Here is a 72,089-nt window from a genome sequence, read left to right as displayed (position 1 = left end):
TAGATTTCGCCTATATGGGGTGGGTAATTTTTTTTTTTTTTGGAAAGTAAGTAGTGACCACACACACCCATGTGCCATAGACCTCCTCTTTGACACCTCCAAATCCTTGGCCATTCTTGATGCACTCATATTACTTTACCTCATTTCTACCAACCCTTCCTCTGCACCTCAATGGATATTTGTACATGTTTGGCTGTTGTAAATTTTGGATCAAACTACAAGAGTGTCGTTGAGTATTTATTTGGTCGCCAAGAAAATGTAGTTAAAGAAAATTATCAAAATATTTTGTCTTTAAACTTTTACTTCTAAAAAACCTATAAAAAACAAAGAAAATATTCAAAGTTGTACCTAACACTAATTCCTTCCTGTTTTTTGAGAAACAGAAGCATTAAAAAGCATAAAATCTCGAGAGATTTTGTCCTCCCTTCTTAGATTTCCTCCTATGTTATGACTCAGAGCAACCTAAACAGACTTTATATAAAATCTCGAGTCAACAATAAAGTTTATTGATATTTTCTTGGCAAGAGTGCAAAAAAACCCCTGAACTATTCATTTAGTTGCAAATACCCCCTTGAACTAGAAAATGTTGTAAATAGAATCTTACACTATAAAAAGGTTGCAAAAAGGACCCTGAGACTCACTGGATCAACTTTTCTGGCATATGTTAATTTGAAATGACTGAAATAATCTTACTTATTACGTCTTATATAAAAAAGAAAAAAAAAAAATTAGTCTAATTGTAAAATACCAATTTTACCTCACTAACTTAAGTTGCCCTAAATTCTCAATTTGCTGATTATGTTGGAGAAAGGGACATACAGAGAGTTAGAGAGAGATGGAGGCACAGATTAAAAGTTAGGGTTTCATTATGTGGGTTGAAGTTACATCGTGTTCTTGTTCTCTTCAATTGTGCGTTACAGCGTGTGATATTTCTTGTTGGGTATGTCATTTTCAGGATCTTTGGTTCGCTTTTACAAGTTCTCCAAATTTGTAAGTGTAGATTTCGTTATATGGCTTTATATGAATCTTATTTTTCATTTTGCATGTTAATGGTTTATATTTTTGGGTTAATTACTACGAATTGAATATTGATTTCTAGGATTTGTGAAAATTTATTTTGACCTATTATAAAGTTCTCTTTTTTGTATATATAATACACATGCATGCAGTTAATTATATGTAATTTTTTAGAACTTGGGAAATGTTTGGTGTAGGCTTCATGTTGATTAAAGAAGATAGACTCCACTAACAATGTAATTTATAGTCAATGACAGTGGCCTATGTCTTTTTCTTTTTCTTTTTTTTTCTTTTTTTTCCAGTCATACACAATGGTCCATGTCTTATATTTGATGTCAGTTTGTTTCCTTTTATCTTTATGTGTCTTCCATCTGATCATTGCTGCATTTTTTTTTTATCATATGCTCCATTACTGCATATTTAATAATAGTGAAAATAAAATAAATAAATGCTCCATTACTGCATATTTATGGAATATTTAATATCTTCCATCTGATCATTACTGCATATCTTCATATGCTCCATTACTACATTATTACATATTTTATTTTCACTATTATTAAATAGTTAAGGATTATCATTTGCTTAATATTTTATTTTTTGTGCTTAGGGTTTGTGCATATTGTTATTTTATTGGTTAGGGATTGTCGTTTGATTAATTTTTTTATATTTTGTGCTTAGGGTTTGTGCATATTGTTATTTTATTGGTTATGGATTTTCATTTGATGATTTTTTATTTATTTATTGAGCATTCACTTGTGTGTTTTGGTTTGCTTTATTGAACAGAGAATGAATAGTACTAGGTTGATTATACTGGAAGTACACTTTGGAAGTTATTTCCAATATACACCACTTAAGTCATATATTGGTGGTGAGGTTGACCTAATTGGCAATGTTGATTTGGATTTTTTATCATATTTTCATCTAAAAAAGGTGGTCAACAGGCTTGGGTTTGATAAAAACTATAAGATGTATTATAGGAATCCAATGGTGGCTGGTGATGAAGGAGTTAAGAAAATTGTAAAAGATGAAAATGTATTGGAATGCATTAATGCTTATAGCAAGTTCAGTTGACGAAAATCTTTATAATTTCAAAAGGCAGTGTGGAGGTTGAAAATGCTGAAACCGTAAAGGAACGTAATGAGTGTATGGAGGTTGGTGTACAACAAACTGAAGTTAACATGCAATTTGATGATTCTAATTGGGATGATGAAATACTAGAATGGGCAACTCGGTTTGAAAATGATGTTGTTCGTGTGGATAATGAATTGAATGATGACTTGGTGCATAAATATGCTAATGTGGATATAGTTGTGAATGCTGATGTGGTTGAAGATCTGAATGTTGATATGGATGAAGATGTGAATACTGATATGAATGCCGATGTGGATAATATGTGAATGGTGGTATAGGTCAATACTCATATATTGATTCAATATATGCACCAAGTGATTAGTTGGAAAGCTTATACAGATTATCCTCTAAAAATGATAACAGTGAAGTGGATATGGTTCGAAGAAGGCTTAGATTTAGGAATAATGTCATAGAATTTGGCAACAAATTGTCTTCACTTGAAGCATTTAAATCAGCTTTAAGAGATGATGTTATTCAAAGAAAGTATGATATTAGGTTGTGAAGAATGAAGGGAATAGAGTTATTACTAGATGTTCAAAAAATTGTGGGTAGATAATTCATGTATAATTTAACTCAGAGAATGGCAGCTTCCAAATAAAGACTTTTAACTCAAAACATACTTGCAGTTACAATAAGCTTAATAGTCAAGCATCATCTAGTTTTTTGGCAACCAAATGCATGTAGACCATTAGGGATGAACTCAAATGGAAACCATCTATAATGAAGAAGGCAGTTTTAAGATAACTAGATGTTATTGTTTCCAAATATAAGGTTTATAGGGCAAAGAAGAAGGCTAGATTACACATTAAGAGTGACCATGGATTACATTTCACAAGGGCTAGGGATTACTACCACCTCATTCAGACCACCAACCTTGGTAGTATTGCTATGGCCACTGTTGATAAACCAACACTTGATGACCCTGCCAGATTTGAAGGGCTATTTGTTTGCTTTGAAACAATGAAAAGAGGTTTCTTGGAAGGATGTAGGCCATTAATTGGATTGGATGGTTGCTTCTTGAAGGGTCCTTACAAAGGTCAATTGTTAAGTGCAATTGGGAAAGATAGAGACAATGGAATTTTCCCTATAGCCATAGGTGTGGTTAGGTCTGAAACAAAACAATCCTGGGAATAGTTTTTGGACCAACTACAAAGTGTTTTGGGTATTTCAAATAGCTTTACATCTATGTCCGACAGACAAAAGGTATAAATATTTAAATAATTTATTTTATGTGTTTTTCCTTTATTTGTTTTATGTATTTTTTATATTAATATTTTCTTTGTTTCTAGTTAATAGGGTTTAGTTAAAATCTTTGAAGACAAGTTGCATGGCACTGACCATAGATTTTGCTTGAAGCATATGTATGAGAATTTTAAAAAGAAGTTTAAGGGTGCAAAGTTAAGGGATGAGATGCGGAATGCAGCACATGATTTGACTGAAGATACATTTAAACATCACATGCATCTCATAAAGTAGATTGATAAGGAAGTCTATGAGTGGCTATTAAATGTGCCAACTAGGTTATAGTCAAGGTGTAGGTTCAATGATAATTCAAGATATGATTTGCTTGTTAACAATCTTTGTAAGACATGGAATGACAACATTGGTGATGCTAGGGATAAGCCACTGATTACTATATTGGAGTGGATTTGAGGCTACTTTAGTTTCAGTTGAAAAGGGAATGGATTCAAACCCAACAAGGGTTGTTGTGCCCTACAATTACTGACAAATTGACTAAGCTAATAAATGATTCGAGGCATTGCATTACAAAAAAAAAACATGTGATGATATATATTAGGGGTGGCAAAATGGATCAGGAATCATCAACCCGCCTATATCCTCCCATGTTTTAATGGATTTGGATTAACCATATTTAACATGGGTCATAAATGGGTTGGATAATTTTCAACCATTTAATTTTAGGGTAAAAACGGGTTGAATATGGTTATTTCAGCCCTTTAATTCAATCCATATTTCAACCCACATTTTCAACCATCGATGTCCTTAGGGTTTGGTTCTGGGTGCAACATATTCTTTCTCTCTTCGCCTTCGCCATTTCAGCTCTCTCTCTTCCCTTCGCCTTCGTCGTGCCTCGGAAACCTGTACATGCCTGAAATGTTCTTCCCGTAGTTTCTTCGAATCACGACTTGTGGATCATAACTGATAGTAGGACTCTTTTTCTTGCTCAAATTTCTTCAGTCTTCAAGTTTGAAATGTGTTTTTCTGTTTTTCTCTTTTGGGTTCTCTTTGTTTTCTTGAATTGATGACAGTATTGTTCTCGTAAATTGGTTGCTTGCAATTTAGGGTTTTTTTTTTTACCTATTGATAATTTTTTTTGGCTATGTTTATCATTCTTTATTCAATTGGTTCATTGAATTTGTGAGTTTATATGTCTAATGTGTCGACTATTTTTGGACTTTTTAAATTTATTTGAAGATGATTGTTTAGAATTTATTTTTTTTGTAACCAAGAATCAACCCATCCATTAGCCACTTTGGACTATTAGATGGTTTTTAAACTCGAAATATGTCCAATAACCGCAAACATTTAAAAAGGGTGTTTTTTGTGCCTTGTGAAAATTTTGTTTAGACACTAAAATTGTATAACAGGTGAATATTACATTTACAATTTAGCTTAATAGAACCTCATTTCTTGCTGGGTTACAGTTTTTTTGTTAAATTCAATACTGGCCAAATGCATAGCATGTAAATTCTCACTTTTGATATATAAATATTTACTTTTCAATTTACACAACAAATACAGAACACCCATTTGGTATAAATACACTATTTAGTTTTTTTTTTTTTTTTTTTTTTTTTTGTAACAGTGATATGATTCTTAAATTGTTATATTTCATTTATTGATGATAGAAGTTTATCTTCAAATTGGTGCACATAATGGAGGAGTATAGCGAAGATTCTGTTGAACAAATTGTGGAGCAAGATTCTAGTAATAATTCAAAGCGTGTTAAGAGGTATACTTCTCAAGTGTGGGAGCATTTTACGAAAAAGCCCGTTAAAGCTACTGATGAAACTGCCAAGGCAACATGTAACTGGTGCGATAAGGAGTATAATGTAAATCCATCAAGTGGCATTAGTAATATGATACGCTATGTTAATCGGTATCCTAAACGTAATGTATGTGAGCCTCGACTTAATTTTGTATTTCATCAAGGCACATACCAGGATATGGTGTCTTTTGTAATTATTAAGCATAACTATTCATTCAACTTTGTGGAACATGAAGGTACTAGAAAGCTTCATTGCTATTTAAACCCAAAAGTAAAATGCATTTCAAGGAATACCGCTACATATGATATATTGAAAATATATAAGGGAGAAAAAAAGAAATTAAAGATTGAGTTAGAGTCGATCCTTGGAAGAATATGCTTGACCTTAGATATGTGGTCATGTATGGCAACTGATGGATACCTGACTATCATGGCTCATTATATAGATCAAAATTGGGTATTGAGGAAGAGGATTTTAAGTTTTCATCATTTGCCCCTTCCACATCATGGTTTAAACTTGGCAGAAAAAATTATTTATCTTTTAAAAGAATGGGAAGTTGCGAAAAAAGTATTTTCTATTACTTTGGACAATGCATCGTACAATGATGGTTTGGTGGATTTCTTAACGAATCAATTTTCTATTACTAATAATTTGTTATGTAAAGGAGAGTTGTTTCGCGTGCGTTGTGGTGCTCACTTATTGAATCTAATTGTACAAGCTGGATTAAAAGTGATAGATGAGTTTATCTTTAAGATTCGTGAAATTGTGAAATATGTAAGAGGGTCCGAGGGAAGAAAAATCAAATTTGCAAATGCATTGTTCAGCTCTTACTAAAAGGTAGCGAGAAAGTACATCACGATGTGGTAACAAGATGGAATTACACTTATCTTAGATTGAAAGTGTATTAAGGTTTCGTCAAGCATTTTATCTACTAAAGTTGATCGACACAAATTTCAAAACTAGTCCATCAGATGAGGAGTGGCTTAAGGTTGACAGAATAACTAAGTTTTTGAAACCTTTTTATGATCTCACAGCCCTCTTTTCAGGAAGCAAGTATCCTATAGTTAATTTATATTTTCATGGGTTTGGAAAATAGAATTCCTCATAAATGAGCAGTTGAGTAGTACAGACACTGTTATACGTTCTATGGCAACGCAGATGAAAAAAAAGTTTGATAAATATTGGGAGTGTTATAGCATGGTGTTATCTTTTGCAATAATATTGGATCCCCGATATAAGTTGGAATATGTGGAGTACTGTTTTTCAAAGCTTGATGAGGAGACATTTGAGGCAAGGGCTAAAATAGTCCTTGAGAATTTATATATGCTTTTTAAAGAGTATGTGCATATTTTCTCTTTTGCAACCCTCTCTTCATTAAAAGCCGGCATTACTAGTGATGTAGATGAAATAGATGTAAGTAAGTTCGTGCCATTGTGAATTATATTTATTTTCATCTTTAATATTCTATAATTTGTATTTTACTAAATACAATATTTATTTGTTGGAGTTTGATACTTTTAGAAGTCAGCGCTATGGCTTAAATAAAAACAAGACACAATTGGATTTGTATTTAGAAGACAGGTGCTTGATCGAAAGCAAAATGTTGATCTAAATGTTCTTGAATATTGGAATGCAAACCAAAATCGATTTCCTGAACTTTCTATGTTGGCACGTGATGTTTTAAGTATTTCTATCACGACAGTTGCATAAGAGTCGGCCTTTAGCATTGGAGGCCAGATTATCAACAAATATCAAAATTCAATCTTACCGGACACCGTAGAAGCATTGTTGTGTACCCAGGATTGGTTTAATGATGTCATAGGTAATTTTAAATTTGTGAAAGTTGCATTTAATTTTATTTTTTACATTTAATTATATAAAGGCCTCACATGATTTGCATCTGTTATAGTAATTGCTTATATCACCTGATTATATTGGAAACTCTATTGAAGTACTGTCAACCATTAGTTAGAATAAACCTATTGCATGATTTGCATCTTTTACTTGTCATGCTAAAATTATCACAAAACTAGATGATGATTTCTTTATTGAATTGTAATCACATATAACATTGTCCTTGGGGTTTTGAGATCAACCATTTATGTTTCTTTATTATTCTTTTTTTTTCCCTTTTGGGTAAAGATCACAATAGTCTGATGATTGCTGAGAATTAACATAGGACTATTGGAGTTGAACATTCCAATAGTTACTCAAAGTTCATTGTAGTATTATTAACTGTATTTTGAGGAATCCAGAGCTTATTCCTTACAACAATATCATTTGATGTATTTTCAGAAGATTATGATGAAGAGGGACTGGTTGAAGATTTTGAACCTACCATTGCTCAACTTGAAAAGTGATCTTGTCACTAGTTGAAGATTTTGAACTTTTTTCTTTGCAACTTTGGTGATTTGAAGAGGCTTTTGTCTCAACAAATATGGTTGAAGATTTTGTATTTTTGTCTCTGTAACTTCTATGCACAGTATTATTTTGTGTTATAATGAAGTCTTGCACACTTAAGAATTGCACTGTGTGTTGGGGATGCTACTGTATTGCCTAGAGTAGTTGATGCAAAAATATCTGTTTGGTCATGTTTTTGAATGATTTATGATTTTGTGATTATGCTCTTAACTTTATTATTTAAACAGGTTATTTTGTAGTGTTGTCTCATTAAAATGGCAAACATTTTTTGAAATAACCTTTAGATTAATGTGTTCTTATTTACTTGTATGTGTGTATATACAGGATGCACTGGGATGTTGATTTATGCCTTTACTTAAAGATTCCAATATAATCTAATTACACTTACACTCTATCTGGTTCTAACTTCTAATTGTGTGCGCGTGTTAGTGTTTTTGTTGTGTGTGTGGGGGGGGTTTATACTGATTTTCTCCAGATTGATTGGCTAAGAAAAAAAAATTTTAATGGGTCCACGGGTCAGAGCAAGTTGACCCAGTCACCCATTTTCAACCCGTTCAGAACGGGTTGAATATGGATTATGACCCATATTCGATCAACCCATTTTTAACCTAACCCAAATCCGGCCCAACCCGCCTATTTGTCACCCCTAATATATATGAAGTTTGCTATAAAGGGGTTAATGATGTTATTAATTTGGCAAACAAAACACATAATTGTAGGGAATGGGATGTAAGGGGGTATACCATGTATGCATGTCATTGCATGTATAATTAACCAAAGGGGTAATCCTGAAGAGTTTGTTGACAGTTGTTATCATAGGGAGACATACTTAAGGACATATACACCTTTTATTTTTCCTATGCCTCTTAGGCAAATGACACGTGAAGTTGGCACTGATCACATACACCCACCGATAGTTAAGCCCTCATCTGACAGATCTAAAAAGGCAAGAAAAAAGGTTGTTGGTGAAGTGAACAAGAAAGTGGTGCAGTTAGCAGAAAAAAGGCCACAACTCAGCTGCAGAAATTGTGAGGTAAAAGGACACAATGTTAAAACTTGCAAATGTACTGAATTAACACATCAAGCTACCAAAAAAGGTCAATTAGGTAGGCCTAGACTGCCAGTTACTTTTAGTCTACCTGGTGGACTACCAGACAGTGATGGAGTGGTTGCAGCAACAATGGCAAGAGGTATTACAACTGCAAAAAACAATGCAAGAGGAAGAGGAGAGGTTGGCACTGCAAGAAGAGGGATTACAAGTGATATAGGAGAGGTTGGCACTGCAAGAGGAAGAGGCATTGGAAGGAGAAGAGGGGCTGCAAGAACACATGAAAGACAACTGCAAAAGGTTATTATTTTAAACCATTATAATCAATTAATTTGAATGTTTACTGTCAAATTAATATTTTTAATGTTTTATCATTTTGTTGCATAGATGATGACAATATAATCAAGATATGAGAATTTGTTGAATAATTTGTCTCAACCATCATCATCAATTGATTTAAATATCTTATGGAGTAATTAAGCATCCTCATCATCTAGGTACGAGAAAGTTTTTAACAAATAGTTTGGCCATTTTACATTTTTTTTCTAGAGCAATCAAAAACAGTTTTTAAATGTCTTCTAGAGCAGTCAAGAATGTCTTTGATCATTTTACTTTTATTTTTTCACAATCCAATGCAATGGACCTAGGAGTTTAAGAAAATTTGGTGGTTTTGTGCTTTTTGGAGTTCATGGCACAGATTTTTGTGTTTCTGTAAGTTTTGGTGCACATATTATGGTTTAGGTTTTTTGGTATGTTGGTGGTGCACAGATCATGGTTTAGGTTTTTTGGTATGTTGGTGCATAGAGTATAGTTTTGGTTTTTTGGTATGTTGGTGCAGAAATTATGGTTTTGTATGGTTATGGCTATGGTTGTGGTTAACTGATACTACTATAATTTGTATGGTTATGGCTATATTTTTTGGTATGTTAGTGATGCACAGATTATGGTTTTGTATGGTTATGGCTATGGTTGTGGTTAACTGATACTATTATAATGTGTAAGGATAAAGACTATGTTTTTTAGTATGTTGGTGCAAGTGGTACATTAGTGGTGCACAGATTATGGTTTTTTATATGTTGTGGTTGCAAGCAGGTTCCAACACAGTTTATGATATAAAACAATAATACATTAATTAATTATAAAGTCCATTACAATTATATTCTACTAAATAACCTCACAATAACCTTTACAATAGCACATGCTATAAATCCCAACATGAAAACAACCAAATTTGTGGTTACATGCGTGATTCCTAGTATTGCTTGGAACATGTTATGCATTCACAAAGTTGATACTCCCATCAATAGGCAGTGCTTTATCTTCCAAATTCCTAACAATTTGGCCTCTCAAAGATGATATGGTTCTCATAGCCGGTTCTCTTTTCATATGGTTCCAATTCAATCCTCTCTGAACTTCATTATGCTTAGGATCCACCCATTTAAGGAACCCTCCAGACATCATCGGATACCTTCCACATCTATAGAACCTCCGACCTAGATTATTTTGTGTCGTGGCTCTTTTCAAAGGAGATTTTACTCCATAATAGCAATACAATCCTTCATACATTGTATGCCGATTTGATGAGTTGCTTGATGGCTCCGTATCACTACTACAATAGATATTGCATGCACATAAAACACACACACACACACACACACACACACACACACATATATATATATATATATAATAAAATAAAATAAAATATAGCCCTAACTACTAAATATTACTATGCATATGAAGAAAAAAAATTAACACAAAAAAACAAATATATATATATATATTAAAACTGAATGTGAATCCACCGATTTTAAAAAAATATCAAGCTAAAAACTAAAATATATATATATATATGTGTGTAAATTCAAATCTAATTTATATGTATTATATATTAATATGACAACTAAATTCACCTTTGGTCCAAAGCCCCTTCCAGTTGTAAAGAGAGAGAATGAGTACAAAGTTTACAATTTGACATACAAATGGGTTATATAGGTCAGGAGGCTATAACGGTCACAAAAAGGGAAGTTTGGGCATTATCATTATTTTAACAGGCGCGTGACTTTACACACGCCGAAAAAGTTGATCCGGTGAATCTCAAGGTCCTTTTTGCAACCTTTTTTATAGTATAGGATTCTATTTGCAACATTTTCTAGTTCAGGGGTTTTTTTTGCACTTTTGCCTATTCTCTTACACTTTTAGGCTCCATTTGTTTGAGCGTAAAACATTTTCTAAAAAATATTTTCTGATTTTTTCGATATTTGGTAGTCCTAAATTCAAAAAATATCTTTTGAGGAAAATAATTTATCAAAACTTAACCAAAATAGCTTACTAATTAATCCTCCGAAAGTCATTTTTTGAGCATATCAATTTCACTCTCGATTTCCTCAACAAAAGCATATGACATCGAAAACGTCAATCAAGTACATGGAAGAGTTACATAGTGGCCAAAAAGCAGTCTAGAAAGAAAGTTAAAAGAGAAAAATAGGACATATAGAGAGAGAAAGAAAGGAGCCCTCTACTGAGAGAGTTTTTAGAGAGGGAAAGAGATAAGCCTTTTTACATGTGCTATAATGACCATAAACAAACACAACTGTTAAGAGAAGAGTCAGTAAGTACAATACCTATTGTGGGATGAGAGGCACGAGGTCAATCTCTTCTTTAACAACAATCATACAATTTCCTATTTTTAGGTTCTTCAATTTGCTTTTATTATTTTATTTTTTTGTCATCATTATTGGCTTAGTATTACTTTCTAAAACCTTAAAAAGTGATATGTAAAGTGGAGAAAAAAAAAAAAAAAAACTCACTTGTTGCATTTCATGATTGAGAGACTTGTTTCGGTTTCCTCATCATTTTTTTTTTCAAAAATCAATTGATTATTTTTTTTATATTTCTTGTCAAATAATTATATTGTTGTTATAAAAATAATTGGTCCAATTGGTAGTAAGAGAAAAAATGAATAATCAATGACTCAAATAAGAATTTTTATTTTAATTTAAAAATACTTTTACATCAAAAATATGTTCAAAACCTTTGCCAAACACAAAAAAATAAAAAATAAAGAAAACATTCTACATAAAAAAAAATATTACATAAAAAATATTTTACACTGAAACAAACAACAAAGCCTAAAGAAAAAATTGATTTTTCATCTACATGCTAATATGGAACCAACAATCATTCAAACAAATCATTTTATATAGTGACAGTGACTATATGTCTGATAGCATGAATAGTAAATCATTTTATAAACAAATCCTTTTGATATGGCCATTGGGTTTTCATTGGTCCTCTATTCAGGTGGGTGAGGAAGGTGGTGATCTTTCAGTTCTTGATAGGAACACTAATGGCTGATGATGTGTTTGTCACATCAAATAGATAGTTTGGGATCCAATTAATGGGAATGTTCTCTATTAACCCTGTTTGGCACACACTTGGAAAGGAAAGGCTTAGACTCTAAAGTGAACTAGGACACATTAGGGCGGGCAAAGGAAAGTGTGCAAAAATAATTTTTGATTCTTTGGTTGGCTTTCCTAAATATGCGGGCAAAGGAAAGTGTGCAAAAATAATTTTTGATTCTTTGGTTGGCTTTCTTAAATATATTGAATACCGAAGATAGGCTGATGAAAATGGGTATTCTTCAGTCCATTTCCTGTGTGTTTTGCAGGAACAACATTGAAAGACCAGCAAACACTTTTTTTGAATTTTTTTTTTTCCTTTCCCGGTAACAAAGATTAACACACTCACTGGTCACTTTGCACGCTACCATGGTTTGCAAACTCCGAATGCAAGAAGCATGTAGTTGGCGGCGAACCACTTTAACTCTATTTTGGTTGCCCCCTTTATTAACAGGATATGGTGATTTTTTACCTCGAAAAGCCCTTCTTTTTGGCCTCATGAGAATAACTGATGGAATCTGGCAGTTTGGGCTGATGCTAATCTCAAAGTTGAATATTCACTTACTTAATTAGTTTACTAAAGCAGCCATATGTGAGGATTAAAGGATTTTCAATTAACTAGTATATATCAAGCTCTTCTTATTTTATGTTGTATTTCTGTATATATATTTTTTTTCTTTAAAATTACAGGGTCTTGAAAATTGTTATGGGGTCAAGGTATAGTACAAAAAAATTAAGCTGTGGTTCCCAAAAACCAATACTTGAATGAAGACTATAGTTTTTTTTTTTCCTGAAAATTTAAGAAAAAGCACGCTCTCAAACTCTTAACCTCCCCTTATGAGAAGAAGAGATCATATCAGTTGAACTAATGCACATTAATATGAAAACTATAATTAAAACTGTTTTAGTTTGAGATTAAAGTTCTAATTGCGCTATATTTACAAAAACCATGTTCAAGAAGGCCTTAAACTCACCAAACTCACCAAACTTATATTTAAAAGTTGTTTTATCAGAATGGTCTTAGCCGAATAGAAACTACTCTATTTGTGTCTTTACTGTCCTGAATTAAACAATGGTATAGAAAAATGGTAAAATTAATTAACATTCTATAATAAATGGTAATATTAATTGCATTTCAAGATGTTGACTGCATTGTGAACATGACTAAGGATCTTAATATACAATCCTCTAGTACTGAAAAGTACTGTTTTTAGTATAATTTAGACAGTCAATAATAACTATGCACCCTACAAAACATGGTCAAACCATAATCTATGCCATTGAAAATTTAAAGCTATATGATGGCCGAGTTTCAAACTTGCCAGATGAAGATACATAAATCAACCACCTTATTTTTTTTTGGCAAGTAAATCAAACCACCATATTACACACACATTAATTTTATAATGTTTAATTTGACTTGTACAGTATAAAATTGATATGATATACATCACTTAACATGGTTGATATTTTAAATTCTCACAAGAATTGTGTTACACACTTGCATGATACACGACCGATATGGATGTAGGCTCCAGCACAACAGTTCAGACTCATCTCTCTCACTTGGTTGTCCCGTGTCGGTAAGTTCAGAATTTTCCTTCTTGGGTCTCATAACCTACAAAGGGATTGACTATCAATAATATTGTAAATCTTAAGTTCTTTTTCACTGTTATTATTGAAATTTCACATTTTTCCTATAAAAAGTGTAATATAAATTATTGTGTTGTTAAAATGCTTCCTTAGTTTACTCCATACTGAGAAGAAAATGTTGAGATGGTAGGCAGCAAGCCCAACCCGATTGTTCTGGCCTACCCTTTGGGAAGGATTGGTCATCTAGGCCCATTATTTCAAGCTACACTTAATTAAGCCCGGTTAGCGTGAAAAATTCTATTAATCATAGTAATAATTTATGAATAATGATTTGTGAGCATATAGTTATCGAATTCAATTTATCTAAGTGTGGTAATGGGTCTCATCACATGACGACATTATATAGTCGAGCTCACCACCCCACTTACATAAATTAAATTTTGCTCATTGAATCACTAAAAACTGCTTGGTTTGTAAATACGAAAAATTTGAAAACTGTACGAAACATCTCTCTTGAATACACTAGCAGATTCAGGGGTGAGCTTGAGCCCACCCCCCAAAAATAATTTTTTTTTTTTTTTGCTATTCCTAATTTTAGCCTAGCCCAAAAAATAAAAATTATTATTACTATTAATCCACCCAAAGAAATATTAGCCTACCCCATTAATTTTTGAATTCGTCCTTACTCTTGATTTAGATTTCTGAAAATTCAATTATAAAAATTCCTATTTTCATATATCCATAAAAAAAATGTTCTCTGAGAATGGTTTTATTATTACTATTATTTATTATTATTTTTTTTTCTTCTGATGACATGAGAACCCTCTCCGCGACCTCCCTTTGGGCTGAAGTTACAAGGTAAACTCCAAGCTGTCAACCCCAACCCCACAGTGAAAGCAGCATATGAGTCAGGAGAATAATGGGGATGGACGGGTTTGAACGTGAGACCTTGAGGAACACAAGCCGTGACCTTACCAAATCTACTAAGTCCTTGGGGGCAACAGTTTTATTATTTTCTGAATTGTTGAGAACTGTTTTTTGAGTTACAAATTTAGGGTCTGTTAGTACACGCTTTGTTTTAACCCAAAACAAAATAAGTAAACAAAATAAATGTTTTGTTGTAAAATGTTTTAAATAATAATCAAAATTATGTTTAGTTTTATCGTTATAATGCCAAATGATATGGTGCAAAAACATAGAAAAGTTTACTGTTAAACTATCCGACAAAAACAAAAACAAAAAATACTATAAACAAAACGCGTACAATAAGTTGTTAACGCATGAAGCAAAATAGATACCAAACTGGGGTAAGAGTGTGAAAGCAAGAAAAACCTCTCGATTCAATTAACAAGAGGATGGGCGATAAGAGGTTGTCGTGATAAACCTGCTTTATAAGCATCGCAATGATTGAAAATCCAACCGGGCCCACTAGAACATGTGATTCATGAGATGAGTGCATGTCTACTATCTCAATATTAGTTAAATAAAAAATTCAATTCAACATTAATTCACTTTTTCACAATCGAGTAACAAATAAAAATATACCCTTTTTTGATTTAATTATTCCGACAAAATTAACACAATATTTTTTTACTAAAATTATCCTATCAAAATTAACATATATGCCCTAATTGGTTTCTTTTTCTTCTTAAAGTGCAGAGAAAACGACTTGACATTTTTTTATCTGTTTTTCAATATTTAGAAAAAAATATATATATATTGACAAGAATCAGAAAATGGGACCCATAGAGATCGAATACTGTTCAATCTGTTCAAGTGCTATGTCTTTATTTTTGTATCCCACTGTGGATCACAACATTAGCTTTCAAGTCTCAGTCAATGGTATTATTTTTGTATACTGTTTCAATCTGTAAGTGCTCTGTATTTATTTTACAGGAAAATATATATATATATATATATGGGTACCCACAAATTTTAGTGTTGGGGTCCACTTTCCACCACCGCCCAAGCCCAACGAGTGAATAAAGCCATACCGAGTCAAAAAATGAAAACCCTAACTCGGCTGTCTCCCGCCACTCGACACCACGTATGTACCCTCCACGTGGGGCTCTGCTCTCACTACTGACAACAACACATAGAGAGGCCCCTCCGCATAAAACAAAAGCCACCAACCACTCACCACTCGACACGCAACCACTTACCTCCTGACGTCTGATCCATTATATCATCACTCTGCATGTATATACGTGTCTATATCTATATGTGTATATCTGTATCTATATAATATTGGTGTTATTTTAGTGGTTTATATCATTTAAATAAAGAAAAGCAGGCGCCGTACGACAGGTAGGGCTGACGTCATTCCGAGCAGTGGAGTAGTCATGACAGCCTCCTGGGACACGTCAAATCAGGCGGCGGCTCTGTTCCCCCTTACTGCGGACCCCACCTGGTTTTGCATTTACCATCCCCTGTGACTCACGTGTTTATCCTCCTTAGCTACCTCTTGGGAATCATGAGCAGCAACAAGGTAACTGTTTTTACTTTGTGTTTTTAGTTTAATTAAAATAAAATTTTTATTATGAGATGTGTTCAATATATTTTTCTGAAGGAATTGGATTAAAAAATACTAGTATATTTTAGTATTATTTAAATGACAACAAGTATTACCAATACACCTTTATGTTTTGCTTGACTAAATAATACTACTATTTTTAAAAAAGTAAAGAATATAAAGTAAATTAGCTTCCAAACAAAACCTTAGTCTTAACTTATTAGGTACCACAACCATATGAAAATTCAGTAGTGTATGAAATTTGAATAATGATACAAATCGTTTTTAAGACAAATAAATTATTAGTGTCGTCTATTTTCATTCGTATACATGCACAATATAAATGGTTGTACTGGTGACTGCAAGGGGGACTCTGGTAGGCTTGAGCCCCCCAAATTTATTTATAGGTAATTTTTGCTCCCAAAAAAAAAAAAAGAAAAAAAAAGTAATACTAGCCCACCCCAAAATATATTATCCCACTTCAGACTATATTTCTGGATTCGCCCTTGAATGATTTTGATACCGGACATACCAAATGCTTTCTTTTTTTAAGGAACCCCAATTTATTGCATCCAATAAATAATCTTTGGTAGATAGCTCTCTCTCTACTCTCCTGAAGCGTTTATTTATTTATTTATTGAAAGTTATAAACATTCTTTCAATTGTTTCTAGTTTTTAGTTGGAGCCTTGGAGGAGCAAGAAAAACACACATTTAGACCCTTTAATAATACAGTAAATGATTTTGAAACTTTTTTTCTTCAAAAAATAGAAATTGTAATTTAAAATATATCATAAGTTAGTTGAAAAATAATATAATTTTAAAAAAAAACATCAAATAAAAGCATTAGCCCAACAGTTCCTTTTTATATTTTCCTGACCAATCTATGTTGTAAGTTGTAAACTCTTATATTTTTTAAAAATTTGTGATTTGTTTGTTTTATAATTTTGAAAACAATTCTCAAGAATTCAGAGGACTGAAAATTGTTTTCAAAGAAAAATCTTTTAAATAATTTTTTAAAAATTGAACTAAACAGATATTTTTGTATTATTTTTAATTTTTAATTTTTTGAGAATATAAAATTATTTTTATAATTACAAACAAAGCAAAATCCTGTGTCTGTATTTTTTCTTTGTATGTATTTGTGCTTCTTAAATATCGGTTTGATGAATTAGAGAACGTAGTTTTTGATTTGATTGAGATGGACGATAGAGAAAAAAAGAGTGGTGGTCGCGCGAGACAGGGAATTACGCGCGGTGGTTTATTTATTTGAGCGAGAGAGGTCGTGCCGTCCAGCCGACGATTACGGGAGACTGGGTGGGTCCCTCCACTTTATAAACACACACAAAACGTAGCTCCCTCCCTCCCTCCCTCACTCAACTCTCTCCCCTCTCTTTCTCTCTCTAAAAACTCTTTTTTGTTCTTTTCCTTTTAGGCCCCCCTCTTGAAACACACACACTCTCTCTCTATTCAAGCTTCTGGTAATGGCGTCGACTAGGGAGGGACACTACAGAGGAGTGAGAAAGAGGCCGTGGGGACGTTACGCAGCGGAGATAAGAGACCCGTGGAAGAAAACTAGGGTTTGGTTGGGAACGTTCGACACGCCGGAAGAGGCTGCTCTGGCCTACGACGGAGCGGCGAGGTCACTCAGAGGTGCAAAGGCCAAGACCAACTTTCCGGCGCCAGATACCGGTTTATCGCTCGATCTCAACCTCCCGTCGGACCACCACCGGTGGACCTCGCCGTCCGGCCGTCTCGTCATCGGGGACTTCCTCCAGACCGGTGTGCTCAACGGTGCCAGCTCGAATGGTGGCCCGTCGATTGCGAACGACCGCCGTGCGTCAGTTCCCGGCGACGTCGCCCCGCCTGAGAGTTCCTCCACTGAGGCGGCGGCGTATTTTGGAATTGTGAGACGTGGGTTGCCGGTAGATTTGAACGAGCCTCCACCTTTGTGGCTGTGAACCAGATCGCGCACTCATTTCCATTAAACGGCATCGTTTCTTCCCTAACATCCCTGTTTTTCCTATGTATCGTATGAAATGTTTAGAGAGAGAGAAGCGTCTGATATGAAAATCACTACAAAGATATATCGTATGTATGTATATGTTCATTTTCCAGTTTCCTTATTCTGAAACTAAACCATCTTATATCTCTCTCTTCATGATTAGAACATATTGATCTCTTTCTAACTATATATCTAATTAAACTATATATATATATATATATATATATATATATATATATGTCTGTTTAAGATGATGACTTTTTTTATATTTTATTTTTACAATAGTGGTGTCGGATATCTCAGTGCACTTCATAATCCATTACTGAAAAAATTTCCGATCATGACCTAGAGATTCGACCTGCTGAACTCTACAGAATTGTGAATAGTGTGATCATTGAACAGTAGGTTTTGAATCATATAGTTCACTCACTGGTGCACGTGGTCCCACGCGCTTGATGCTGAGAGTTAATGTTGTAAATTAACAAGCGGAGTATATAATAATCTGGGTGTGAAGCTATAAATGATGTTTTACAAGTTTCATTCCTTTTCGAGTGAAGTAGTAGGTACACCATTTTTTTTTGGTTCATGAAACTTTTTGCAGTTCACTGTTTGCTTCTTCGTACTCACTCGTCGTCAAGCGCGTAGCCTATATGTGTACAAGAATATACGGAGTATATAAATAAAAATATATATACGTATATACAGATATGTATGTAGACGCGTGGATATTGTTTGTGGGGGACTAAAAGTCATTAATTCCTTTGTTTTGGAGTATCTATTTAATCGGATAAGTAGGGGCTTTTTTATAAGTATTTCAGGATTGAGGAATTTGACGCGTGGATAGTGTGCCGGCTGGCTTTTCAGTCTTTTTCGCTTCTCTGTCTTCTTGGAATCTATTCCGATTGCTTTCACATGTGTTTATACTTGTATATATGTTTGCAACTATGTATATATAATATTTATATTATGTTGTTTCAATTAATTGTAATTTGTTGTTATTTTCTGCGAAAGTGATGTGTTCTCAATTAATGGGTGGGGTAGGCAAGTTTTGGCGACTCTGTTTTAATTATAAGAGCACGTCTTGTTTATCAATATTAAAAAATTAGTAGTTTTGATGGAAGGGAGAGGAAAAAATGACTATCATGTAAATGGGATTGATCACCTAAATTTATTGAAAGAGAAGAGAAAATTACAAAAAAAAATTATAAAAATATCATCTTGCGGTTATCATCCTTGTTATTATTCTATATAAATGTCACACAAATTTTCTATTTCATTATTAACAAGTATTCTTCTTCTTCTAATTGGTGCATCGTGGGCTAGTTAGCTCACTAAGGACCTTGTGGAGGTTAGAGATAAATTAGAGAAAAATATATTTCTTCAAATTTTATCATTAATAAGCATTATGCCTAATGCTCTCTTCACATGCTCGTTATTGATTTTATCTTTTTAAGTTACTCCTATCGCTACATGATATCTTATCTTTTTACGGTACTCCTATCGTTACATGATAGATGATCTAATAGTTATTCTATAAAATCTTACTTCTAATTTCTTCGGTAATTTATTTGTTATTCCTTTGTGACACTAACTTGTCTCCATTTTGTCCACCTTGCTTCAATCCTACCTATTACATCACTATCTATTTTTTACTCCCTGTCCCATATTAGTTACCCATGTCAAAAATTTTAACTCACTACCATCTTTTATCTTTGAGTTATTTAAAGTCATTTTTAGTCATATTCCTTTTATATACTTATATACTATTTCTGTACCATTTTAAATGTCAAAAATTTGACTCACAAAAATTGATAAATTACTTATTTTGAATGACTTTTTGGCCTTCAACTGAGATGTTTATATTGTCCTCATTTGTTATTTTACCAAATTTACATTCCCTATATTATTATGAGTAACTAAATTGACTTACGAACAGATGCATAAGATCCTAAACTAATTATATAACTTTCTCAATAATAATAATAAATAAATAAATAATTCACTAATGAATGGAGCCAAATAAAATAAAAATGAATTCAAACGAAAGGGAGAGAGACGAGAGTTTATAAACTCAACAAGCATCTAGCCAATGATTTTTCAAATTCTTCAAAGCTTTTCTTGTTGCGGGTTAAATTCAGTCTAAAACTGATTATTCTTCGTTTATCCACTCCAATGGGGGCACACATGCATAGATTATAGTGAGTATGCAAGTATTATCAATGTATTTATGAGTATGAGTTATTTTTTTTATTTTAATTTTTGAATTTCTATTCTAGGGTAAGAATAAAGTAACTTTTGTATGACCGTGCAATGAATGGCTAGTTACCAAATCAATGCTAGTTACCTTACAGAACAAAATATAATGCCCTAAAAGTCCTTGGGGCCACCTAACAATGAGGATGCCACCATTGTCAAGATGTCCTTTTGTGTTTATATTGGTAACACAATCATAAAATAATAGTAGTGGACATTAGGGGTGTTCAAATAATTGGTTAATTTGTCAAATGGATTCGAACCAATTCGATCAGTATAGTTCGGTTCGATTTTTTAATCTAATGATTTGGTGATAGTTTTAAAAATTAGCAATCCGCAATAAGCGGTTCGATTAACGGATTGAAAAAACCGAACCAACCCGTTAACCGATCTGATCCATGAATAATATAGGTATAGTGTAATATATTATTTCTATTTATTTATTTTTTATTCATTATTTGCTTTTAAATTTTAACCCTACATAAGCGTATCGAACCCTAGGTTTTCTACTCTCAGCCTCTGACTCTCTACGTGTCTATCGACTCTTTCTTCGTCCCTCATCTCCAAAAGAAACTATATTATTAATTTATTACCATAACATCTGAAAAATTCTTACAGATTTCTATCACTCACTTTCTTACTTTTTTTTAGATTAAATGTGTTACAAAACACTATTTTGACAGATTTATTGTTTGGTTGAGCCACAACTAAAATAGTAAAATATAATTATATTGGGTTATTTGAAAAAGCTCAATCCGTGGGAACCGAACCGAACCAATCCGTTATTTCACGGTTTGGTTTGGTTCGGATTGATAGTCTTCACGGATCGATTCGGTTTCAGATTTAGTCAATTCGTGAAAATCGAATTGGTTTGAATTTTATCTAAAACTGAACTAATTCGATCCGTGATCAACCCTAGTGAACATTACAATGAAGTATTACAACATTTAATTTGAGTCTGGTAAAACAAGTTGAAGGGAAATAATCTAGAGTGTGGACTTCTTCTTTCTAAACCAAAATTATTCTATTCAACCAGTTTATACCCTATTTAACATATGTGGTATTACAAAAGTAAAAAAATTAATTGGTTAAAACAAAAATGAAGACCGTTGAAGTGAATAAACCCATAGAAAAAGAATATGATGACCATCAATTATTGGTCACTTCTTTCTCATTTCACCCAAGATCTTCACCAGTAATACAGAGAGTCATGTAGATTCATGATCGAGTCTTTCGTCCGTTATTGTATTGGACTACCTCCATTCTTCGATATCAGAAGGGATTCAAATTCTTTTCGTTTGACTTTTTTTAAATAAAATTTGAAAGCATAATATATGATGATGAAATTCACTATGTCCGCATTAGAATTTATAATTTTCAAACCGTCACGATCAAAAAGCTAGTGCATCACCATGTTGGTGCACGTTTCTACATGAAATGAGTTATTTTTCCAATTTTAAGTTCATATAGGTCTTATGAATGTGAAAGCATAGGATATAGTCTCTAGCTCTTTCAGGGGCGACTCAAGCCTTAGGCGAGTTAAGCGGCCGCCTAAAGCCCCAGCCAATAAAAAATGTTTCAAAATATTATAATTGTCTAGTATATAATATATTGTAATTGTTTTACCACCTCATCATAAGAAGGAGGTTCCTTCTTATAGGACTTTTGGCAAATATTGTTCTAAGTTATATATTAATTCATCGATGGTCGGAGATCCGTCTGTCTACTCAAACAAATTTCGGTTGGGCACTTATTTTTTTGACTCAAAAACTTAATTTGTGCGATAACACTGTATACCCACTCGTAAATATTTAATATATTTTTTATTCGAATCCCACACTATTCTCTTAATTAATCACCCTTACTATATGTTTTCAAATATCATCAAGATTTTAATTTTCTCATGAATATTACTGTATCAAATATCAGTCAAACCATAATTTATGTTAGACTACAAATTTCTAGAACGTTCTCTTCATACCTCTTCTCTCATAAAACCACACACCAAACATTTATGTCCCCAATCAATTGAAGGGGCGTGATAGGGGGAAAATATAGGAAAATATAGGGTAAGAATGTAAAAGTAAGAAAATTGAATGAATGATGGCATGTGGAAATGTGGACCATTGATGGGTAAAAAGAGAAAAGGAAGAGGCAGTGAGACACGCAAGTCCCCACCACCTCCTACCTAATAAAGTATTGCAGTAACAGCTGCAGCAGCCACAAAAAGATGCAAGATTCTGATTTTTCAGCACCCCATAGTACCCTCATGGCCGGCCGTCATTTCATAAACATATACTACTATATATAATAAGTATATAATAATAATTAACATATTAAATATTCGAAGTGCCCACCTAACAAGAATTGTCATAATTTTTCCTTAAATTAATATGTTTTGAGTTTGTAAAATTACATAAGATTTCTTATATTATCATGTTGTTAATAATTTAAAAAGTCTTGTCATACAAAAATGTATCAAAATACTCTATAATAAAAATATATACTAGCTTATGAAAATGAAAGTTCAATTTAATTAAAAATTATATATTTATTAAGAGAATATGAAATTTTGACTAAAGTATGTGATTTAGAAATTTTGATTTATAATTATAAGAGTAGTATTTTTCACGTGTTCATGTCATGTATGACTTTCTTAATAGTATTACTCTAATTATAATATTGTTTTCTTTCAAATGTTTGACTTAGTCTCTCAAAAAAAATGTAAACACAATTTCATGAATGCCGTAATGAAGTAAATTTCTTTTAAACTTTTCTCATTTTTCACGTTGTTTTAAGTCTATCAATGATTTTATTGTGGAATTCACTTTGATCCTATTCAATTTTTTTTTTTTTTTTTTTTTTCATAATTGGTTTTGTATAGAAAAGAAAAAGAAATATATACAGGTGTCAGTAAACATTACTAGAAAGAATAAAAAAAAGACATGGAAGCAGTTCCAGTAAAATAAAGAAAAAGGGAGTGAAAAATTATATAATTTTTTTTTAACAGTATTAAAAAAAACCTAATATACCAACTCAAATAAGAAATTCTTATTTCAAAAGTTGAGCGTTTTATCAATTAAGTAATGTCTATCTTAAAATTAAATAAGAAAGAATATAATAATCTCAAAAATCATTTTGTTCACCATTTAATTTTATATTTTGTTTTATAAACCTCTCATCCATTAAGGTTGATTAATCAACAAAGACAAAATCTAATAAAATCATTAAACAAAAATTTGAATATACTTCTGACATTTAGTTAAAATCAAATCTTACTAATACAATTAAAAAAATCATTTCTCATAAGAAAGTTTAATGCAATTGATTCCATTTTTTGTCACCCTAATCACATAATGATTTATTCTTATTAAAAATTAAGGGATGTAACAAAAATAATCACTTAATTAGTACCGAAACATATGTTTATATTAAAATATAAAAAAAAACATATTAGATGTATCACATTTATGATGTGGGGGACTTGGTGAGTTTTACGTGGCAGACTGACGTTGATTTTGGGTGGTACTACTTTTGGTCCCCACTCTCACGAGCTAATATGTCGGCACCAGAGACGTCACGGTTTGTTTTGGTTTTGTGTGCCTTACACGCGATGGAGGAGGAGAGAGAAAGAAGAGAGAAAAAAGATGGAGACTCCGTGACCTGTCGGTGACGGCGGCGGCGTTTTATTTTTTTCGCAAGGGAGCGTTGACGGTCCTCTAGCTGGGGTGCAGTTTACCCACCCTAATCATTACTTCCGTTTAAGGCCGCCGTTAACTCTGTGCTATGGTACCTACCACCATCATCATGACCCATGAGCAATGCATGAATGTCATTATGTACACCACCATCATGACGAATCAATGGTCCATGATATAATTTTGTTTGACCCAGTCAGAAAAATTAATATAATTAAGATAATAAGATTTATTTATTTTCTGCAAGTCTTGAAAAGATCTTCTTTAGATGCTGAAGACGGGTTATTCATGTCTAGATTTTGATTATTCTTATGTTGAGTACATAAAAGTTCTAAAATATTTAATACAAAAAAGTTATATATACCATCTAAAATGTTCTGTCTCCTTTAACACGGATGACATACAAAATTGAATGGTTGAATTAACTTGATTGTTTTATACTTTTATTGTCAAGGATGATAATAAGACGGATTTAGCTAAATTTTACTTCACTTCCTTGTTAGAAAATTTGTTATACCAATTTCGCTCTTCATGCTTCGAATAATTTCGGGGTTGGGGTGGTTCATGCTACTTTTCTTTTTTAGTTAAGAAAAACCTAGCCCAATATGTTGAGCCAAATGCATGGAATTGAAGAAGTAAGAATGATTTGTGTCTTTGAGGCGTGTAGTCACTTTTCCTACTCCAATTTAGTTTACTATTAGGTTCCATAGCAAAACACCTCCAGGATACAACAAAACCTGAATTCCTACAGTTAACAATACTGAAATAATTCCCTAAATACTCGTTGAAATTGTTATGACTGGATATAAGAAGGAAAACATAAAAGAGTGAATACAGAATGTGCAACACGTTATTTATGGACTTCTAAAAAGTGCAAACTAGAAGTTACGTATCATCTAAATGGTGCAACCTATTCAGAAGGTGCTAACCATCTTCAACAACCACCTTCTAAAAATATGGTAGTTATTATCATCTGAATAGTTGCAACATTTTAGATCAAATTTAATAGACACATTCTAGAAGCATGCATGCTGTATTATCATTATTTCTGTATCTCACATATATCACGTGTGTGTGTATATATATATATTACAATATATTCAACAATAAGGTATCACATATATAATAAGGTATCTTTCGATTTAAACCTTCAATTAGTGTAAGTATTTCAAAGTTTTAATGAAGAATAATGTTGACCTTCGCACGCTTAAGATTTATTTATTTTCTGGCAAGTCTTGAAAAGATCTTCTTTAGATGCTGAAGACAGGTTATTTATGTCTAGATTTTGATTATTCTTATGTTGAGTACATAAAAGTTCTAAAATATTTAATACAAAAAGGTTCTATATATATCATCTAACATGTCCGGTCTCCTTTAACACAAATGACATACAAAATTCAGTCAGATTAACTTGATTGTTTTATACTCTTATCGTCAAGGATGACAACAAGACGAATTTAGCTAAATTCTATTTTACCTTGTTAGAAAATCTGTGATACTAAATTCGCTTTTACTCCAGGGACGAGTTTATAATTAATATATTGTATACCATTTTCGTCCCTACTCCAACAGACAAAATACCAATTCCGCCTTACATGCTTTGTATAATTTCGGGGCTGGGGCGGTGCATGCTACTTTTATTATTTAGTTAAGAAAACCCTAGCCCGATATGTTAAGCCAAATACATGGGATTGAAGAAGTAAGAATGATTTGTGACTTTGAGGCGTGTAGTCACTTTCCCCCACTCTAATTGAGTTTGTTATTAGGTTACATAACAAAACACCTCCAGGATACAACAAAGCCTAAATTCCTGCAATTAGCAATACTGAAATAATTCCTTAAATACTTGTTGAAATTGTTATGACTAGATATAAGAAGGAAAACAGAAAAGAGTGAATACAGAATGTGCAGCACGTTATTTATAGGCTTCCAAAAAGTGCAAACCAAAAGTCACGTATCATTTAAATGGTGCAACCTATTCAGAAGGTGCTACAACAACCACCTTCTAGAAGCATGGTAGTTATTATCATCTGAATAGTTGCAATATTTTGGATCAAATTTAATAGACACATTCTAAAAGCATTGCATGTTGTATTATCATTGTTTCTGCACCTCACATATATCACGCGCGTGTGTGTGTGTGTGTGTGTGTGTGTGTGTTACAATATATTCAACAATAAAGTATCATGCATAAAATAAGGTATCTTTCGATTTAAACCTTCAATTAGTATAAGTATTTTGAAGTTTTTATGAAGAACAATGTTGACCTTAGCACGCTTAAGCCAAATCTCCTTAATATTAAAATCGGAATACAATACACATGATTCTATTCAGTTTCTATGAGATGTTCATATTTTTCTTTAGCACTGTTATGGCCATGCACTTATCCTCGTTTCATGAACATTTACAAGAGTAAACCATAATAACCCTTGCTAGAAGCGAAACCACTTCTATGTTCACATAGGACACGTACGAAATTTATTTATTTATTATTATTTTTTTCTAATTAGTATTCACACACATGTCTCTTTTGAGATTTGAACCCTTGACTTCCCTTTTTAAGGTAAGAGACTGATACCGGTCACTGACCCGTTGGTAGTTACATATGGATTGGATCTCACTTAACCTTTAAAACTTTGTCTGAACATAGAAACTTAATTAAAAATCAAATTCTAAAGATATTTAGAAAGTCACTTAGCCTCATGTAAATTTATAAAGAATATTTATGCTGCCACAAATCTTTCTTACAAATAACACCTTAAGATTGTGACTACACGGCTTAAAGCCACAAATTATTTTTCCTTTTTCAATCCCATGTATGTGGCTCAACACAATGTGCTCAAACTAGACTGATAAATAAACTGGCTAGACTTTTAAATTATTAAGTAGTAAATATTAATATATTAAGTGACATTTGTAACAAAGAAATAAAAGCCTTAAAAATATTAAATATATATTATATATATATATAATCGGAAGCGGGATCGGTTTATCACTAAATTCACCCCCACTCCAAATTCGCTTTGAATTTTTAATTATTTTATTATATTCATCTCAAACTCATTTAGAGGACTATCAAATCTATCTTATTAGGAGCAGGACGAAAACCTGTTCGATTAGAGGAAAATGCCATCCCTAATTATCGTGGCATCAGTACACACTCGAATAAAACAATCAGGTTAGTATGACACATTAAAAATGAGAAGGAAAAAAAAAAGTCTAAATCCAAACACAGAGATATTCTTGTTCTCTTGTCAACCATTAATATATATATATATATATATATATATATATATATATATAGCAACAATTTATATATTTTAGTACTAACTGGTCAATCCATTCATTATTTCAAAATCAACCCCTATACATTACAATGTTATACGAGATTGACATTCATGATATGCTCATTATTGTCCACAAATAATCACACGTGGTGCTGAAATTACTTCATGATGTAAAATAAATCCCAAATTGTGCAAAAATACATTTCTTCGTTGTTTATATTATTATACCATTATGCATCAATCTTATAAGATTAAATGAATATTCATTGATAATGCATATGTCTGGATAGTACACTAAATTAGTGTTCGGTGAATTTTAGAGTGTTAAATTTGACTCTTTTAATATTTCTTCGTAAAAAAATAAAAATAAAAATAAAAATAAAATAAAATAAAATAAAATTTCATTGCTACCTCACACAAAATATTAAATAAATACATAGTAAGATCTTGTACTTATTTCATGAAAATTCAAATAAATGTGACAATTAAATTTCTACCCTAATTTTTAACCAGATCCAAATTAAGCTCCACTCCCAAACACACAGAGTGCAAGTTTGAAAACACCATTCCGAGGTGTACTCACGTACGACATATGGGGGCTTGACTTTCTGTAACACCGGCATGAACAATGAAAAACTTGTTGGAATAAAATCCCATTAAATTCGTTGTTTTGGAACTATATAGGTGCGTGAAAAACAACAATAATAAAAATAAAAGTGAAAGAGCCTTCTAGAAATTGGTGGCTAAAATGCGCTGGTAACGTACGCTCGGGTGAAAACGATAAAAAATGTTGGCGGGAAAAGTGGCGGATAAGGGGCGGCGACGGGTCCCACCACCGCAACAGCTTTGATTCACCCGTAAATGCCTGTCCTGCCTCGACACGTCATCTAAAGACAAAAAGCAACATGATTAGATAGATTTTTAGAGGTGAGATTTCGATTAGGTTTTGAAACCCACCACTCCACCAATAAAATCTGTGCCGATTTTTATGTATTAAAAACAGATTGTTTACGTAATAAATCGATGTTACAGTAACAATATCATACAATATCAATTAATTAAGAATATTTATTAAATAATAGTAATAAATATATTCATGAATTATCTTGATGTAACACTCAAATGTGTATTAGTGTACATACCTACCGTGTATTAGTGTACTTAAAAGAATTCCGTTAATCGATTTTTTAAAGAATAATTAATATCCAACAGGACCAACAACACCTTTGACGTTGACACGAAAATCAATTAGGTAATGCTATTAAGAAGATTTGAGGAGAATTTCTTAACCCAATACTCTCATATTTGCCAAACTAAAAGTTAAGGATGACAATTTATGTTTGCATGTCATAATTGTGTCATATCAATTTAAGTATATTATATTAAAAATTTCAATCTGAATACAACTTATTTAATAATCGTATCAGAAATTCTTAATACTAACTCGACTTATTTATTAAACGGGGTTACATGTAACCCGTTTAATGACCTATTTACAATATATATATATATATATATATATATATATATATATAATTTACATTATTAATAATACTCAATAAAATAATAAATACTAAAAAAAAAGTAAGTTTTAATAAACCAAATTACTAAATAGTTTTTAGCTTACAAAAGTTTAAATTATAAGACACAAGTTTATATAGTAATTTTAGAACTTAAATATAATTTATTTATGACATGTATAGTTATACGTGTATAAACTGGTTATACGGGTTGAACCCCTCAACCCAAATACGACACGATTAACTAAACGGGTTAATCATGTCAACCCATTTATGACCCGAACCAGTTTAAGGTCAACCGACACCCATTTAACTAGTGTCGTGTTCAAGTCATGTTGGCGGGTCGTGTCAACTTTTACCACTCTTACTAAAAGCGTACGATTAAGAAATTTCCTAAAATTTAACGACTTTAAAATATTTTTCAAATCAATAAGATAGGCTATTTCTATTCTTATCATATTTCAATTAATCTTTTTTTAATAAAAAAAAAAGAAATCTTTTAATAGGAGGACTAAACTCGTACAAACTTATGACCTAAGTGAGATTTAAGTCGCACACTTATACAACAGAAGAGATTCGAACTCATAGTAAATAGCTACTCAATACACTACACATGATACATCCATAAATCGAAAGTCATCCTACCATGGATGTTTAATACAAAAAAATTAGTTTAATAGGAGGACTTTACTCGTACAACTCCATGACCTAAATGAGATTTAAATCACAAACTTACACAACTTAACTTAAGGGATTCAATCTCACAGTCCACACGAGGTACGTCCATCAATCGAGGTCGATGTTTAACACGTAAATAAGATGGTTATTAAAAATCAATGGACATTTTCGTAATTTCAATAAAAAATGAGGTCCCAAATCCTTTCTTTTTTCCACCAATGAGAATTAAGCATGTGTTAACGTCAAAGTTTTAACTTCATATGTTAGTGAATGAAAAAAAAGATGCCCTAATAATTAGTTTCATCAAAAAGTGGTGTCTCAATTTAAAATGAATCTTGAAATGTGGAATATAAAAATGGAAACGAAATCTTCTCCACTGATTTAGACGACCAAGACACGGACCCCACCGAAAGCGGCCGACGCGCTCCACTTCAATTGCCCGCGTCCAGGTGGGCCCCATTTTTGTCTGTGACACTTTATCTTTCACAAAATTTATAAAGCAAACTAAAAAAATGGCAATATTTGACGACACAATACCACGTGCAAGTAGCTCTTATCTAAAACCCAGTCAACCCATTTACACACTCTTGCATTCGGCCCCACGCGTCACTACATTTATACACACATGTATGTGCATTTTGTATATGAAGTTTTTTTTTAGTAATTTTTAATTTTATTTTTGACTTAGAAAAATATTATAAAGTATTCGAAGGTTTTTGTATCATTAATTTTGTTTTTGACTTGATTTTTTCTATTAGTTTCTATCTAAAATATAAATAGTACCATGTCAAGGACAACTTTATTATTATGTTTGAGGGACGCGTTAAAGAGTTCGTACATAAACATATTTATCTTAAATTATTTAACGTTGAGTTTGAAAACACACACAAAAAAATAGTAATTATAGTAGTGTTTCAATAGTCTAACTAATATATTTTGTGATTTGTTAAATATGACAACGTGTCCGAGTAAGTTGTAAGTATATCAATAAATAAATATATATTTGTTTGTTTAGGTAAGTGTACCAACTCACGTGCCCTTTGCTCACACCATGCTCCAATCCCTCCTCAATAATATATTTGGATGTAAAAGTTGTATTACAATTGCACCAAATTGTTGCACGGAATATTTTTGATTAGTTATTTATGCATAGTGCATGTAAATAGAAGGTCCTATATTTTTATTTATGCATAAATGGACGAATTAAAATAAATAGGCCTCACAATTTATTACAATAAATTACATAAATAAAGAAGTGGGGCCCTCCACTAAATATACTATGCATAAATAACCATCAGGCATCAAAAACATTAGGTGCAATAATTCGATGCAAGTATCATTACTCATTACAAATTGTTGTGTACACCGACGATATAAAATCATAACTTATGAGTAATGTAAAAAAAAGAGAGACAATTCACACAATTAGGGTCTTTATGGCAATCGAAAATGTTTTATGTTTTTATTTTATCCGAAACAAAAACAACATTTTGTTGTTGAGTGTGTTCAGTAGTAGTGATTGGAAACATATTTTGTAACGATCCTTACCCTGTCTAAACGCAATATGGCCTATAAGCGATGTGAGATTATGCACATGTATATCGCTCAATGCGGTAGTCTACTGGTGCCATCTGTACATGCTCACACACACCTGCCCACAAGATCGCCACATGTTTGGTGATGTAAAATTTGTTGCAAGAATTTTTGAAAGCAAAAATATGAAAATATATTTAGTAAAAAAGTGTTGCAAGTTTGAAAAATTAGTGGTTAGTTTAAAATTGTCATTTAAGAGTTTGTTTGGCTTACCACTGATCGCTACAGCATTGTTGCTAGTCTGAAAACAACCGAAAATACAATTGTACTATTTATATTCCTAACAAACATTATGAAACATGTTTTCGTATTTTGCTTCGATGTAATTAAATAAATAAAAAAATACAGATGCTCAACAAGCTTAAAAAGGTTGTTGCACTTTATTTGTTTATGATGGTCTTTTCAAGGTTAACTTGCACCTCATCAGCCAGTGAATGGCATGAGTTTTTTTTTTTGTGATTTGAAGCCTTCATTATAAAGTTGCCCATTTAATTATTGTAACATATAGAGAAGTGTCAAAGAATTTCCCTAAAGTAGGAATATATCAACTCCTAAAGAAAATTCTTGGTACAAACCTATAGTGGACAGATATTCTTAGGGAAGTAATTGTGTTGCTCACCTCTTGTTTCCATGGTCAAAAAAGTAGGTTAGTGATTTTTAACTTTCCAAGACCTTTCCAGTTTGGCACTGTCTCTTTCTCTTCAAGAAAAAGATAAATAAAAATATATAACAATAAGTACCATGTCATTTCCTTTTTTTTTTTTTTAAGTACCAAAGAAGCATTAAACTATAATGTTTTGGTCATGAATGACAATCTTGCAATTAATTTACAAATCCCACCTTATGCTCTTTAAAGTAAAACATGATTTGCATAAATTGGGATGAAGTACTCAATTTCAACCCCATATTTATTTTTTTGCTCTTTGAGACTTTTCCATAATCACTTCAAAAGAAAACGATTTTAATAATAATTTAACCTAGCTTACCATTTCTGATAATGATTTGCTAACCCTGCTTTGACTCATAATTAGATCACTTGTTATTCCAAACTTGGTTGTAAAGCAATCCAAAGGACTTTGTCAAGAAGGGTGCGTGTGGAAAGAAATTTAGCCAAGCTTACCATTTCACACAAGGACCTTTATTTGAGAAAATAACACATATGTTAAATTAAAAATTATGTAGTACCGACACACTCGGGGAACTGAACGATCTGCTCAGCTCTGCTTACTAGGTCACTAGATAATACCAAATTATATTTCATGAAATTATGTAGTACCGACACACTCGTTCGGAAAACTGAACGCTTTGCCCTATCTACTAAGTCACTAGATAATACCCAATTATATTTTATGAAATCGTGAGCTTTTAAAAGAAACAAGGACATCGCCTACATATAACGAAATTAAGAATGCGAGATGGACAATAGGAGTGATCTCGCTAGAGGCAGAGTAACAAATAAAAGTACAATAGAAAATTTAAATGTAACATTTATCAACTAGATATACTGAGAGTATACTTAGGTGGTTTGAGCACATATATAGAAAATTTATAAAAGTAAATTTAATTTTCACATAAGGTAAGAGATGGAGGGGAAGACAAAAATTAACGTGGGATAAAATTATTAGAAATGAATTTAAAAAGTTAACCTTCTTGGTTCAGTTTTCTTATAACAGTTTTTTATTTTATGAGAAAATAAAAATTGTATAAAAATTTGTTTGGTTGACAATTTTTTAGAACTGTTTTCTGTTCTAAAAAAAATTGAAAATAGAAAACTGTACCTCAAACTTTGTTGGTTCAATTTTCTGAAAACTCAGTTATAAAAAAAGCCTACTTTCAGATAATTGTCTTTTATTATTTCCTAAAAACTGTTTTCTGAAGAAATATTTTCAGAGTTACAAATCAAATAAGCCCTTAATTAAAAAGTACGATTTCAGAGAAATCACAGTCTTTTGTTTGAAAATAATTTTTTAAATTTTTGAGTGACGAATCAAGTAATCTCCTAAATTTTAAACCTGACATGATCGGTGATAAAAGGAAACAGGCCGACTCTATTTGACCCTTTTATATGAAAATAAGGCAAGGACGATGAATATGTGAAAATTTAAAGGCATTTGAGGGAAATGACAAGAAACAATTAGTCTAAAATGCAAATAAACCCAAAAAAGGAGGACCGTCAAATAAAGATAGTTGATGAAAACACCTGTATATTCGTGTCCTCTACGTTTCTTGAATGAGAATCTGGTCCATCAGAATGGGCTCTGACGCGTGGCAGCAAATCAGACCTCGTTGAACCGTCTCCGTCGAGTACTCGCAAGAGTACAAGAAAAGATTATTGAAACGCCATAACTCGTGCGCGTCCGTACCAACATGGACCACACGTGCCACCACACCGTGAATGTCTTACTTTCTGCACACTTCTTTTGCTGGGTGAGAATCTAAAGGGTAAATCCGTCTTATTAAATGTAAATATTAATAAATAAATAAAATTTAAACATAATTTTCTATAACTATTTAATTTCTAAAATTTTTTTTATCCTCTTTTATTTTTTCTTTTTTTTTTTTTTTAATAAGTTTTATGCATTCTATACCATGAAATGAAATATATATATATAAAGATCATTTTATCACTTTTTGATAAATGAAAGACTGACGCTCTTTAAAAATAGTAATTTTTTTTTTTTTTTTTTGCAAATTTTAAATAGTTTTTGGGGTTTTTAGAATTTCTGCATAAATGACATAAAATGGAATATGAAAATTTTAATACAATTAAACAAAATATTAAAAAAATAATTTTCAATAACTATTTAATTTCTATAAATAGTAATTTTTATGCACTCTATACCATGAAATAAAATCTATTTTCATGATAATCAAATGTTTAGTTTTCATTCCACTCACTTTGCATTTCGCACTTATATTTCATCTAACCAAAAATAAAAAAATTTCTTTGGGATTTTATAAAATATTTTGCAAAATTACTCATAACAATTTTGTGACAAATACAACATTTATCTACTATTAAAACATCTACTTATTATAAAAGTACACAAATGCCCTTAATATTAGGATAAATTTTAAAAAATTAGAAATTAAACGCTCAACTCTTGCATTTTGCTTTAATTTTAAAAGGACAAATTGAAGTCAAAGATTATATATTTGGTGGCACTAAATCTGGCATTAAATTTAAAATTGAAGAGAATTTAATAAATCTAAACTTATCAAAGATTATATGTTTGGTGTCACTGAATTGGTGTTTTAAATTTGTAATTAAGAAAATTTAATAGATGTAAACTTCTTTCCATTTTAAAACACCTAAATTTGAGATTGAAGGAAACTTAATAGATCCAAACTTCTTCCAATTTCCCAATTTCAAAGCACATATTTGGTTTTCCAAACAGGAGTAAATGACTGAATTGAAACTTTAAGGTGATATTAAATTGAGAAGGAAAAAGTTTTTATTCCCATGAAACAAACAATTCTCTTAAATTCATTCATTTGAAATCATCCGAAACTATTAAATATATTTCTAAAATAATTAAACCAAATGCTTCCATCTAAATATAGTAAAATTTGTGATTAGATCTTAATAGTAAAATAATATTTTGAGAAATTATCAATTGCTTCATTGCAAAAAGACATGGATTAAACAAGAGGTTACATCCAAGGCACATGAGTGCAAAGTTTCCAACAACAGCAAGAAATTGAATTCTAACTGTTGCAAAAAAAAAAAAAAAGGAGATCAGCTATGTATTCACATCAGACGGTGATCATTCATTGAACCGCTTATAGATCACCGAAGCTCCAACACTTCGCTAATACCTAATCTTATCCCTATTTTCCAAAAACAGAAGAAAAGGGAAAACTGACAAAAAAAAAAAAAAAAAATTAAATAGAAAACGGTAAAAAAAAAAAATCCCGCCTCCACCGGCGGTGGCATCAGACGTTTTCCGGCGGGGGAAAGTTGAGATCGAAGTCGCGAACTGTGTTCAGCTTGACGTCGCTCTGGTTCAAGTCAATTACAGAGGACGAGTCGGAGTCGCTCGGGACCCCACCACCGCAGTGTGCGGCGGCGCGGAAAGTTGCCGCCGCGTGATCGAACATCAGCCGCTCATTTTGAAGCTGACGGAGATAGTCTTGATTCATCCTCTCAGGGCGCAGGATCTGGTCAAAATAGACAACCTGACTCGCCGGCGGCAAAATTCCGGTAACCGGAGAAACATGATACTGCTGCTGCAAAAACGGAAACCTCACGGCGGAGCCAAATCGAGCGACGCCGCCTCCGCCGCCGTGGGACAGATTGAGATCCAACGGCGACGAATCAACCATCAGCGCCGGCGAAAACCCCGAGGACTCCACGGTACTACTCTGATCCGGACTCTGATTACAACTACTCTTCTTTATCATCATCACATCAATCTTCTCACCACCGCCGTTGTTAACGTTCCTCACACTCACCTCCTCCGGCACCGGGAAATTAGTCCTGGCTTTGTTGCCGCGAAACTCCCTCGCGGCGGCGTCGTACGCCCTCGCCGCCTCCTCCGCCGTGTCGAACGTCCCCAGCCACACACGGCTCTTCTTCCCCGGATCTCGAATCTCGGCGGCGTATCTCCCCCACGGCCTCTTCCGTACACCCCTGAAATGCACCTCCTTCACGTCGCCGTTAAATTTCACGCCCCCCGCCGTCTTCTCCCTCGGCGCCATCAACTCCGTTAATATAAATATATAAATTTAGACGCACACACACTCACACGTATAGCTGCGTTTCTATCGTCACAACATATATATAGATATGTGTGTGTATATATATATGAGAGGGGAAACAAAAAGAGTGTTAGGGCATGGCCTAGAGGAAAGAGAGGGAGGATATGGTGGTTATATAGAGAGAGAAAGTGAGGAGAGAGAGAGAGAGAGAGACAGTCAACAAAGGATTTGACTAGTAATAAAGGAGCAGCCGCCCTACACCGCTATACGAGCGTGGTGGCATTTTATTATGGTGGTTCGGTTCGGTTCCTCCCTGTTACGTGGCATGTGGGCTGTCCAGGCGGCAGCATTTATTTATTATTATTTTATTCTATATTTAGATCTAACGGCTGTTGCGTGCAATGACGGAACAATATTCCACGTTCGTCTTATAGCGCGTTGTGTACACTTTCTGTCTAATTGTACACGTGGAAACATAAGGAGTGTGGATTTGCAGGAAGCGAAATGCTACCATGTGGTCGACCCTACCACAAATGTCATAAGTATTCTATTATTCTTATTTTTATTTTTATTTTTATTTTTATTTTGGTGATTGTGAAGTTGTGAACAAATATTGAATCACACATCCAACTATTTGAAAATTAGATAAAGTAATTTTAATTAGAAAAATAAACTCTGACACCTGTTGTTTATAAAATTAGAGAAAGACTCGTCAATCATACTAGTTATAATATGGGGTGACTAAAAATAACACGAGATGATGAGTTTATTAAAAATAATTTTAAAATTTTAAATATAGTAAATAATATAAATATGTAATAAAAAAAGAGAGAATTTATGTTATTGAATATTAAGATAAAGATAATAACGATGATAATATTGACGTCTAACCATTTGAAAGATGATTTTATGAGAATTACACAATTAAATTTTGTATCAAAATTCATTTATTATAGATCATACAAATTAATCAAAATTTTACATTCTATTTCTTTGGAGACCAATTTAAACTACTGTTTTTGAAATAATTTTTTTTATTAAAATGATGTGATGATACAATTTATTAGAGAAATATTAAAATATTTGTATGACTAGTTACATTCTATTTCTTTGGAGACCAATCGATATAGTTATAATATTTTTTAAATAAATTTTTTTATTAAAATTATTTTAATAATGATTATGTGATGATATAATTTATGTAATTTTTTTAAAAAAAACATATTGATTTAAATGAAAGTGTACGATAATTGTCCTGAAATTAAGCTTCTTGTAGCGTTACTCAACTGATTATAGCCGGTTGAATGGTTGGCATGTTCAGTGGCGTAGCCAATAATTTCCTTCAGTGGGGGCAATCTTAAAACATTGATTTATATATATATATATATATATATATATATAATTTGAACTAAAATAATATATGTAAAAATTAAAACATTGATTTATAATATTTTTATTCAGTACATTCACGATTGTCATCGATGATTTTTCATATTCTAAAAGCGTTGAATAATAACATCATTGTCAACAGTACTAAATATGTCTCTCTCAATATACACAACCAACATATCATTCATCCATTGGTCTTCAATTCGATTGCGTAGTGGAGTTTTCAAAATATTCATGGCATAATAATCGTAATGATGATAAAAAATAAAAAAAATAAATAAAAATCAAATTACCTGTACTGCAGTATTTGTTTGGATTTTGTGAATTTTTGAAATGTTGAAGACTCGCGAAAGAAAAATGTTGAAGACTGAAAATGTGATGGAAATAACGTATTTGTTTGCAGTAAAGTCAAAAGTGTGAAAGAATATCTTGTATTTTTAAAAAAAGTGAAAAAAAATATAATATTTTGAGAAAGTGAAAAAAAAATATTATATTTTTTTGGAAAGATTATATATATAGATATATTTTGTGTAATATCGTGAATGGTCATTTGATTATATATATATAATATATATATATATATATGTGTGAATTGTCAAGTTTTAGTGAAAGAAATTATATAAATATTAAAAAAATTTCACATAAAATTAAAAAAATATAAAAGTTCAGTAGGGCAGCTGCCCCCGCTTGTGTGGCTACGCCACTGGGCATGTTCTGTTATCTAGCCGCTTAACTTGGACCCATTTTGATTGAATGAATGAATGAATGAGATGAGAGAGATACTTAAAAATATATATATGTATGTATGTATAGAGAGAGAAAGTGGGAGAGAGAGAGAGAGAGGAGTGGGGTGGCGGCCTTGGTAAGTGGTGCGTGGCTCCAGCAAAGCTCTTTTCAATCCTTTTGAAGCGCTCGTTTGGACTAAAAGGTGACGTGGGAGGCGGTGACCCAATATTGGGTCGACACGTGTTGCAGTTGATGAAGCGTGTTGTGCTGAGACTGAACCTAACTAAAAGCCGGCAATACCGCCCCAGGTCTGAGAATACCGGGAGGTTTTTATGATAGCGGTATTATCTGTTTCATCCGACATTTCTTATTAAGAACACTTCTTTCTCTCTACGTGATATACACGCATTCATAGTGTTACTTTTTTTTTTTTTAACATAATTTTCATGTGTTTGTTTTAATACATTTTTTGACTTTTTTTTTATTTTATTTTTCATGTGCTCGTGTCCCGTTGATATAAAGATATTATATTAAATAAGTAAATTTAAATTTAACTCATTTAATAATCGTATTAAATTTTTTTAATATTAACTTAACTCGTTTATTAAATAGATAAATGTATTAATCCGTTTAATGATCTATTTATTAAAATAAAGACATTTAATATTTAATCAAATACTAAAAAAAAAAAAAAAAAAAATTGTCATAATTAACCCAAATATTCAAAATAAAAAGAAAAATCATAAGGTATAATAAATAAGATTTATGTTGAAATGATTTAACTATCTATAATAATGGAGTTTAAACAGGTAACATATTACATAGATCGTATTCACGATTATAACATGTTAAGTTAAAAGAGCCATAAACGAGTTACATGGATCGAACTCCTCAACCCTAACCCGACATGGTTAAGTAAACGGGTTAACCGTGCCGACCCTTTTATGACCTAAATCTGTTTATGCCAAATCCAAACCCTTTTAACTCGTGTTGTGTTCATGTCGTGTCGTAATTTACCACCCCTAATTTTGAGGATGGTTAATGTCGAAAAAAAAATAAAAAAATAAATAAAATTTAAACTATGTTTGGTTAGAGGGAATGATTGAATGGGCATGAATAAGAAGAGGAATGGATAAATATTTTCGTGTTTTCGGTTGGCGGGAAGGAAAGAGAAGGAAGAAACAAGGAGAGATTCCTTTATGTTTTTTTATCGGCCCACTTTTGGGGAAAAGAGAGGAAAGAAGGAAGGCATAACTACTCATAAATTTATAATTTACAATTTTAACTTTTTCAAAAATTTTGAAATAAATATCTATCTTTTATAATTTTATATAAAAGGGTGTATTGGTAAAAATAATATAATAACTTTCCTTCGCTTCATTTCAACCAAATAAGAAAAAAAATCACTCCATTCATCTTTTCTACTATCCATTCCATTCAACCAAATATAAAATGGGAAAAATGAGAAAGACACCATCCCTTCCCCAGGGAGTATCTTATCCATCCCTCCCTCCCCCTATTACTGCCATCCATTTTTTCATCCCCCAACCAAACGAAACAGTTTGATTTTATTTAAGATATTTTTTCTAATTAAGATATTTATTATAACACACTATTACTATTTGTTTTAGATGTCCTTGGATCTTATTTTTGTAACTAATGCCATTGATATTTTCACAATTAAATCTTGACGCTGTTTTTAATTCTTTTCAAAAGTAACGCAAGAGTGATGTTATTATGAGAGACAAAAATAGTAACTTAATTCGATTTAATTGCCTTAACATTTCTTATCTGTCGACTTTTGTGCAGACTTGTTAGTGAATGGATTTTTTTGTTGTTCATGTAGAAGTCGATCATCATATAATGTTGAAATTTCAAGTTAAGAAGCACGTACTTTTTTACAAAGGTGTTGTGTTCACATTAAATGTTGTGTCAGAACACTTACTTAGACATGTAATATATGATAATTCATGGTCGTATTCATAATTTTATAATAATAATTATTATTTTGAATAGACCTTTGTGGTTGACATATGTGATCCACTTGATAAGTACATTATGGATTCTACAACACATCCTATGCTTTTGGTCTTCAAGCTAAAAGAAACACATTAAACTTCTATAATTGTCTTACTTAATATATAAAGTATATAATTAAATATTTATATTTATATTAGTCGTATTTATGTTGTATGCGTGTATTAATTTTTTAAAATTTGACACATTGATGTTTTCGTATTGTATTGCGTTGGTATCCGATTTCAAGCCTCTAAAAACAGTCTAGTGAGTTACGGAGTATTTTGGAAGATGTAAAGAAAATACTTTAACTCTGTGGAGACTTCATTATTCTGGCTTCCTAGAATATATATCGAAGTTGCTTATGAATTGAGCAAACTTGCTTTTCCGTCTAGAGTTCTCTCATTGTTCTGTTATTTGGCAATATATATATATATATATATTCAATAATATTCAAAATCTAATCTACTTTGAATTCATATTTAATATTTCATAACCCAGATTGTATAAATAACCATGCGTAACTTAATAATTTAATTTTTAACTATTTATGCATGACATATTTGTAGGCGCAAACCAACTCTTGACTCACCTCTAACATTATATGGATGACTATAATTAATTTAAGAGTGATGTACAGAAAAATCCCCGACTTGTAGTCTTTTTTTAATAAATTTTCTTTATCTAATTTTTTACCAAAAAATCCCCTCAACTATCTGAAGGGATAAAAAAGTTGATATTTGGACCAAAATGCTATTTTATTTAAATTTTAATTCTCTCAAACTTCAAAAATTCATATCTCATAAATCGTACATCCAAATATTACAAATAATATATGCACAGAAAGCTTATAAAACAAGAATTTCAGAAATATAAGATTTGTTTAACAAAACTTCATAACCAGAAAAAAATAGACAAGCTAAAAATCTAATGTAACAATCTTATTTTATTTTTTATAAAATACTCAGGTTATTTGTAATAAAATTTTCAGAATTATTCATTTTCGTATGGAGTATAACAAATTAAAAAATTAGCTCCAATAGAGATCGAATATTCATTTTTATACTTTTTTAAATAGTAAGTCTATAAAAGAATGAAAATACTTTGACGCAAAATATGATATATCATGAAATCGATTTCTGTTGGGACTAATTTTATTTTTTATTTATTTATTTTTTATATTCGGCTCCATATGTAAATGAATAATTTTGAAAATTTTCTTTCAAATATCTCAAGTATTTTATTTTTTAAAAGTAAAATAAGATTGTTGGAAGTAAATTTTTAGATTACCTATTTATCTCTGGTCATGAAGGTTTGTTGTACAAATATTATATTTATGAAATTCTTATTTCATAAGTTTTCCGTGCATATATTATTTATAACTTTTAAATGTACGATTTATGAGATATGAAATTTTGAAGTTTAAGGGAATTAAGAATTAAAAAAAGTGTTGCACTAACCACTGGGCTCGCTATCGAGGCATCTGCTACTTTGCCCTTAATTTAATCACTTATTCATACCTAAAATCTTAATTAAGTTGACTGCCATTAATGATAAAATGCATAAAGCTAGCTTGGTCATTAATTTTGGATTCATTAATAGGGCCGAAATTGTTATTATTATTATTATTTTTTTCTTTTTTGTCAAACTTATAAAAGATTAATCCATTCTATTAATTGTCATTAAGGTTATAGGTGGGCCAATTTAAGAAATCTACTTGTATATATACATTTTAGTACCACGTTATCTATGCGTCTCGATTAATTAATATAAAATAAAAATCAGTGGTCCAAACCTTATAATACACACGCACACACACACAAATGCATAGTACTATTCCCTACAACAACCACTCCGATTCTCGCAATCTTGGCTGCCGCATTATTTCCAGATCTTCAGCTGTCATTTGGATATACGAAGGAGGACACAAAATATCAACGTTCGGATACTCTTTGTTGACTTTGGATTTGTCCGTCATCTTTGACATAACCGAAGCAATTGAAAATATATATATATATATATATATATATATATATATGTATGCGATGATATTTTTGATATATACTTAATGAAATAGTTTTGTATCGTTTTAAGGATTCAATTTACGTACGTACTAGCAAGAATTCAACAAATTTTGCAGAGGAAATAGAGGACCAAGCAAGGAGGTTTGGGTTGGGTTTTGTAGGCTCGTAAATGTGGATGATTCGATTTGTGATTTGATTTGCATGTTTGAGTATGAAAATCACCTTATTGTAGAGTGTAAAGGTAGGACATTGTTGTGAAATTAATTTATTTTATGCTCAGATTTACTATATACTTAATATTAGCATGTGGTCCTACATCAAGCTGTCAAGTGATTTTATGAGAGAAAAATCAAAATAATTCTTGGATGCGATGAATCTGCATCTCAAAATTTAATAATTTAATAAATTGCATATATATGTGTGTGTGTGAAGAAAGAGAACTTAAATAATAATTTTTTTTTAGTTTATCATGCGTCTGGTTAGGTGGAACCGTGAAAATAGTTAGAAAAGAAAGAAAATAAAAAAATTTTAATTTTTTTTTTCAAGTTTGGATAGATAGAAAGAGAAACATAATGAAAAATTTAGTTCCCACTTTGACTATTTTTCAGGACCAAAATTTTATTTTCACGTGAAAGAAATACCTATTTATTTGCAGTATGAGGTAAGTTGGTAATGCAAATTATACAGTTATATATACATAATATCAATGATAATTTAGGTAAAATTGTACAGTTATATATACATAATATCAATGATAATTTAGGTAAAATTGGTCATATCCTGCTTCTAAATAGAATTTTTTATATTTTTTAATTGTTCTGTTCTATGTTGCAATTCTAGACACTCATAATCCTGTATATATCTATGTATATATATATATATATATATATATTATATAGTGAAATATTTGATTTTTCTCCCAAACAGTAGTATTGCCTTTTCATATCTAATTTTTTATTATTTTTTTAAAAATTTGTTTATCTTACACTAATAATTAGTTTTACCTAAGAAAATATTATGAAACATTATTCTAAATATAAATAATAGAAATGAATATAAATAATTATATATTTAATTTAATAATCCATCATTTTACTTCATAAAGGTTGTTTTGATATGCATAATCATTTTCTTTTCACTTTCATGCTATTCAAACTAATAAATTAATATTTTTCTATAATTAGATAAATTTTCATGCTAATCAAATGCATGTTAGAAAATTTCTTTTATTTTTATTCACGAGACTTCGACTTTTTACTTTAAAAATAGGACTACACGGTTTTACAATTTGATTGGTAAAGTCCCAAACCGAATTATAGTCGAGTTATCTCAAAATCAAGATCGGGTTTAATTTGAATTTGGATAAAAGCAATCAGAGAAATTTTTACGTAGTTTGAAATGATATGACATGCAAACAAAAAAAAACTGACACACTTATTTTTTGTTTATCGGATTGTGATTGACCTAGACAATGAAATAACTTTTCTAATACTCGTAATAAGTATAAGCTAGAGTAAAAACACACATCTGCTCAATGATATCTACAAAATTTATAAGCGAAATGGGCTGAGATATACAGTATGTTTTTGTAGTTTGATCCTTTCAAACTACAAAGCCCATAAGTTACCAAAAGCCCAACAACCACTCCGGCAAATTTTTGGACTTATAGTAGCATAATTTTCAACTCCACGCATTAAGTCACCACGTGGCGACCAACAAAGACAGCGTGCAGCCGCCACCAGCCGCACTTGTTTACTCGATTTCACATCGTCAAAGCCGTAAAAGTCCAACAAAGCAAGTCAATCCAATATACACACAGTCACACAACGCATACAAATATATATATATATATATGTTCTACGTATATATATACAAACACGCATAGATGTATATGATAATAATTTTGATATCAGTTTGTATATATAAAAATGTGGAGCCACACTGCAGTTTCTAATTTCAACGGTCAACCACTTTCTTCAACCTTCAACTAAACCCTAACGGCACTCAAACTCTCATCAACATATAAAGCCAAACAATAACTAATCCGTTGAATGACCAGACAAATCAATGGCGTTTAATGCCAATCGACTCGACCCCCAATCGGCGGCAGAGAAGGCCGTCTCGGTGATCGGTTTTGGCTACGATCTCTCCTCCGATATTCGAATATCGGCCTGTAGACCTGGTCCTTCCGGTTCGAGACTGATCGAGCTCGATCGGAGTCTGACCAGAGACCTCGTCGTCCCTGGTGGAGTCGTCGTCCCCAACGTATCGACGGTGATCAAGTGCGATAAAGGAGAGCGGACTAGATTTCGGTCTGATGTTCTTTCTTTTAACCAGGTGATTCTGATTTACTCCTTGCCCTGTTTGGTTGCTCAGAAACCGTAGGAAAATCAGAGAAAATTGAAATTTCTGAATAAATGGCCAATGGTGTTATTGTTAATTTTTCTTTTCTTTGTCTTGAGATTGAGGTGTTTGATAAAATTGATATTTTCCCGGGAATTTAGATGGAAAATGGCAATTGCCATTCCGCACCGTTTGATTAGATAGAAAGAGCAAGAACGGAAATGAAATGGAAAATTTCTGAACACTAAGCTTGGTTTGAGAAGAAGGAAAAGGAAAAGGAAAATTTTGAGGAAAAAACAATTTCCACAATCACCTAACTTTTTCATAAAAAAAAAAAAATGAAAATTTTGATTTCTTTTGAGAAAGTTTTATTTAGTTACAATAATGTTCTTTCTTTTATGCTAAGTTTCATGCTATTCAAACCATAAAATAGTAATTTTTCATAATTTTTTTGAATATTTTTCATGCAAATCAAATATACGATGGAAAATTGATTTTCCTTTCATTCACTTTACTTTCTTTTACTTTCACTTTCCACTATGGAGTATTAATTTTCATCTGACCCAATGGAGCCTTTATAAAATTATTTAAATTGAAAAAAGCCTTAAATAAAAATTAGTGTTTTCATTTTTGAAAACAAAAAAAAAAAATTGTGTTTGTTCTCCCTATGCAGAACTAGTCTCTGGTTTTTGTGTGTTTTAATCGATTGAATAGGAGCTTGAATTATGTGTACAATTGCAGAGTTTAAATTATATGTATCTTACCACGAGAGCCGGGTTCTTTTTGATGAATTCTTTTGTCACACACCAAAAAGATAGAAAAAAAAAAAATTGAAAAAGGAGAAGAAGAAGGAGGGGGAGCCTTCCATTGAGAGGTAATCAGGCGAATTTGAGTTGGATGGAGTTACTAATGTGTATGATAAAAGAAATTCAAATACCATAGTATTTCACAAAACGATATGTCATTACTGACAGAATTTTCCTCCTAAAATATGCAAAAATTATGTCACCATTGGAAATGAGAAAAGTTAATGTTTTTCTTACTTTTTTTTATAAAAAATATAAATGGAATATAGTTAGTGTATTGTTAGAAAGATATAATTAGGGGTGCAAATAAACAACTTGGATTTAATACCATTAAAGCTCAGGCTTGAGCTTGTTTGCTATGTAAACAAGTCGAGCTTGAGCTTGTGTTTCGAATTCGTTTAGTAATGAGTCAAGTTTCTTGGCTTAGCCTGTTATGCTCACGAACATGTTCATGAATTGACTTGTTAAATGTTATGAACATGACTCATATATTAGGGTTTTTTTTAGATGTATAATAAATTTGTTTCTTTATCAATCTTGGTCTCAAGCGCGAGTTTATAGTTTAACTAGCCAAACGAGTTCAACAATTAATGTTATAGCTTGACTCATTTATTAGGGTTTGTTTGGATTTATAATAAATTTGATTCTTTATCAATCTTGGTCTCAATGGCTTGTTTAGTTTAACGAGCCAAACGAGCTCGACAATTAATGTTATAGCCTAGCTCGAACACTCATTATTGGGTCTACTCTAGCTCAAATTTGATCATCGAGCAGAGTTCGAACAACCAAAATCTTAGCTCGGCTTGGTTTGGTTGCAACCCTAGATATAATATATGAGACATGTACATGACTTAGACTGCAATAACATTTATTAAGTTAAAAACTTTGTTAATAGTTGCCTAATTTGGAAATCATCATCATCATCTTTGCTTGGGGTCGGCCACATGAATTCCCTTTTTCCATTATTTCCTATTATATACCATTTCTTCTCTTAAATTTAATTTTTTATTACTTCATCCCATATAAGTTTTGGTTGGCCTCTTTGTGTCTTTTACCTTCTAGGCAAGCAACTCTTCGTCCTCTAACTGGTGCATCATCAGATCTACGTTGGATATACCCATATCACATAAGTCTACTTTCTCTAATTATATTATTTATAGGCGCTGCACCTAGTGTTCCCCTCACACGTTCATTATTAATTCTATCTTTTTTAGTTACTCCTAGCATCCAACGTAATATCCTCATTTCTATTACGTGAATGCGTTGTTCTTTTGTCTTTTTCAATTCCCAACACTCTGCTCCATATATTATAGCTGGCCTAATTTACAAATCGGGTGTTTTTTTTTGACAAGTCAAATAGGGTGTTTTCATTCTGATCTATTCCTACAACATTCTTCAAGCACATGCAAGTTGGGTGCACTGGTTTCAGAGCATTCAGATCAATATTGGACGTAGAGGCTAATTTTGGGTCTTACATGGACGTAAGTTATAAATTTTGTAGACCTTTCCACACTACACAAGTTGAGAATTCATTCCAATCCATTTTTTTTTATTTTTTTATTTTTTATCTACAGATTTTTTAAGCACCTATTGACAAATATTGGACACTTTTTCCCTCCCAGAAGCCTAATTTGAGTTCTAGCAAGTCTAAGTTTTCAAGTTCCTAGAATGTTGCACATTTTAAAATTTTAAATGGCTCACTACTTAGTCCTGATTAACAAAGGGTGCTGGGAGGGGTGGATACATACCTTGGACCATTATATGCAAAGTGACTACTTTCAGTATTCGAATTCATGTTCTCTCACTTGATAGCCTAAGTATTTTACTAGTACATCAAGCAATAACCTCTATATTTGGCAAGCCGGGGATTCCTTTTTCAATTTGGTCTTTTACTACATTTTTGTTCAAGCACAAGTTACATGCTTGTAAATGTTTATCAATAATGGATTATTTTACACTCGAGAAGGCTAAGTTGAAGTCTGTCAATCTAAATTATTAGAATTTTACACATTTCATAAACTGAATTTTTCTTTTCTGATCCCTTTCCAGAGCCTTTTGAAGTTCAAGCATACAAATTTTTTTGGTTTTGAGACATTAAGATCAATATTTGACGACTTTACTCTCAAGAACACTAATTTGAGTGTTATGTGAACTCAAGTTTCTAGTTTTGTGTAACTATTGCATATCTTTGTAAACTGGTAGTGGTCCTTTTTTGATCTGTTATCTTGCTTCAGCCTTGTTTAGGCATAAGTGAGGTGCTCCTTCTGGTATAAATAAGAATTGGATGATTTTACTCCTGAATAAACTTGAATTGATATCACATAAGTAAATTATAAATTTACTGTACATTGTAAACTCTTACCATAAAGGAGACATACTCTAGAACATCTCCATGGCTTACCGTTAGTCATAGCTCTCAATTCTGCTAACTCTGTCTATTGACTCTAAGAGAGTACTCTGTGCATCAATCTCTTAACTATAAAAAAATAACAAAAAACCTCTCTTGGATAGAGCAGATGTGGCTGGGGAAGGGGTGGAGGGGTTTGGGTGCGGGGGAATAATTTAATCAATCCTCAATAGTTGGGATAATGCTTGGTTGAATTTAGTTGAGACTTGAGAGTGGGTTAATCATATGAAAGTTATAACCAAGGAATAAAATATTGAGAAAAAAGGACACATCACAAGCACAAAAGTATGGATTAATCACAATTGCATATCGATATAACAATTTTCTTGATCAAAGTAATGGATATTAATTGCAATTGTGATAATTTTAATGATTTTTTTTTGAGTTGGTAATAGAAATACTAATGCATGGTATAAAGTAAATTTTTTAAAAATAAAATGTATATTTGATAACTCTTTGGTGTGTTGGCATAAAATATGTGTGCTGCTGAAAATATAAATGAAAATAATTACAATAATAACATAAAACTTAATCATCTTAACATAAAGAAAGGGTTAGATACCAATTTCCATATTAAATAAAGTTCAAATGTAAAATTTAAACATTAATCCACATATTGAGTAAAGTTCAAATATAAATATAGCATTCATTACAGCTTAATATAATAATCTGTTCAGTAAATACCAAATCATTACAATAATATCATAAAACTTAATCATCTTAACATAAAGAAAGGGTTAGATACGAATTTCCATATTAAATAAAGTTCAAATGTAAGATTTAAACATTAATCCACATATTGAGTAAAGTTCAAAATATAAATATAGCATTCATTACAGCTTAATATAATAATCTGTTCAGTAAATACCAAATCGATTTCCTATCTGGTTTGAACTTGAAAGTTCAAATATAAATATAGCTTTCATAACAGCTTAATATAATCATCCATTCAGTAAATACCAAATCGAGTTCCTGTCTAGTTTGAACTTGAAAGTATCTAGCAATACTCTACCCAATATTGGTAGATGCTAGAAAGTCGGTGATATACTCATACTCGGTTTATGTTTAAGTCACGACCCGCCCACATTGTGTAGTTATTGTTCGCTTTGCACACTCTCCTCTCAGTGCTCACGGTTTTCCTCAAAATGCGTCTACTTGGTTAATGGGATGTCCACACAATCAATCCCCCTCCCCCCGCGGGTGATGTGGGACGTCACAATCACCCCCTCTTGGGACCAGCGTCCCGCTAGCCGGCAGTGTTGTTAAAGGCACGCCTAGGCTCTAGGCTCAGGTTTAGCTCCTGTTGTCATCCCAAATTCACTGATGTTTACTAGGCGCGCGCCTCGGTTGCGCCTTGTTCTATTTGTGAGGTGCGCCTAGGCGCGCCTCACTGATATTTGTTTAAAAAAATACGATTGTTTTATTTCTTAAGCCAAAAAAGGTACTTTTGGCAACTTAATGAACAAAAAAGAAAGCTCAATCATACGATAGAAGGAACTTTTGTTCAAAAGAATAAAAAAATAAGGAAGCCCAAGAGTCAAAGTGTTAACCGAACAACGATAGAATGAGATTGTGAGTCGAAGACGAAGCCCTAGTTGCAAAGATGAACGGCGAAGCCACGCCAGTTCTTTCTCTTTTTTATTTTTTTATTTTTATTTTTTTTCTCTCTCTCTCTCTTGTACTTTAGATCTCTCCTCTCTTCTTATCTTTGTTTACATCTCTCTCTTCGTCTAGTTCTCTCATCTTTGTCTTTTTTTTTTTTTTCTTTGTTAACAATTTTTTTTTTTTTTGGGTTAACATATTTATTTCTTTTTGTGCTTTGTTTTGCCATTCAAAAAAACACATTTTGCTTTGCCTTTCAAGAAAACAAAATTGTGCTCTGTTTTATGGTTGTTGGATGCTTGTATAGTTGATGGATTTACTTTTTTATATTTGATATTAATTTTTAGAATATTGATTGACTTATGAAGATATGAATGCTATTATGGTAGTTTAAATTTTCAATTGTGTGCCTCACTTCAATCAGGCGCGCGCCTCGCGCCTAGGGACCTCTAGCGCCTTGGTGCGCCTTGGGCCTTTAATAACAATGCTAGCCGGACCCTCACGAGCTTTTGCATGCTCCCCCATTTTCCATTTGGGATTGACTCTGATACCATTTGTCACGACCCGCCCACACCATGTAGATATTGTCCGCTTTGCACGCTCTCCTCAAAACGCGTGTACATGGTTAAGGGGGATGTCCACATATATAAGTGTCATCAAACCTCTCGCTCTAGGCGATGTGGGACGTCACATTTAAAATGGAATTATGTTATTTTCTTTGGAAAAAAATGAATAAAGCTAAATACATTCAGTATTTTCGAAATTCTTTAAGCAATGCATATGTTGCAATATATCTTGTGATGTATCCAGTTTTCAATTATATAGTGAGAAATAATCAGAAATATATCTGATATATTCACATGCGATATACACACAACATTTTGAGAGATTAAAATCCCAAATTAATATAATATGGTATCTGATAAATGTATGATAGTTGTTAGAATATATTGTGACGTTGGGTGATTTTTGTTCCATGATTCTTGTTTCTTCTCTAATGAATTTATGTATTCCAGATGTCAGAGCAATTGAATCAGGAACTCTCCTTATCTGGTAAAATACCCTCTGGCTTATTCAACGCAATGTTCAGCTTCAGGGGCTGCTGGCAAAAGGATGCACTTGCCACAAAAAGTCTTGCTTTTGATGGTTGGATCATTACTCTTTACAATATTGAGTTAGCAAGATCCCAGATAACGTTGTCGGAGAATGTGAAAAAAGAAGTGCCTTCTACATGGGATCCTGCTGCCCTTACTGAGTAAGATCCTTAACTTAAAGCTCAACAATTGAATGCCGTTATTTAATGCTCCACCGGTACCTTCTTCATTTAATAATCCAATAATTTAATGAAAATACCAGCATAATTTCTTTGTAAGTTTTTAGGCTGACCAAAATGTTTATTATCTTATATTTTCTTCTCAAGATGCCAATTAAATGATAATTAGTTCATCGTTTCTTTTCTTTTCTGGTCTTAGACACTGTAATCAAATCCCTGGAATGTGGGAGCTAGGTGACTGATATAAGTGATGCACATTAATTGGCAATATGGAATTTTGCACTAAAAACCTAACTAAATAATTTAAGTTGAGCAGATCAATATAAAATAAAATTTCTCAAATCAAATATCTTTGTTAATCCAATTTCAGGACCTATGATAACGATCTGATATTATTGACCAGTGGATTGATTTTTTTATTTTTTATTCTCTCTTGAATGATTAAAGTGATCTACATTCCTGAAAATATTTTCACTTTCTTATCCTATTTTTACCATCAGTAATTTAGACAAACAGCAAACTCTTAAACTCATGTAATGACATGGAAGATGAAATGGTTAATAACGCATGGCTACATTGAGAAAATTGATCGAACACCTTTGCCGATAGAAGGAAAAGCCATAACTTTTCTATTTCTTTACCCCATACAAGGTATGGAAGCCACTATGATTAGTAATTGACAGTCAGTTTATTTTAAGTGATTATTCTTATTTGCTGATAGAATTTAGTTATTTTAAAATTTGATAAATGATTTTTCAGGTTTATTGAAAAATATGGAACTCATGTTGTTGTTGGGGTAAAGATGGGAGGTAAAGATGTAATTTACATTAAGCAGCTACAAAATTCAAATCTTCAGCCAACTGAAGTGCAGAAATTGTTAAAGCAACAAGCTGATGAAAAATTTTCTGAAGATCTCAACGAAAGCTTCGCACCAAATTCTGACAAATCATCAGGAAAGTTGAAGGTATGCAGAAACCAGGAATCAGAATTGAATAGAAGTTGATTCTGTTCTTTGCTCAGAAACACGACCTCAATTTTTTAAATTTAATTTTCAGTCTCTACATGTTGATAATTCAACATGATTTATTCTTCTAGTAATAGGATATGAAATTGGTACATAAATGCAAGAATATTGAAATTGAAGCCATAATAAAATGTGGAACCTTTTTAAGCTGATTGTTTAAACCTTATTTCCTTAGTTTTTCTTTACCAACTGACGACGTGAATGCATCGGAGGAGTGCATAGTTAATGTTAAATTTAGATCCTATTTTTTGACTAAAAAAATTAATGGGAAAGAAGTAATACAAAAAACTGCTCTATATCAAAACGAAAAAATATTACTACTGAAAAAAAAAAATTATTTATTTTGCATGTAATCTGTGTTGTAAATTCAGTCCTAAAGCAAGGATAAATGTAAGATGCAAAATTAACAACACAGGACAATCTCAGAAAGCACACACAACTGAGGAAAGTAACACACTTTGCAACAACACTCAAAATCTATATTACATGGACTCAAGTGTGAGTATTGGGTGCAGGTGTGTGTCTAAGTGTTGAGCTCCCTAGTCCCGAATCTAAGGAGATGGAACATGTGACATAAAGTTGGATGTGGGCATGTGGACATGTACTATGCATTTAAAATTTTATTTTTGTATACAATTGGTGTAATTTTGATGTTGCTGTTCTTTAAGGATATACTCAACTGTGATTTTAATTAAGTGGCATGCGGTAACAAAGGGGTAGAAACCTATCTCAAAAGTAGGAAACCTATCTCAAAAGTAAGAAACCTATCTTCTATCAAATTTGGGTTTTTACTTCTTCTTTAATCATCACATGTGAAGGATTGGGGTCTCCGATTTGAGTTCGTGTGTCAGACACATATCCATACACCCATACCCATGTCGTGTCTTGTGGACACGACTATGTATAGGGAGAGAGGATAGTCCATGTAACATAGATGAAAATCCATTACGTATGGGTCATATTTTTTTGGGGTAACTCACAATAGAATAAATATTTTTAAAGAAAGTACCACCTAAGTTTTGGCTATGGCTGGGCTGCCCTTTATTAACTGCCATGGGGCAGTCCCTCAAACCTTTTGGACACCGTTGGCCTCTTTGAGAAAGGACTGTTGCTTCAAGCCTAATAACAAGTGAGACCTTCATACACCAGTGAGGCTTGGGAATATAATAGTTAAATTGACATAATTTGAGACACCAACACACCAATCTGTTTAAAGAATCTATTATTTACTAGACATCAGTGCGTCAATTGTGGTTTTATTCTAGGAATTCACGCAAAGAACAAGAGACACATGATAGGAATATGTAATAGTACACAAATTTACTTGAATCAGTAACAAAAATGAGAACAACATAATTCTAGAGTATCCTCATTTTAGTTTAATCTCCCCATCATTGTTACAGGATCAACGCTCTGTAGTCTGGGATCTCCATGTACCATTTACAAGTTTAATGAGACCGTCCATCGTTTCTCTTTCAAAAAATGATGTAAGCTTCTTGCACCTGTCTCAGAAGTCGTTTCTTTGGCTGTATGTGTGGTTCATCCTTTTCTGAATAGACTAAAATGTAAGCTAATTTATCTATCTTTTGTGCAGGATATATTAAGCATTCATATTCGACGGGGAGGCGTTGATCATGCCCAAAGTCATAATCAGTGGCTTTCAACCATCTCACAGTCACCTAATGTCATATCAATGTCCTTCGTTCCTATAGCTTCACTTTTGAGTGGTGTCCGCGGTAGTGGGTTTCTGAGCCATGCAATTAATCTGTACCTTCGGTGTGAGTATGATCGTCTCCATCTTGTTATTTGTTTCCTATATGGGTATAAAACCTAGTGTTGTATGCTATTGCTTGCCCATAAAATTATGAAATCTGGTATCTAGGGCCTGTATTTTACTTCAGCATGTGGAAATTGGAGGAATCACAACTAATTTGCCAGAACAAGCACATGGCATCTCATAATGCTGTCCTAGGTCCAAAAATCATTTTTGAAAAGACTGCATGATTTGAATATGTTCAGGACATGATTTGAATATTCACACTGAGACATTCTACCGTAAGACATGTGAAATTGGTTCTGAAAGGACCCTACCTCTGCTGCTGTCACTGAGTGAGAAAAGGGGAGTAGGGTCTAGGTCTTTCAACAAATATATGGAGGAGAACAGAATGTTTCAACATATATTCTGTTCTCCTATTCTGACATCTTTTTAAACCATTACCAGATGTTTACCGACTATGAGAGCCTGGTAGCACTCTTTTTCTGAAACTGTTAATTTGCCCAACTAGGCGAGGCAAGAAGTCTTTGCTGAGTTGAGTTGGGTTTAGTATGAGTTTTTAACTATGTTATTATATTGATGATTTATACCAAAGTTGTCGAAATAAGTTTCTGGCAGTTGGGGTGTTTAGGGTTTAATGTAACATTTTCTTTTATGAAATTTAATTAGGAGTTGTGACGAAATTGGCCGTGTCCCCCACCTATTATGTTGATTTTCATGTAACATATTACTAACTAATTATGATAAATGTGTTTTTGATTGCCACTACTGCATTTTGCTCATATATCATGCTATATAGGAGGTTTGATCTCCTGTACATAGTTTGTGCATGTGAAACGCCGGTATGTTTCTGAGAAATTTGTAAAGTTCTCTCATGAGAGTCATTTCTGGTATATGAGAAAGCACCATATGTAAAATTGTCATTTTCATTTTTTGTTCTTCCGAGGCTGTTGTATCTGCTAACTGATCAATAATACTGCAGATAAACCGCCAATAGAGGAACTCCATCAATTTCTAGAATTTCAATTACCTCGACAGTGGGCTCCAGTGTATGGTGATTTTCCACTTGGTCATCGGCGCAAGAAACAAGTGTCTCCATCACTTCAGTTCACTTTTATGGGCCCAAAGCTTTATGTTAACACTACAAAGGTAAGTTCTTATGTTGCACCATATAAATATTGTTATAGTATGGATTCAAATTTTGCAAATGCTTTGCGTCCCATGCTCTGGGGGATTTCTAAGAGAGGAAAGATAATTAGATAGTGATTGTTTTGAATGAACAAGTACTTGGGACATTTTGAAATCCAAATTATTTTATCTGTGAATTGTGGATTCCCGTAGTACTTGCCTTCCACATCTAAATGGACCAAAAAGCATACTTTCTTGTAATTGTTTGCCATGATCAAAATGCTACTTCATCATTGTCACTAGAAACTAGAAAGTTACCTTTTCTATTGATTCTTGCCATTCTTCTTCCAGATGCTCCTTGCCTTTGTGTCTTGTCTTTCCTTGTGCCTATTTCACTTTAGGAAGTTGGTCTATTAATCTAACAAGGATTTAAAAAAATGTGGGAGGGATGTTCTAGTTGATAGAAACGTTAAAAAAACATTAATTGACGAGATCTAATTGTTTTCAGTGCCTATAATAGTTGGTTGGTGGATAGCATAACAGATTTGCAATTTTCTGCTTGTGCAGAATTCAAGAAGATTGTTCTCTCTCTCTCTTTTGTATTCCTAGTACTTTCTGATTCCTGAGTCAATTTTGCAGGTTGACTCCAAAAACCGGCCAGTGACTGGCATCCGCTTATACTTGGAAGGTAGGAAGAATGACCACCTGGCTATACATCTACAGCACCTGTCGGCTCTTCCACAGAGCCTCCAACTATCTGACGATCCTAGTTATGAGCCAATTGACGAGCCGGTTGAACGAGGCTACTTTGAACCTGTCAAATGGAGCATATTCTCACACGTCTGCACTGCTCCTGTACAGTACAATGGAGCACGGATTGATGACTCTGCTTCTATCGTGACAAAGGCCTGGTTTGAGGTCAGGGCTATGGGTATGAAGAAAGTGTTGTTCCTGAGGCTTGGATTTTCGATGGTGGCATCTGCAAGCATCCGTAGGTCAGAGTGGGATGGACCAACTCACTCATCTCGGAAATCAGGATTAATGTCAATGTTGATCAGCACAACTTTCAGTGTGGGATTGACTCCAATTGAGAAGCCAACAAAAGTGGATCTGAATTCAGCGGTTTATCCAGGGGGGCCACCTTTACCAGCAAGAGCACCGAAAATGTCATACTTTGTGGATACAAAGGAAATGGTTAGGGGTCCGGAGGATACACCGGGGTATTGGGTGGTCACTGGTGCAAAGCTCTGTGTAGAGAGTGGCAGGATCACCATCAAAGTGAAGTTCTCATTATTGACTATAATGTTAGAGGACTCCTTGTTGATGTGAGCAATCCTATAGTGATCAAATGCCTTCTATATTATTCTTTTTTTGTTTCTTCTCTCTCTACCAGTCTCGGAACCTTGACTCAGGGCTTGGGAGTTAAGACCAAAGCCGCTAGGACAAAGGTAGACCAGTCCTATATTATTCCGATGTATATTTTATTTTTTTGTGTACATCGTCTTTGTTTCAGCTTCAATGCATGTGAGTTGCTGCAATTTCAGCCCTGTTCAACATTCTTCTTATTTATTTATTATTATTAAAGAATAGTCATCTTTCTCATAGATTTTTTCGTAGTAGATCGCTTTCTCAGTTAAATTTATATTTTTTAGTGAATTTGTCAGTAAGCTTGATTCACGGTATGGTTTCGTGAGATTATAAATCTGAATCCTCTTTGCTGTATTATGATCAGCTTATAGATAGTGTTCATTTGTTTCCTGGCTTGTGCTTAAGTATCTGAAAGTTCAGAAGTACCACCTAACGCATGATATATTACGTGCAATTTAAGAAACCTTTGCATGGTAAGAGACACCACCCTCCCAACTGCTACTGGCTCTGAGGTTACAGCGTGCATAGCTGTTAAACTGTCTAGAAAACAATGCAGCATAATATAAACTAAGTCTTTATATATATGCGCGCGTGTGTGTGTGTGTGTGCAAGGAAGATTCATTAGAAAAATGGTGACAATGGGCACGACTCGTGTTTAATTTTTCAGGCATGTAATATATAAGACATGTTTTCAGATTTATGGACATTGAAAAATAGATCCAAGTATTTATGGGATATATATGGTTTGCGGGTGATTTCAAAAAGTCCAGAGCTCACGTTGTAGCCACGTGTTCAAATGACACATGGCTGGAATGATTCCTCGTTACCCAACCTTTTGGCCTAGCTCAATATTCTTACAAATTGTCGCTGCACCAAAAAGTGCTCCCAAAATGAAGTCTAGGCTACGACATTCGCTGTCTCATTTGATTTTCCACAATTAGGATTGTTGAATTCCCAAAATGAAGTCTAGGCTACGACATTCACTGTCTCATTTGATTTTCCACAATTAGGATTGTTGAATTGGTCAGCGATTGGATGAGGAGGGTTGTCTTGGTCAAAGAGACTTGTGACAAGAGCTTTGGGAAGTAGTTAATGGATGGATATACACGGCGTTTTGCATATTTTTTAATGAGTCAATTAAAAAGTTTAGTTTTCTGAACCGGTGTGCTAATATTAGGATCCCTCTTTATTATAATTTGTCAGAATAAAAATAAATTAAAAAAATCAACCAAAAAAGCTTGATGCCTGATCTTGGTGTTTGAAAAATTATTCTAACGCCGATTTTTATGGTGTGCGTTCCATTGGGAGGACTGAAATTAAATATATTTATATTTAGTGTCCAAATATTTTGTATCAAACCCTATTTATTTAATCTGAACATGTTTCACATATCACGGTTTGCCTTTTCATCAGTTAGTTACAAGTTACTAGCTCAAATATACAAAATTTGTCTATAGCCAAGAAAAAACAACCAAATAGCTTAAACTAAGGTACCCAGCCCTTACTTGATACATCTATGGGCTGGGTACCCTAGTTGGACCAAAATCCTCTCTGGTGGGTTCCAGTTCTATTCGAGAAGTTATAATAAATGATAAATTCGTGTTAAAATAATGTTGTGATAAAATTTCAAGCTTCACCCAACTTTATAACATTTTGTAACATGAGTTATCATTTATTGTAACGTACTTCACTAATTGGACGAAACAGTACGGAAACTCACATGAAAGATATTTGTCCACCTTAGAGGCTTAGTATAAGCTACTCGATGCATCTAAGGAGCGAAAATTCTCTCCGGTGACCTCTACAATGCATTGAAGACGATTGAAATCAACAAAACAGTATGTTCCCACTTGCTCTTAATCCCATCCGTCCCTAGTTCACAATTTTTTTTTTTTTTTGGGTTCGAATGCGAGGGCTCATCTCATTAATCGATGAGGTTGACCATAAAAAGTAGCAACAAATGACATTTGGAATCTCACTTCTTGGATTGGAAACTCTTCTTGAATGAAACTACTGGCTGGTTTAGATTTACTGGGCAATCAAATGATGATAAATTCTGTCACTTCAACAAGGCATGTAAACTAGCAGTCATTGTGCAATATGATCCATCTCAATTACATAATTTTCATAGGACATTCTTTTATTCCAACTTCTCACAACTACTTCATATCAACAAGAGCTCAAGTAAATTAAACTAGGAGAGAGAATAATTCAAGTCTCTTTGCAACGCGCCTAGATCCTCTGCTGTTACAGCACCGTGCTGTCGGGGTTTTTCAACACAATTAAATATATTTCCAATACATTATATCTACATATTTCAGCCAGATTCAATGGGCTCAAAAACAGAATAAATGTGCTGAAAAATTACTGTTTTAAAAAAACAGAATAAATGTGTTAACAAATTACAGCACCACTACAGTAGAGGATCCAGGCGACGTTGCAACTTTAGCACCAGGTTAGGTTATTCAGTGCTTAACAGGAAAAACAGACAACCATAATTAGTTTAAGCTAATAACATGCATCGCGTTCTTACCATCAAATCATAGTAGAGGTTTGCATTATTTCTACTCAAACGAAAAGCATTTCTATTTCCAAACCATTAAAATTTATCCAGTGTAATAATTTTTATGTGTGTAGGATTCCACATTTTGTCTTCTTTTCCCTTGGGGACCAACCAGAACATAACCGCATAAGAGACTATTCCTTACTGAGAATTTGGTTTCTGGGGATATAACAAGTCTTAAAAGTATGTATATATATATATTTCTAGAAACAAAGAAAATTAGTATTTTCATGAGAAAGCAGAACATCTCTCGTTTAGAGAAGCTTAAAATTATTGATTTTATGATCAAGCACTCACTAACACTGCTTCACTAGTACATCCAATGAGGCATTCATTGAGTTGTTCAACAATATGAAACAATTCTATTCCACCCAACATTGCCCCTTATCACAACTGCCAAATAACTCAATTAACATTATTTTTTTTAATAACTTACTGCATCCCACTAGTCGCCTAGCGGAAGAGTTGAGACAAGCAGATCTTGGACAAAAGAAGCTCTTCCAGCAGCCTGTCTTGTCCTTTTTTCCCGCTCTTCATAACTTAATGATGGATCAAAACTGCACAAGAGAGAGAGAGAGAGAAATCAGTAGCAATTCATCTGGCTCCAAATTTTCTCAAATGGCCCATCACCTAGGTGCGTAAAAGTGGTCCACTCTAAACTTATTTTTGGGGTGTATTTTTGAGAAGCATAATCTCTAGCATGATTGTTTATACTTTAGAACAAAAAGAATTGTTTTGATAAAAACCCTAAAAAGAATCATGAACTGCTATACCTTAATCCAAATCCTACATAATTGAACAAGCAAGCACACCCCAGATTATTTTTAGATAAAATGAACTATCCATTTCTTCTCCAGATAATTTGTTCTCATATCCTCTTTTCTCCTCCATTTTTTTTTTTTTTTTTTCCTTTTTCTTCTTTAAAATAAAAACAAAAAGGTGCATTAATGGTATGATAACAGGATTTTGATTAGCAATGTTAGTCAAGAACCACCATCCACGAGCTGTGGAATAGTATTATCTTGTCATGCTGGGTGGAGGAATCCCCCATGTAGTGTAGTGACCAACGGGCCAGTGGCCTAGCGGTATTCAAGCCCTTACTTCCCAAAAGGAGGTCAAGGGTTCAAGCCTGTGTGTGAGTACCAACTAAGGAAAAAAAAAAAAGAATCCCCTATGTAGTACTTAAATGACATCTAAATTACGCATATTTGCAAATAAGTAGTTCAGTAGATAAATAATTAACAATGGATGAAAAGAAAGAAATGAATTTTAATACAGTACCTTGATTTCCATATGTGCGCTGGTGCCTTGGTCCTTGTAGAAGTGTCCTCGGCACTGGATACCACAGATTTTGAAATTTCTTCTGCCTCGGATGCAGCATAGTTCAAGACAAGAGATGAAAGGAATGGATCAGTAACTGCATTAGATGAATACGCATTGTTCGACTGATATCCACCACCTCCTAGAAGAACTTGCAGATGGGCCTCACGAAGATCCCTTCCTAGGAGAGACAGTGCCTGACTGCTGGGAATTGCAGCTCTACGTAACCTGCGACGTCTCTGCAAGTGATCTTCAGTTAAGGAAAAATTTCAATATGAATTGAATAGCTACATATGCATGTTATTAAATCATGTAAGGAGAAAATAAAAAGTAATCATATTTCCATTTAGAAGGATATCTTGAAAAAAGGTCCATGTTGCAGGGTAATATGACTTAACATGTCGCTTGCAACTTTAACAGAGCAAATGGGACAAACCTGCGAGGAAGAAGTGGATGCAGTATAAGATTCCTGTGACTAAACTGGTTAATCATGACATCAATCAATTGTAGGGCTAAGGATTACAAATACAATGAGAACAATGAAGACGTTCACTTTTCTCTTCTTCTTGCCCCCTTCCCCAAATCCCTTTGGGTAATGAATTCTTGTTCAGAAAACCAAAATCTCATTCCTGTCAAGATATAATGAAACGAAATAAAAGTTTCCAACATCGTCGAGATTCTTTTTTGTTGAGCAACGTAGAGTCTATGCACGGTAATCACGATAGCCATAATGGTAGTTTCCTGCAATGAAACATACTACCATCGTTGTGCCACAATGCATACTCGACACAACCAATCATTTTCTCATTTATTTTGGCATTTCCATATGAAAACTTGTTCATGGTCACCTCCCCATAGGATTCAACAAAAACCAGTATATTCCTTCACGTCACTTGAGGTGTGTTTCTGACAACGTTTCATATGTAATTTACATTATATAGTCCTAATATTGGCTTATCTGTACCTCATCTTTAATGCCAATGTTATTTGTCATCTACCAAACTTACCTCTACTTTGAGTTGCTTCACTAATAATGCCGTTATGCTAGGTTACAGGTTAGGATGGGATTTTTTTATTTTTATTTTATTTATTATTATTATTTTTTTAGGGATAAGTAGGATGAAAGAAAATCAGGAAATAGGTCAATCACCTAGGTGTGGAAGGGGTCTTTGGATGGCTTCAATTTCTCAAATCAATTTCCTTTGCATAATGACTATAATAAGCTATGCTGCATCCAGGTTTCAAAAAATGATCTTCACGAGCCAAGGCTATCAAAATGTTACATATCTCTTCAACCTATAACAGGAAGCAGCTGGTGACAACAATGGCTAATGGCCTTTACAAACATGAGATGTGATTAAACATGAATTCTCTTATTCCATTCTATCATTTTCTTCCATTATATTCTATCCATACACCCACCAACAACAACCAAGACTTTTTCCCACCTACTTGAGAGTGAGGCCGGCTACATGAATAATATATTTCAATTATGCTCTAATTAAGGCCATAGCCTCAATCCACGTGTTATCAATGTGGACTATGTCACTTTTCCTAACCAGCAAACTTGAAAGGTCTTCTTTGCAATGTTCAAACCATCTTAAGCAATGTTCTCTCATTTTATCACCAATTTGTGCTACTCCAACCATTCACGAATGTGATCATTTCTAATGCGATCCTTCCTACCGCACATCCATCTCAACATTCCCATTTCCGCCACACTCACTTTATGCATATGTTGCTTCCTCACTGCCCAACATTTTATGCCATAAAGTATGGCTGGTCCCATATACCCACCAAAGAGATATATATATATTTTCTTCTACTTATTTACCCCTACATCCATATGCGCACATGAAAAATAAAATAGAAAATATCGAAACAAAACCACATCACAAGGAGAAAAATTGGAACTTTAATTTGCATAACCCAAAACAGAAAATTCACATTTTATTTTCAGTAAATTAGATGATGACATGAATTATCTTACAGAAAAACAGGGCAAAGATCATAACTTTCCAATAGAAAGAAGAAAAGGAAAGTGAAAACACGAGACGAAGCTGTACAAACACATATGACAAAGATAAATATGGATACATACATATCAATATATATACATATACATATATAAAAACATGCATACATGGATCTAAAGAGAAACTCACGGTGACTTTGGACTCGCAAGAATGTTCGTCTTGGAGGTGCGAGCAGAGAGACGCAAAATCGAAGTCCTCGTAACAATATGGACATGTAAAATCAGACCGACCCTCCTCTTCCACCTCGAAATCATCGATGCTCAATCGATCTGAAAACCAAAAAATCAACCCAAAAATTATTTATATATATATATAAATTAAAAAAAAAAACAGATTTTTTCTGCACACACACCACACATATAGGAACCTGCTAGTTGGGAGCTGTGACGGTGGTGGTGGTTGTGCAAATTGAATTGGCGTTTAGCGGCAGCAAGGCGAGAGGTCCAGAAGTCTGAATCCATGGAGAAGAGAGAGAAAGAGAGAGAGAGAGGAGAGAGAAGATGGGGGGTTAATGCTGTTATGGGAGGAGCATGACAAAAGATGACATCCCAAGGGGGTCGAAACTGCGAGGAAATGTCGGATTTCTATTGATTTTTTTAGGTAGCCTTTATTACCATATATCCGTTTGTTTGCTTGCTCTCAGTTCGGTTACATACTATAATCATCTATTTTTATTTATAAAGACAAAAATAGCCTTCAAGTCAAAGGTCTCTGCATATATATACATTACACACTGACACACTATATTATGCATATTCATCTTTTTCTATTTCCAAAAAAAGTCTTCCCAATAGATAATCTGATTCATCTTTGCATAGTGTAAGATTCTCTGTTTTGGACAAATAATATCATTAAAATTCAATTTTTTAAAAAAGAAAAAATTACTTTTCTCAACACCTAAGAGCATTTGGAACAGTAGACAAAGTAGATAATATTTGCGAAAAGTAGAGAGAGAGAGAGAGAGAGAGGGGGGGTGCGGTGTATAGCTTACAATCAATGCGCTTTTTGTGGCCCCTACATGAGATTGTCTATTGCGTTCTCTGCAAATAGAGTATTGTTTGGAATGCCGCATTCAGTTTTTTGGCTTTCTTTATTAGTTTTTGATTCATTTTCTCAACATCTTTAGCTATAGTCGGTGGATGGCTCATCTCTAGAATTTAATTTTTGAATTAAATTAATTTAATAATAAATAGATATATATTGACGCTGCATATTGTAAAATAATTTTCATTAAAAAAAGTAGAGTACCATGTAAGCATTTTTGATTAAATAATGCTTATATGGTACTCTATTTTTAAAAAAATAGATAGATAAGGTGTATGATGCATACTAGATGCTCTAATTTTTTTTACAAATTTTTTCTTAAAAAAAAGTAAAAAAACAAATAAAATTTCAATTTCTTAAGAAAGTTTTATGAAGTTACAATAATACCTTATCTTTTATTCATACTAATCAAATACATAATGAAAATTTTATTTTCCTTCATTCACTTCATTTTCTTTAATTTTTGCTTTTCACTAGTTTATATCTAACCAAAACATGTAAGAATAAGAACACAAGAATTAATTACTAGTGTTTTTTTTAAAGTAATGCTCCCATGAGTTGTCACGTGGTCTCTGTCATTTTGTTGTCGTTATGTACAAATATTGAGGCGAGAATTATATAGTCAAAATTTTGTACTAAAATCCATTTACTCTAGATCACATGAATCAATCAAGAATTTACATACTCTTTTTTTTTTTATTTATCAAATTACAGTATTAACTTTATGATGTTTTTAACTAATTTTTTTTACAATGAGATCAATTTAATATTAGTAATGTGATGATATAATTTGTGTATTATTTTCTTTGTCCAAAGTATATTAATTAAAAAAGAGCTCATAAAAAGTGTCAAGAAGGATACCACGTAGTAGCATTACACTTTCCTTAATCATTTTCTCCTCATTTTAGAAAAGAGAAGTTATCTAATTTTTGTCCTCCTATCGTTCTCATTTTAAAACTAAATATGTACCACTCATTTTAGAAAGAGAAGTCAAACTATCCAATTTTTGTCCTCCTTTTCACACTAAATGTTTCCTCTCATTTTAGAAAGAGAAGTTAACTATCCAATTTTCACCACCTTTTTCCTTCTCATTTTGAAGCTAAATACAATTTGAGTTATAATTATCCTTTTTTTTTTTTTTTTTTTTTCTCTTCCCATTTCACAATTTAAAACTCCCAACTAACTTTTGATGGGCTGACATGTGAGATCATTAAAAGAAAAAACCTGATATGTCCATTAATAGATTCTATATCCATCATTTGTCATGGACAAGCCTAACATGTTAGTAGCATGGTGTGAAAACAAAAAAGTTGAAAACATGTTAGTGTCACGAATCTGAATCCTGCCATACAAAAATTTGTACACACCGTGAACACTAACACATTACATCAAAGATGTAACACCATAATCAAATTAACCGTCCAATGTTAATTGTCTGTTCTTCATTTAATTCAAGGGATCTGGATTTTCTCCTGTGGTAGCGTGGCGAAAATCATAGGAACTATATTATGCCTTAAAACGTTTGGGGACAGTGACTTAAAACTAATTAAGGCCATATTTGTTCATTTCTTTAATTAGCGTTTTGTTTTTGAAATATTAATCGGACCTCAAAATACATTAATGTGATGAAAATTAGTTAAAAAAAATTAAAAAAATTTCAACAAAGAAAAATAACTTGTGATTATATATGCATTGATTCTTGTTCAAATTAGATTTATACATTTATACATATGAATTTAAGTGCATAGCCTTACCAATGTATATGTGTCTCTATAAATAAAGTGGTTTGTGGAGAGCGGGGGTGGTGGTAGGAGGTTGAGAGGTAGGGGTGGCAATTCAAGTTCTTGTCGTGTCGATGTAAAAATATTATATTAAATAGGTAAACTTAAATCTAACCCATTTAATAATCGTGTTAAGAATTTTCAACACTAATCCAACCCGTCCCGTTTATTAATCAGGTAAACGTGTTAACTCGTTTAATGGTCTGTTTATCAAAATGAGACATTTATTATTTAATCAAATACTAAATAATAAAAAAAAACTTGTCATAATTAACTCAAATATTCAAAATAAAAAGAAAAATAATAAGACATATACAAGGTTTCTGTTGAAATAACTTAACTATCCATAGTAATTGGATTTAAACAGAAAACATATTGCATAGGTCATACTCACAATTATAACATGTTGAGTTAAATGGATCATACACGTGTTACACGGGTTAAACCCCTCAACCCTAACATGACACGATTAAACAAACGGGTTAATTATATCGACCATTTTATGACTCAAACCTGTTTATATCAAACTCAAACATTTTAAAATCGTGTCGTGTTCGTGTCGTAATTTGTCACCCCTATTCTTAAGAGGGCAGGATTGATTAGAGAGTGGAAGTGTAAAAAGTGGAGATGACAATGGTTAGGGTGTGTGGTGTAAAGAAGCCAAGAAAATAGAGCGACATAGATATGGAAAGAAGAAAGAGAATAAACATAATAATAGTAAATTTATTATTTTTAAAAAAGTTATAATAAGAGTGAGTTACCTCAAATTGCTGTAGGTTTTTATTTTTGAGTCACAAGACAACACCACGGGACTTTCTCAACAAGAGGGAACCATGTCCTTCTAGTTGAAGACAAACTAATGGTCCCAAAAAGTTGTTATGCCTTGTTTGCTGTCAAAATTAATTACAAGACATCAATGAGCTCTTTCTGAAAGCCAAACTTTATTTCAACGACAAAAATGAACCCATTCATGAATGAATTTAGTCCTGCAACAATGAGAGTTAGAATGACGAGGAAGCCCACATTGAAGACCTTTGTATCCACTTCCATGAATGGGTTAAAATAATAATAATAATAATGATGATAATAATAATGAATTTCATCGGGAGATGATCAAATATGCGGATAGATGATCAAGAACCAACTGCATTTGAACATACTATTGAAATTGAAATTGTGACATTACAAACTTCAGTCATTCATCATTTTGAAATTGAAATGGTGACATTACAAACTGCATTTGAACCACCTATATTGCTCCCCTTCAGAGAAGAGCTCTATACATGCGCAATTGATAAGCCAATAACTCATGTAAATCTTCCCAAATTCTATCAAATTCAATAATATTGGAAAAGACTCTCAAGTTGGGACCGGCCATTGAGTAGGTGATGAACCCTTCTTTGCCACTTTCACCTACTTAACTTGATTCAAATATACCCTACATCCTCGTATTAACGCGTATTTACTAAGCATTTCACAGTCAACTAAGGGGTTCATATACTGGTTCTTTTTATCTTTTAGCCCAGTAAACCAATGGGGGCGAGAAGGAACCACTCCAACCCCAAGCTAATGAGTACTAAACACCATAACAAACCCTAGTTTTTACAAGAAACCTGAGTCCATTTATATTGTTTAGTACAAGAAAAACCACACTTTGTCTGACACATCAAACACAACCAGGGATGACGTCAAAAGTCCTATGGAATTGGCCGGTATATGCAATTGTTTGTTTTGACATCAACAATATCACCAACACTATGACAACATGGGTATGGGGTGATCAAAAGACACCACAACCTCCATTCTTGAAATCTTCAATTTTCAAAAACCTTGAAGCTACGTTTGACTGTATGGAATTGGAGCCTTGTAATTAGAATTGGTGGAATTAAAAAAACTTTCGATTCAATTTTCTGAGTTGTTTTTCCCCCAATTTTAATTCCAATTCCAAAGCTCCAATTCCATACAGCCGAACATAGTTTGAATGGAGTGAAATCAAAACTTTTGCTCAACCCTGCTTAGAAGAACAATAGTCTATTACCTTTATTAATGATTTACACACAAAAGATTGCAGAGCCCAACTTAGAACAATAAGCATATGTATGTCCACTTAGGAAGAGCCACTCTAGTATTGATTTCTCATTTAGATTGAAGAGATTCAAGATACATAAATGAGGTTTTGAACCACGTCTTTCTTTCCAGCACAGAATAAATATTCAACTGGAAACTCACTAACTTTCAAATTTTCCCACATAATGAAGGCAGTAGATGGAAATGCAGGTTGCAATACTAGAGTCGAACAAAAAAACCCAAAATTATACCAAGAAGTTAAGAAATCCGTCACTCTGAGGATGGTGGTGAACATATCTTGAGATAGTTAAATCACACGAATATGGTAAGTAGTGAGGGCCAAGAGGATCCCAGCATAAAAGAGAATGTCACCTAAAGATAGATTCATGTGGGGAACGGATTAGCAACTTAGGGCCATAAATTTATTCAAGAACCCTACACGATGCTACAAAACCTTCATGCATTTTGACACATCCTGGGTTACCTATGCTTTTGCAGACGTAAATATTGGTGTATATTAGACAATGTAAACCAAATTCTTTTTTGTATATGTGTGCACATGTGTGCACGCACAAGTTGGATTCATATCATCATGTCATTGCCTTGCCTAATAGCATAATCCTAAGGAGTTGGATTTGCATGATAACCACACAACAAAATCTGAACATCCATCAACCAAATATCAACTAACCACCTCCCCACTTCTTAAGGAGATTGTACCTGCTATTTATAGACCAGGTCCAACCTCACAAGTTCACACCCCAAAAGACAACTTAAAACAAGTAAAATTAATCTAAAAGAGCACCTCTAGACCCAGAATAAAGAAAAGAAATGAAAGAGAGAACTGCTACGGTTCTATGAAGAGTAAAAGAATCATTATAAACTTGCATTGAAGAGTGAACGCAGCATGATTAGCAGCATCTTATTTTTAGGGCGAAAAATATACGATCCATTTGCACTATGATACCTACTCTTGGATGATGGCAGAATAGCTTAAGTTGGATTTCACATTCATTCGAACAGAATAATCCTCAAGCAGAGTAGCCCTTACAATGTCCACATAAATCCATGGAAACTACGGCCAGATGCACCACATGCCAACAATCTAACAATCATCCATCTACAATAAAGGAACAAAAAATATACTTATGGAGGGTATTAGACATGAGCAACTAATTTACCCAAAAGCCACAACCAAAAGTTAAAAGAGACACAGTTAACAGAATAAAAATATAAAGTCGGTATTCAGCTGCTAGTTGAGTATCAGTATGATCCAAAACACAAACTTCTACAGCAAAGGAAACAAAAATGGAGGCAAAATGGCAATTCCCAAGCCGGAGTCAGCCAATGAGTGGAAATCACAGTCCTAAACAAAGAAAAACTCCAAGTCAAAAAAAAAAATGTTGTTTGAAGTACACCACAATGAAAAAAATGACGTCTGTTATCAAATTCAAAAGAGAACCTTCATTAGATGAAATAGAAGCAAGGTTGGATCTTCTTTTTTTTTTCTCGACTAAATTTCAACAAGTCAATTATCTGTAGCAAAGCCAACTATTAGCTACAGCCTGGGGAAATCAGCTAGAAAATGGAGCTACCAGTATTTCATGCAAAAAAGAATGACATTGGATAGATGTATGCTATTCTTTTATTTCATAATAATGTAGAATGCAGATTATACCAAATTACCACCCACTTTATGAATTAACATTTTCACTCAACCAATAAACAAGAAATGATGATGAAATGTAAATTGCAATTAAAGATGAACCTTAAAAATCTACCTTAACTTAAATTTCCAATGTGCCAATAAGTAATATCAGGTAATTCATAACTGACGGCACGGACAATTGCAAAGAAAAAAGTTTTTTTTTTTTTTTTTTTGGGGGGGGGGGGGGGGGGGGGGGGGTGTGTGGTGGGGGCGAACCAGGGAGAGAGATATCTGGTGTGTCATTTGTCACCATTAACGTCTCAGCTTTAACTGTGACGTGACACCTTGTGTGGTGTGTCATTCATTTGTCACCATTGGTTCCTCAACTTTTCCCTTGTGCTTCCCTGATGATCTCATCATCAGACATACTTTAACTTGCAAACTATTAAACAGTGATGTTTGTAGAAATGATACAAATAAAGCCACATGACAAGGTCTATCTATGACATTCTGAATTTACCCCCATTTTCCAAGGAGCCAGAAAACATAGTTTTGAATATCAAACTTATCTAGTTAACCATCTTTGCTTTTGCTAGTTATCAAAGGCTAAAAAACAGAATTGAAGGAGAAAAAGGATCTTGCTTGTCTGGAGAACATTCAATACTCTACTTATCAGACATTCTCCTAGAGCGCTTGTACATAAACCTTTGTCCGAACCCTCCGATATTCATCATACATCATCATTGCAATCTGATCGGATAAAAGGTATCAGTGTGATACTTAATATGATTATATTAGCATGAATGCTAATTCAAAAGGATAAAGAGATACTAGGCTCATCTATTAGTTGTCTCTCATAATCTAATTCAGCTATCATTTTTCAATGGATTTGACTTATCAACAATCAATGACAATTGCAACATTCAGATATTTGAAGGCTATATAATTAATAACTAGGAAAGAAATTTTAAATGTTAAACATAAAGGGCTAATGTAGCTCAGAAAAAAACTGTGGAACTTTTCTCAGCACAAAAATTACTTAAAACATAGTAAAACACATTGTTTAGTAGTTTGAGTGACATTTACATGTTTAGAGTCAGTTTTACTTTACATACCAACATGGATGAAATAGATTCATTATTCAAAATGGCAAAGTGCTGACAGAACTTTTAAGGTTTCTGATAAATCGTGTCAAACTAGAAAGGAATGAGTGAATGCATAGGCTTAGCATTGGAAAATTCCATTAAATAACAGGCAATAAGAAGTTAGAAGGCAAGATATATATTGGTATCAAATTTTCCATATTTGATGCATGTTACTCCACAAATAAATACATATGCAATCCCGGAATCCTTATACTAAAATTATTAGAAGCAGAATTACTCAAAAAGAAAAAGTACTTCTCCATGTCACGTCTTATTGTAAAACTATACTGAAAATATGCTTCTTAGAGTTTGGTTTTTTTAGTTGATTATACAAGTATAACGCTTGTGCTACTTTAACAAGCATCTTGACAAATTTTATGTCAAAATTATAATTCATTGGAGATTTTTGACAAAGAGCAAGAAGGAAAAAATAATACCCTCTTAGCTGCACCGCTTGTGCGTTCATGTGCGTCATGTATCTTTGCCATTGCCCAGAAGTAAAAATTAAACAAAGAAAAAAACTATGCATAATTAGGAAATAAAACATAAAAAGTTTGCTCAAAATGGATTGAATTCAAATCAAACAACTAATGCATGTTAAATCTGGCATATCTCCTCATGGCCTCCTACCAATTACTGAGATATGCATAGAGTCATGGACATCAATGAAGAGCAAGATAACACTTAACTGGAGTAGATGGAATCATGGAAGGCATAGGAAAAAAAGAGAGTAAGAAAATACTTTCTTACCTTTTGATAAATAAAATTAAAACTCAACAGAATGAAATAGAGGGGGAATGAGCCTGATGGAACTCTCACCGTGAATCGATATCAAAGCTCAATACTAAAACATGGGAAAAGAAAAAGGGAAAAAGAAAAAGAACAAAAAAAAAAACACAAAGACTAAATAGTGTAATGTTTAGTAATTAGAAGTAAATGCATGACTTGCAGCTTATTATTCCACCTTACACCTTGACATTTTTACAATACATAGAGAGAGATCCTAACACTGGATTAACGATAAATACGACTATTTGATCCTATTTCGTGTTGAAGGTGGCCACTACTACCGAGACCCCCCATAAAAGGAGGGGTCGGTCAACCTAAGAGGTACGACACAAATTAGTCAGAAGAGTTTTTTTTTCCCTCTCTTTCCATCTAGTACTAACTTGATTGTCGGAGTCCCTTCGACCGGTACCACACAGGTGCCTTTTTAGGTGAATTCTTCGTTCTTTGTAGATACGATATTGTACCCAATCGCAGCATAATATTGCATCAACAGCTTGTGTTCGAGGATTTTAAATATCTTCCAACAAAAATTAAGCAGATGGCAACTGTGATTTTTTTATAAGTCATGTTTCATATTAGCTTTTATTATTGTGGTGCATGTCAAATTTCTATTAACCTTTCTGAATATGCAAAAAGCTTTAACATGAAACATTAAGATTGGGCATGTATACCCTTCATTTCTAATCTTTTATAGAGGAGTCCAATTTCATAAGATTGTGATGATTTAAGAGTGTTTCCTTGAACTGGACTACCGTTGACCTGTAACGAATACTAACGAAATATTATTTAAACCCCAAAACGCTCCACAATGCTAAGACATGTTCCACTGACCTACTACCAACCAGTGGCAATGTAGCTATGTAATGTATAAAGAAAATCAAGGTAAACCATAGTCCACATACAAGCCACAAAATATGTAGTTGAAAATTCTGTCAAAAGAACAACCTTACAATAAGACATAAAAGCAGAAATTCGAAACGTATGTAATCAGATCATTGACCAATGTAGAATTAAGCCTTAATCATCTTAGCGAACAAAAAAGATGCCTAAAACAAATAAATAAATTATATATATTATATATATATATATATATATATATATATATAACACTCAAGAAAAATTAAGTAACAGTACCTTCAAGAGTCCAACCATAGCTCCGAGGAGAGACGGAGAGCATCGAAGTGAGCAATGCAGAGGCAGTGGCGGTGTGAAATGGAAGCAACGATTCAACGGCGCAGCTCATCTCAACTGGAGACCTGTTTTTGCAGTAAAAAAATGGAGACCTGTTAATATACTGAATAAAGCATTTCTGTAATTCAATCAAAAAAATTGATTTACTTATGAATTGTATAGAGATGCAGTATAGTTTATGAGAATATAAACATATACATATGTGTGTATATAAGAGGATTGACCTGAAAATGCGAGAAGGGAGTGGTTTCTGCGTGGGGATGCGAAAGGGAGATCGTGCGGGTTTAGGTTTAGCTCCGGCGGTGAGTCTCGTCGCTGCGCATCGGGCGGAGTTGGACCGGACGACGGACCTGGCGGCGGCGGCGAGGGCGGCTGACATGGTTGCACAAATCGTAGAGAGAGAGAGAGAGAGCAGCTTTGGTTTGGTTTGGGGGCGGGCGAAGAAGTCAGGGTTTATTTTGGGGGTTTAGTACTTATACAGTATATATTGTATATGCACTCGTATAGAAAGATCGTACCTCTAATCTTAGCATGTTACACGTGGCTTTTTATTTTTTCCGGGTAAACATCAACGCAAAGTTTCGAATTAATTTGAATCAATATATAATGTTTGAATTATACGGAGTATTACCGTAATATAGCCCATCTTTTTCCAAAGTCCAGCCCACTACAATGTCAATTTTTTTATTGGAAAAAAAAAAAAAAAAATCAAATCGAATGAATTCCTTTTTAAGATAAAAATCCTAACAACTCTG

General features: G+C 32.9%; 5 protein-coding genes across 13 annotated transcripts; 2 read left to right on the top strand and 3 right to left on the bottom strand.

The window, feature by feature from the left end:
* Positions 1-17,479: 17,479 nt before the first annotated feature.
* On the top strand, positions 17,480-18,261 carry LOC132306665 (ethylene-responsive transcription factor 12). The gene has a single exon (XM_059804198.1). The coding sequence runs from the start codon at positions 17,620-17,622 to the stop codon at positions 18,094-18,096; it is 477 nt and encodes a 158-aa protein (XP_059660181.1). The 5' UTR covers positions 17,480-17,619; the 3' UTR covers positions 18,097-18,261.
* Positions 18,262-34,769: 16,508 nt separating this feature from the next.
* On the bottom strand, positions 34,770-36,111 carry LOC132305243 (ethylene-responsive transcription factor 4-like). Its single transcript, XM_059802919.1, has one exon. It carries the CDS (start codon positions 35,868-35,870, stop codon positions 35,106-35,108), a length of 765 nt encoding a protein of 254 aa, XP_059658902.1. The 5' UTR covers positions 35,871-36,111; the 3' UTR covers positions 34,770-35,105.
* Positions 36,112-43,908: 7,797 nt separating this feature from the next.
* On the top strand, positions 43,909-55,986 carry LOC132305234 (MACPF domain-containing protein NSL1). The gene is made up of 7 exons (XM_059802912.1): positions 43,909-44,362; positions 50,200-50,438; positions 51,216-51,420; positions 52,884-52,967; positions 53,075-53,258; positions 54,237-54,403; positions 55,022-55,986. Exons 1-7 carry the CDS (start codon positions 44,093-44,095, stop codon positions 55,709-55,711), a joined length of 1,839 nt encoding a protein of 612 aa, XP_059658895.1. The 5' UTR covers positions 43,909-44,092; the 3' UTR covers positions 55,712-55,986.
* Positions 55,987-58,513: 2,527 nt separating this feature from the next.
* LOC132305219 (protein DEHYDRATION-INDUCED 19-like) lies at positions 58,514-62,272 on the bottom strand. Of its 3 annotated transcripts, none has more exons than XM_059802895.1 (5): positions 62,022-62,272; positions 61,799-61,938; positions 59,992-60,069; positions 59,595-59,878; positions 58,514-58,870 (listed from the first exon to the last, which is right to left on the bottom strand). In XM_059802895.1, exons 1-5 carry the CDS (start codon positions 62,128-62,130, stop codon positions 58,759-58,761), a joined length of 723 nt encoding a protein of 240 aa, XP_059658878.1. In that variant the 5' UTR covers positions 62,131-62,272; the 3' UTR covers positions 58,514-58,758. The 3 variants fall into 3 exon arrangements, with proteins under 3 accessions (XP_059658878.1, XP_059658881.1, XP_059658885.1); XM_059802898.1 differs by having other exon boundaries at positions 62,037-62,271; XM_059802902.1 differs by lacking the exon at positions 59,992-60,069 and having other exon boundaries at positions 59,595-59,872.
* Positions 62,273-66,594: 4,322 nt separating this feature from the next.
* On the bottom strand, positions 66,595-71,800 carry LOC132305182 (protein NUCLEAR FUSION DEFECTIVE 6, mitochondrial). 7 transcript variants are annotated; one of them, XR_009481618.1, is made up of 5 exons: positions 71,559-71,800; positions 71,278-71,399; positions 69,792-69,833; positions 68,024-68,097; positions 66,595-67,927 (listed from the first exon to the last, which is right to left on the bottom strand). XR_009481618.1 is itself a non-coding variant. In XM_059802881.1 (4 exons), exons 1-3 carry the CDS (start codon positions 71,711-71,713, stop codon positions 69,826-69,828), a joined length of 285 nt encoding a protein of 94 aa, XP_059658864.1. In that variant the 5' UTR covers positions 71,714-71,800; the 3' UTR covers positions 66,595-67,681; positions 69,792-69,825. The 7 variants fall into 7 exon arrangements, 5 of the variants coding, with proteins under 5 accessions (XP_059658864.1, XP_059658860.1, XP_059658854.1 ...); XR_009481617.1 differs by lacking the exon at positions 69,792-69,833; XM_059802881.1 differs by lacking the exon at positions 68,024-68,097 and having other exon boundaries at positions 66,595-67,681.
* Positions 71,801-72,089: the final 289 nt, after the last annotated feature.

This window comes from Cornus florida, unplaced genomic scaffold, assembly GCF_030987335.1.
Source record: "Cornus florida cultivar Cherokee Brave unplaced genomic scaffold, ASM3098733v1 CherokeeBrave_3.0.0_Hap2_Chr01, whole genome shotgun sequence".
Taxonomy (NCBI): Eukaryota; Viridiplantae; Streptophyta; class Magnoliopsida; order Cornales; family Cornaceae; genus Cornus; species Cornus florida.
Note: the sequence above shows the minus strand (reverse complement) of the source record. Positions and strands in the feature narration are given on the sequence as shown.

Excerpts from the sequence above, each read along its gene's own strand:
- LOC132305234 (XM_059802912.1), top strand. The coding sequence starts at position 44,093 with ATGGCGTTTAATGCCAATCGACTCGACCCCCAATCGGCGGCAGAGAAG. Across the intron at positions 44,363-50,199 it reads ATGTTCTTTCTTTTAACCAG|ATGTCAGAGCAATTGAATCA; the intron begins GTGATTCTGATT and ends TATGTATTCCAG. Across the intron at positions 53,259-54,236 it reads AATTAATCTGTACCTTCGGT|ATAAACCGCCAATAGAGGAA; the intron begins GTGAGTATGATC and ends ATAATACTGCAG.
- LOC132305182 (XM_059802862.1), bottom strand. The coding sequence starts at position 71,713 with ATGTCAGCCGCCCTCGCCGCCGCCGCCAGGTCCGTCGTCCGGTCCAAC. Across the intron at positions 71,400-71,558 it reads CTCCCTTCTCGCATTTTCAG|GTCTCCAGTTGAGATGAGCT; the intron begins GTCAATCCTCTT and ends CTGCAAAAACAG. Across the intron at positions 68,960-71,277 it reads CTATGGTTGGACTCTTGAAG|ATTGCAATGATGATGTATGA; the intron begins GTACTGTTACTT and ends TTATCCGATCAG.
- LOC132305219 (XM_059802895.1), bottom strand. The coding sequence starts at position 62,130 with ATGGATTCAGACTTCTGGACCTCTCGCCTTGCTGCCGCTAAACGCCAA. Across the intron at positions 60,070-61,798 it reads CTTGCGAGTCCAAAGTCACC|GTTTGTCCCATTTGCTCTGT; the intron begins GTGAGTTTCTCT and ends TCTTCCTCGCAG. Across the intron at positions 59,879-59,991 it reads AACATGGACCTTTTTTCAAG|TTGCAGAGACGTCGCAGGTT; the intron begins ATATCCTTCTAA and ends ACTGAAGATCAC.
- LOC132306665 (XM_059804198.1), top strand. The coding sequence starts at position 17,620 with ATGGCGTCGACTAGGGAGGGACACTACAGAGGAGTGAGAAAGAGGCCG.
- LOC132305243 (XM_059802919.1), bottom strand. The coding sequence starts at position 35,870 with ATGGCGCCGAGGGAGAAGACGGCGGGGGGCGTGAAATTTAACGGCGAC.